At 43.4% G+C, this 54,043-nt stretch overlaps 1 protein-coding gene across 2 annotated transcripts; it reads right to left on the bottom strand.

The window, feature by feature from the left end:
* Window positions 1–2,970: 2,970 nt before the first annotated feature.
* ZCCHC4 (zinc finger CCHC-type containing 4) lies at window positions 2,971–50,372 on the bottom strand. Of its 2 annotated transcripts, XM_045834679.1 has the most exons (13): window positions 50,242–50,372; window positions 49,412–49,530; window positions 48,608–48,690; window positions 38,508–38,783; window positions 37,775–37,855; window positions 26,495–26,567; window positions 20,541–20,691; window positions 18,940–19,040; window positions 12,923–13,044; window positions 12,646–12,721; window positions 10,877–10,928; window positions 10,164–10,308; window positions 2,971–6,435 (listed from the first exon to the last, which is right to left on the bottom strand). In XM_045834679.1, the coding sequence occupies exons 1-13, from the start codon at window positions 50,366–50,368 to the stop codon at window positions 6,300–6,302; spliced, it is 1,542 nt and encodes a 513-aa protein (XP_045690635.1). In that variant the 5' UTR covers window positions 50,369–50,372; the 3' UTR covers window positions 2,971–6,299. The 2 variants fall into 2 exon arrangements, with proteins under 2 accessions (XP_045690635.1, XP_045690636.1); XM_045834680.1 differs by lacking the exons at window positions 48,608–48,690; window positions 49,412–49,530 and having other exon boundaries at window positions 50,238–50,368.
* Between the last annotated feature and the right edge of the window lie 3,671 nt (window positions 50,373–54,043).

Raw genomic sequence — 54,043 nt, 5'->3', positions numbered from 1 at the left:
AAGTAAAATAAGTTGACAGAATTTGCCGGAAAGAGAAATAAATATAGGCTGGTGTTAGAATCTCTGCGCCCTACTCTGGTTTCGTTCATTGGGCAATAGGACAAACCCCCCTCAAAGGGGCGCGAGCAGTAGAATGGACTGGCTCATGTACACAGCAAGTCCAGCCATAGGTCCACTGCAGGGCATGCTAGATCCAGCAGCAGGTTCCTAGCAATGGCCTGGCTCAGGGTGTGTGTCTCCGTGAGGCTGGCTCCACGTGGACATGGAAGACTGCCAACAGCAAACAGAGCTGCATGGGTCTTCATTCAGAGGGAGAAGGGAGGCCTCTCCACCCACCACGAGATTCAGGCCCCGAGCCTTGGATTGGACCACCCCAGGTCACGAGCTTAGTGGAAATCAATCACAGGTAAGGGGATGGAATTACACCCAACAAAAAGCCCTCCCCCCAGAGCTAGGGGGACATCGATCATCCCTCCCCCAAATCTCGTGAAAGGCACACAATGGGGAGGGTGGGAATGGTGCTGCCGAAACAACCCACCAACAACGTTCACTAAGACAACTGAACTGCTCAGTGGCTGTAGTATGAAGTGCACTGGGGAGCTGTTCCATCCTAGCACAGGAGGTCTAACTGTATCAATTCCTGGTGCTTGTGTGTCTCCCACAACCGTTTCAGTTGCTGTTCTGGGAAAGAAATTCAGAGACCTACTCATGTGACTCCCAACTAGGAAAAAATCTCTAGTAACAGCCACAGGCCAGTATTTGTATATATGGGAATTTATCTTAAGAAAATAGTATTTGGTTATAAATATGTTCATCACAGAGTCATTTGCAATAGTGAAAAAAATGCAGACAACTTAGATGTCCAACCATAGACTTTTTAAATGTACAGTACACCCTTACTAAAGACACTACTGTAGATATAAGCTGTTCACAATGTGAAAATATTACAGAATAGTATTTGCAATTCCCTTTTTAAAGATTTTATTTATTATTTATTTATTTATTATTTATTTTAGAGAGAGGGGAAGGGAGGGAGAGAGGGAAACATCAATGTCTGGTTGCCTGTCTTGCGCTCCCTACTGGGGACCTGGCCCGCCACCCAGGCATGTGCCCTGGCTGGGAATTGAACCGACAACCCTTTGGTTCGCAGGCTGGTGCTCATTTCTCTGAGCCACACCGGCCAGGGCTGCAATTCCATTTTTGTGAAGAAAATTTTAGTGTCTTCTATATGGCTATTCATATAAGAATCTATCCTTAGGAAAACACGCAGGAGCTGTCGCAGGGATTCTGCCTGGGTGGCAGGATTGGAGTTGCCTTTCACTGGCTTTCGTTCACTTGGCCCACGTGTTGTCGACAGGGGACTGTGTTTCCTTTGTCCTCTAAGCATGTGGAGCATTTAGGCTGACCTAGTTTCCTCCCATCCCTCACCTCGTTTGCAGATGGAGGAACAGGCCCCTCTATTCAGGCTGTTTCTGGGAGACCACCGGTGGTTACCCATGTGCTCTGCAGGGCCGTGAAGCAACTTCGCTGTGGAAGAATCTTCACTGTCCCACTAATGGGATAAAACTCACCTCTCAGAGCTCTGAGACCCGCTTGCCCACTTTTGCCGTTTTTTCCCCTCAGTCTTGCTGAGTTAACATTTATACTAAATCGCCTGCAAATAGTAGAGATCTTATCTTCACTTTATTGATTGCAATGACCTTCTTAGCTGACCCTCAAGTAATTTAACCCACATCCTAATGTTCCAATTAAAATCGTATCAAGTAAGAGTAATTGGATTTTCCTTTGCATTTTGTGCAAGCTTTCCTCACCTACGCGGCTCTTACTCCTGTGGCACAGTTAGGGTTCTCAGGCATGAAGTGGTGTGTTAAATGGCATTTCTACTCACTCAACATGTATTCACGAGCAGTTACTACTTGAGGGGCGAAGAAGTGAGTTAGCCTGGCCACATGCTTCCCTAGGTTGTGGGGCGGACGGAGATCACTCGGGCTGCAGCCCGGGGTCTCCGAGGGCACCGAGTGCGAGGCACCAAGTGGGAGCGCCGCTCCAGGAGCCCGAGAGCACTCCGGGACGCCCACGGGCTGCCGCCATCCGGGAGCCGGTCTGTACGGGCAAACAGGGACAGCGAGTTGCTCTGACGCAGGTGGGATCGAACACCTTAAAAGGATAAATGAAAAGACACACAAACACACACATTTTCGTGTCGCCGGCAGGAGATGTACTGTTTCCCTAGAGACGCCAACAAGGACGTTGTGGAAGGGGTGGCACCGGACCAGGGTTTTTCTGAAGGCTGTAATTTTATATTTGAAAATTAGTCAAGATTCTGTCAGATTTCTCATATTTTACAGATTACTTTGAAAGGGGCTAGACATCGACTTAAGTGTTTTTCTTAAAATAACCTTGAAAGTCAAATTATTTTAAGTGTAGAGACTTCCCGAGAAGGCTGCCAGTCTTGCTCACACGGCACACCCCAACAGTTAGACTCAGTGTTAGTTAGGGTGGCCGGTCCTCCTGGGATTCAGTGACTCCAAGTTCTCCCCAATATTGATTAGGTCTCTTCTCCTCTTTCTGGTCCTTCGATGACAGAGGAGAGAGCAAGTTCTCCCCCCACCTCAGGCGTGCCTACTGTTATGGACGGAACTGTCTTCCCCAGCAGACCTGTGTGGAAGCCTCACCCTCCGTCCTCGGAATGAGGCTGGATTCAGAGACAGGGCCTGTAGAAAGGAGATCAAGGTAGGAGGAGGACGTGACGGTGAGCCCTGGTCCCGTCGGACTGGTGTCCTTGTACGGAGAGGACATTTGCACATAGAAAGACACCGGGGAAACACACACACGCACATGCAGAGGAAGACCATGAGAGGACGCGGTGAGAAGGGGCCGTCCGCTGGCCCAGGAGAGAGGCCTCAGACGAACCCCGTCCACATCCCAGCTGTGAGAAAATGAATGACTGCTGCAGAAGCCACCCAGTCTACAGTATTTTATTATGGCAGCCTAGCAAAGTCATACACCCACCCGCTGAAAGCCTCTAGAAAATCCCATGCTTTCATCAAATCTTTATTGAGCACCTATAAAGCGTGAGCGACATCAAAGTGTATAAAGTGGTTACTGACATTAGCAAACTCTTCTGGGGAAATAGAATCTATAAATATAATCGTGGAAAAAAACAGTTAATGGAAAGTGTCTCAAATGTGGTGGAGACACCCAGGGGTCCAGAGAGGCGGGAATCGGCTGGGATCGGGGACTCATGCCAGGCTTCCTGGAGCAGAATGGGGGGGGGGGGGGCCAGGGCCTGACGGGCTCCACAAGACCTCACGAGACGGCCCGAGAGGAAAACAGTCCCAACAGAAGGCAATGGGATGAACCGACCAGGGCCCGCTGGAGAAGTAAGTTAGTCTAAATATCGGACTAAATGTGGGAAAATAACAACCTGATCATTCAGGGCCTACAAAGGGACTATTTCATTAAATTTTATAAGCGAGAAGTAGAATGAAATTTAGCTGTAATTGTTTAAGACAAATGTTTTAAAAAGTGTAGAAAATTTTATCTGTCAAATTTCAGGGATTTTCTTTTGTTACTGTTGTGAGTAGGTATCTCAATATTCAGATTTGCAGTCTGAGTAGAACAAATGATCTCATCTCCCATCACACTCTACCTCCCACAGATATTTTTATAACCTATTAGTTTATTCTTAGAAAAGAAAGACATTTAAGTCCTTAAAATTAGTATTCGTTGAACATAAGAACAGAATCAATAGTTTCTCTATTTTTAACTTTCTAAGAAGGTAACAAGGTTTTAAAGTACATAATTCTTGGTCACCAGTAATATCCTACTTCCTCAATTCTAAGATGTACTTTTTTTTCACATTTCAGTATTTCTGAAATAAGACACATCTAGAATTTAATATGTACGATTAATAACGGAGTTTTTCCCACTGAAAAGCTACAATTACATCAATAGTGCATGTTACAATCGATGGCATCTCAAACAGAGGGAAGAGAGTGATGAGGAGAACCACTGTGCATCAGGACTCAGCTCTACAGTAGCCATGGTCCCTCGGTGTGAGTTTCAGAGGGGAACCATGCCGTTGGGGACACCACGAAAGTCAGGCAGCATCCACATCCATGCCCGAGTCAGAGAGGGCAGCCCTCATAGTCACACGACAAGGTTCGTACCTCATGGTACCAATCCTGTCACCAAGGCAACCCATGCAAAAAAGGAGGCAGGAGGGGAGTTTCCTGATGCTCAAGCCCAGGAGCTCAGCTCACCATTCGGTGTCACCCGAGGGGCTCACTGCCACGACGCCGGCCAGGGCCCCGCCCGAGTATGCCACGCCAGCCGGCCAGCAGGCCTAACTGAAATACCAGATGGAATTTAAACACCAGTGGAGGGCAGCTCTTCCACTTTTGCTCACAGGGCCCTAGTTCAGCCCACACAAAGGTGCCGCCAGACTCGCTCTAAAACAGGTGTTTGGAAATGAGGAAGGTCATCGTGCAAATATGAGCCACGCAAAACTGTTCAGTCTTAAGTAGATGACGTCAGATATCTCGCAGAGAAACGAGGGGATGGACTTGGAGTCTGTTCTCAGTGCCGTGCTGCCAGACCACCAGACGGTCACCATCGGGGCTGCAGAGCCACCTTCACCTGCTGGCTTTTCTCCCTGAGAGCAGGGCCGGGGCCGCGGGGGCCTCCGTGTGTCATCGCAGAAGCAAGCCTGAGGTGCAACCACTGCTGTCCCCACTCTGCAAAGGAAGGAACCAAGGCTTCCGACGAGTGAATAACCCGGCTTCTGTCCCTCCCTCCACAGAGGAGAGCCTGTCTGAGGACAGAGCAAGGCGGCGGCCACCTGTAAGCCAGGAGAGACCTCACCCCAAAATGGGCCTGCCCGTCCCTTGGTCTGGGTCTTCAAGCCTCCAAATCAATTACTGTGGAACTTAGGATCCTGGGGAACTTACATGAACTGCCTCTTGACAAGCAAGTGTCTGAGATCTACTAGAAACTCTGTCCATGATCAAAGCGGGGCAAAACTAAATCAGGGACTGGAATAAACTACTCGTTGTGTCTGCAGTGGGGGTGCAGAGTGATAGTGCGACAGACGTGCTCGCTCAGCTGGCTGCTCCAACAAGTCTCTCTCCGCTCGGTCAGGTGACCCGGTTCCAGCCACCTGGTTCGGTCCGGCACAGCCTCCGGCTCCGAGTCCCACACAGAGCTGCAGAAAGATCCTAGGAACACTGGCTGAGAGTTTGCCTCTACCCTTTAGACGTCTCTAAGATCTCGTAACCGTGTCTCTTCTTTGCTTCTAAGCACTAGTCCCATTTTCCACCTAATTTCTTTTCATCATCGTGAATGTAAGCAACAAAATCTCTGGCGGTAGATTCTTATGTTGAGGTCTAAAGTCAGCCACGGTTACCAGCTTTCCAAAGTATGAGAATATTCCTTTATGTACCCGAGAATCAATATCCTCAACTGTAGAAAGTATATATTAATACTATCTCGAAGGAAACAATAAATTAACTTAAAGATAAGGAAAGAGTGAATAACCTGGCCGAGGATGCACGGCCAGGCAGTGTTCGTCAGTGCGGGAACCAGGAGGTTCAATCTCCAGGCTGCGCGGCCTTCTGCACTGCATAAGAACGGGAGACACGCGCACTGGGTGAGAGTCGGCCCACGGAGCAGGTCCGAATTCTCAACACCTCCTCCAGTCAACCAACATCTGGGTGACTCTGTACCATCAAAGGACAATGGCAAAAAGTATTTGAAAAATAAATATTTAATAATAATGTGACCATCATTAGAATTTCTCTTTTAGACAACCTTTGTCAAAATTCTTTCCATCATTTTCAGATTCTGTCTAAAAATAACTGTCATTGTAATTCTCTTTACAAGTGGGGTTTAAGCCACTGTACAGTATTTTCATATTTAATTTAAAACATTTATCCTATGTAACATATTCTTATATGAATAAAACTTCACATTTTCATTTTCTTCTGACTCTGCAAAAGAATGCTACATGCCCACTTGTCGGATAAAAGAGGCTGAAGTAACACAGTTAGAAGGGACTGAAAGAGAGGAAGGAGACACAGAGACAGAGCCAGCAAACCCGCTAAGGATGGGGCAGCTCCCCGGGCCCCCAGAGATACTGCCACGGGGCCTATAAACTAGCAAATACCACCTGCCTGTTAGGTAGCTCAGAAAGGTGCACACCTTTGAAAATGACAGAATTTAAGTCCAGCAGGGCACTTGCAGAAAATGACATCAAAGGTTGGGCTATAAATCTCTCTTATTCTCAAGTCACTGGACATTTAAGAGGAAAGATATTGATGGACTCTTTCTCTCCTTTTCTTCTTCTTTGTAACAGACGTATGATTCATGGACTGTCCTTTAGCGGTCTCCATTTTCATCTTATTACTTTTCCTTTGCTTCTGCTTTCTGACAGCTCTGAAAAACAAGGTGCTAAATTATTTTGTAGAATGAGCACAGTGAATAATGTAATTAGGTTGAAGTTTAATTAACTAGCTAACCAAGTAAGTAAACAGAAGGGGAAGAATTTACTGTATTATAAGCATAAACCCTCAGAATCCTAAGCCAAAATAACAAGCAGACAGAGTCCAGGCCAAGTCCAGTATCTGAGAAAAGGAGTTTCTTTGAAAGACGGTTACTACAGATTTACAATAGTCTATTCAAGACAAACACATAATAGAGGTAAATGGTCAAACCAATGAGCTGGCAGTTTTCTGGTCGGTCCCCCCACCCCACATTTATACTGCTCAACTCAGCAGTGCAGTCCCCAAACCCTGAACTGCACTCTTCAGAAAAAGGACGGGTATACTCTGGCGGTGGCAGAGGCGGAACACTGAAGCAGCACGACAGAAAACACTGGCTCGTCTCGTGAGCCTGGTGGCTGACTTCTCCTGCCCCTAGATCTACCAGTCCGCACACGTGCGGCACGAGCCGCCCACACCTGGCGGTCCAGGTCTTCTTGAAGACTGGCTTCCAAGTGAACAGGCTGGAACGTGCCCTCTACCAACACTAAACCACACCACAAGAAAACCAGGTCCTTTGTTTCTGGTGTGCTCTGAACTGGCTCACAGGCAATCTACTGCAGAAAAAGACTGCTAGTCTGCTCATTCACTTTCTCCAAACTATCAGAATCACGCCATTTACTGCATCACAAACCAAGGCATGAGCTGGTGTTGCCAGCCTGGCGAACCTGGAACCTTCTCATGGCTGTGCAGCAACATTGATCTTTAGATTTATCCTCCGAAACAGCAGCAAGTGCCAGGGAAAAGCTTCCTCTTGATATGGTCAGGACGAAGACATGGGAAAGGAGCTTCATAAAAAGTACATAATCCCCCAGTGAACCCAACTCAGGCCTCACTGTGTGTTCACTCAGCGTCTGTGTCGGATGCTGGGGATACAGGACGGGCATCTCTGACTTCAGGGAGCTGGGAGACCGAGACACGGCAGACAGCACCCTGCCCCCTCCTCCCACCTCTCCGTAGGGGCAGAAGCTGATGCTGTGAACTCATCCAGGGAGGAGGGGGCAGAACGAGTCTGATTCTAGAACCTCTGCTCATCATTACCTTGGTACTATATACTCTACTATAAATTAGGTAGGTGTGTAAAATGCTAAGCATATAATAATCACTAAATAAATACACTAGCTATTATTAGTAGCTCCATAAGACTATTATTCAAAATTTTGCTTGATAACTTTAAATTTTTCCATTTTTAGATTTTGTACTATGGGTGGGGGTATAAAACAAAGAAAACAATCATCTTTTTACTGTTTTGTGCATGTTATATAAACCTCCTTCCTCTCCAGCCATTCTTTAAAAAAGTAGGATAATGTCCTGATAAGTGATAATTGTGCAAATTTAATGAAGTATAACCTCTTAATGGCAAAGTCAATGAAGCTATGCATGCCTGTATACAAAATCTGAACAAATTTTCTTTGGCTTATCCACTTATAAGAAGAACTAAACAGGAACCAGATTTTACTAGAGGATGCAGTAACAGAAACAGAAAAATATTCACTTGTAATATGAATAAATAAAACTTTCCAGAGATAAAGTTTTCCAACAGTGATGAAGTGACTGAGTATAAATCAATTAATTATTTTGCCTTATAATTAAATTGACCTAGTATTTGTCCTCTAAATTTGGTATTTACATAACTGATAAAATGAGCTTTGACCACAAGAGGGAGCCAGCATCATTCCAGTTCACAACCAAAGGAAAATTAATACTAAGGGAAAGCCAATTAATATGAGAGCTATAAAATACCTACGATGAAAAGATCTGTCATGCTATATACGCTAAAATAGGCCATTAAAATTATTTTTTCTATTGTAAAAAAGTTTTTCATTTCCAACTTCATTATACAATTTTTTTTGAAAGCAATAGCTTAAAGTAACTGTTAACAGTTTAGCAGTTTTCCCTGAGAAAAATACCACATCCTAAGGGATTTGGTCTTTGAATTAAACTTGATAAATATCTAGCACTGAAAGATATTAGATGGCTTCCCTCAATGAAACCAATGTATCACCACCAAACAGACTAGCCAGGGCTATTTAAGCACCTGCAAAGAGCCTGCAATGCAGTGCCACAGGCAAAGTCAGCTTCCGCCTTCCCCAGGCTCACCGACTCTAGCAGAGTCACGTTACTGACTCCTGTCTGCACGCAGAACTACCCTGGAAGTAGTGCGACAACCCCAGAACAGCAGCTTATTCTGGAAGGTTTCTAAGGAAAAATATTTTGTAAGATTCTTCAATACACCTTTTTAATTAATTAAAAATATACCACTTCTATCCTGGATTACTTAGTGGAAATAATTATTTAAAGTAAATTTGATAAAAAGTAATGGAAAAGTCAGTTTAAATAGTAGGTACAATTCAAATGGCTGGAACTTAATGGAACAAAATAATTTCCACTGACAAAAAAACAAACGAGAAAGAATTTTAACATAATCATAGTTACCAAAACAATGGACATTTCTATTAGTAATAGATATTTTTTAAAATCACAAGTCATGTGATAGCTATAATTTGATCCTGATCTCAATTCCCATGTAATGTTCAACTGGGCTATCTGGTTTTCTTTTATTTTTGTTTTAGTGTTTTTCCCATGACCATTTAACTGCCCCCTTACATTCCCCTCCCCCCTGCAATCACCACACTGCTGTCCACGACCATGAGTCCCTTTTCCTCTCTGCTCGATCCCTCCACCCCCTAACCTCCCTCGACCAAAGCTGTCACCTGCTCTCCATCTATGAGTCTGTCTGTTTTGCATGTTAGTTCAGTCTGTTCATTAGATTCCACATATGAGTGAGATCATACGGTATTTGTCTTTTGCTGACTGGCTTATTTCACTTAGCATAATGTTCTCCAGGTCCATCCATGCTGTCCCAAAGGGTAAAATTTTCTTCTTTTTACAGCTGAGTAGTATTCTATTGTGTAAATGTAACATAGTTTTCATATCAATAAAACAAGAGGACTCAATACCCTTTTAGTTTAAAAATATATACATACATATAGTCTTTCAAGTTAGCTCAGTTGGAATAGCAATGGTTTTTCTAAACATGCTCTCGTCTTTGGTGTAACCGTGCTCGTAGTGACAACCAATGTCGAATATTGGTGAGAGGAGGGAAAGCATGATGGAAAAAAGGTAAAAATTAAAACTTGAAATATTTAAATATTAAGTATGTCTATGTGTTTTTCTTGAAGTCTGACACAACTTAAAGGAATAACTTCATTTTCCAATGTGTCCACTGTGGAGTTACACATTTCATGCTATCTGAGATGCCTTCTGCAGCCTTACCCACGGCTCTGAGCCTGCAGCCACCCCGTCCTGAATTAAATGTCGCGCCCTTCCATAAAGCCCGAGCTCTCGCACCCCAAAAACTGTAATCTCACGTTAACCACAGGAGATACAAAGTCAGTCACTTTCTACCTTACATCCTGCTTATTTTCATGTCCTACCAGTAAATCCTAAGCTCCTGGACTCATCCTCATGTCCTCCCTCCCCTGTCTATTTACACAATACGTAGCGGTGAAAAAAAACAATTAATTTAGCACTTTTGAATCCTCTACATCACACTTTTGTGAATTGCTCTGTACATATCACACAAGGAAATTTTTTTCTCGTAAATAAAAGAATTCAACTAACTTGTTAACTTTCCTAGAAGCAGAGATCTTAGGACAAGCACTGCGTTTATGATCTAATTCCCCGCAAACGAAGCAGCCGTCTCTGGGGCCCTCGCAAGAATGATCTGGAAGAGCACAGCGACTGCAAGTGCTGCAGTGGATCCAGGCTGCAAAATAAAAATGATGGTTTAGAGGAGGTTCATTTAATGTAATTTTTCATTTGATTAACCTCTGTAATAGGGAAGCATGAACAGTGTTTACTTTGATTACGGTGATGCGTTTGCATAGCTGGTTAGACTCTGGCTAACGAGCCCAAAGTGGAGAGGCTGGAATCCCTTGCAAACCAGCTAACTTCTTTCTGAGACTCGGCCACAAGTCTAGCCCTTCTCTCCCGAGTCACGATCTGAGGGCTGCAGACACGGGGGTGCTGGCCGAGTGACACAGAGCCCTATCAAAATAAGCCAAACCTGTAGCGTTGGTGGTAAGTGGTCAGCACAGCTGCCTTCCAAAACAAGCCAAACCACACGCTACACTGAAAAAGGTTAGCAGTCACGTCTCTCTGCGGTGTAGAGCAATGTACATTTTGGTAACTGTAAAAATTACAAAGCAAGGAAATCAATAAAGGTCTCTATATTAACTGTTCTTTTATAAATACAGTTAAATACAAATCCTATACAGATGAAGAAAAACTCAAATGTTTTCACAGGATCTCAAACACTAAGTCTAAATACTTACAAGGCTTTACACACTTTTTGCAGAGAAAGCAATGGTTCCATTTCCTACCGTCCTACAAAAACAATTTTAAATTACATTTAATTTGTCATTAAAAATCAAGTCCTACAATTAAAAATTAAAATGTCTTATCAAAATCTGCATAAATTATTAATTTCTTATTTCTCACTTTCCTGGGCTTCAAAATTACATACTTTGATTTTAATTTATGCATTTCTCCGCTCAACTCAGCACCTCATTGCTGGGCCGTGACTTCCCTAACTCCAGAACTGGGGGATTTAACTGAATGATCTTGAAAGTCCACTCCAGACCAAGTACCCTAATCTGCACAAAGAAGGGCTCAATGACAATTTCAAGAGAATTAATGATTCAAAATTTTTGTGTCTGCCCAGTATAATCCTTAATAAAACTCATATTTAAAAACTATGTAATTTAGAAACAGAGATTATAGGTTACTATCTGGGTAGTTTTAAAACGGTGAAGTAACTCGTACCTAGAAAAGTACACAGAACACATACACCCAGTTGAATGAGGATATCAAGTGCCCCAGCAGGTCAGAAAGCAGAACACCGTCAGCCCCTAGGACACCTCCCCACGGGCCCCTCCCCAACCCAGCTTTCGGCTCCTCCCCACTAACTCCCATGCTCGCTTTTGTGGTGGTCCCTCCCTTGTCATCATTTATTTTTACCACTACGGGTACATCTGTAAATAATAGTTTTATTTCCCACATTTTGAACTTTCATGTTCTGGGCATCATGTTCTTAAATGTAGAGTACAGATAATTGCTAGATGAACTGAAAATGTATGTGATCAGATGTGTTAACATAATTACAAACTAGTATAGAGAATATGGAAGAATAATATGTGCTTATCGGCCAAATTAAACTTTACATGTCCTTTCTGGCTGGATTCATTTAAAGTAACCGGGCAACTTCAGGGTGACCCCCCCCTTCTTAAAAAATAAAGAGGGGCTCCGTCCCGTGGAGCCTCCCTCGCCGCCCAGGGTGAGGAGGGACTGCCCTACCCACCCGGGATACCGAGAGCCGCCATCGTCAGAGCACGGACAGCTCTCGGGAAAGGGCCCGGCGCGGAAAAAGTGCACAGACGTGTTATCAGCTACAACTTCACCACAGCAGTGACAGTACCTAGGGGTTCGGTGCCTTATTAGAAACACCATAATTCTGTGCTCACCGAAATGCAGTGCCTTATTTAAAGCGCTACTATGCCTGGCAGTCATACAGTACCACGTGCAAGTGACTTGAGATAACTATTAGTGACGCGCTCCGAGCCGTTGAGCGGGCTCCCCTCCCGCCACCCCGTGAACGGGTGAGTGATGCCCACACTGTCCTGTCCTCAGCAGCCCCGCTCAGCGCCCGCAGGCTCACGCCTGTGGCTTCCTCTACGGAGGGGCCCCAGCTCACATCCGGTCTCCTCTTTTCCCGCTGCCTTCCGTGTGCCCAGCACCGTCGTCCTTCCCAAGAGCCCCGCACCCTCGGGTTGTGCCCAGAGTAGGACAGCCTCGGCTCTGTCACTTTTGCCTCCGACAGTGTCCCAGGCTTAGTTCGCTCCAGGACCCTCTCGTTTGTCTAAGTATTTCTAAAAGCCTGTCCTACTTTATAATTAGAAGTAAAATACTGTATTAAAATATAATAAATAATATGATATTAATACAAATTTTATTAATATAACATGAAACAGGTAATGAAAACTAGCAAACTTAAATAAAACTAACAATATCTTTGAAGAAAAATGTGCTCCAACAAAAATGATACCTTGGACGTGCAAGAGCCGCAGTACTCGCAGTGCTGGTTCTCCAGGGAAATGTATCGCTCACACAAAGGGCAAAATCTGCGGAGGAGAGAATGACTTGGAGAAGTCAACTGCATACACGAAGACTGGGTGTAACCCAGACTTAATTCAACATAGAATTATGGGCCAGAGTTAAAAGTAACAGAGTGACACGAGCCAACGTTCAAAACATGTCGATGTCGGACACACGGAACTGTGTTTCCGCGGCTTGCGTGCTCCAAGGGCCCACCGGGACCGTACCTGTACCCTTCCTCCACAGGAAGGGCTATTCTGCTGGGTGGGATGTTGGTGAAAATACGCACAGGAGACTGTTTCCGACCTGTCTTTCCATGTTTATAAAGTGCATGATTATCATAATCTACCTAGAAAGTTAAAAAAAAACAGAAAAAGAAAATTTACTCAAATGAATCAATACTCTTTAAGATTCTTTAACCAATAAATGAACAAGCTGATGCCAAGATACAAGTTAAACTGAAGTATTTAATAAGAAATTCTGCACCCTGGCTGGCGTAGCTCAGTGGATTGAGCGCGGGCCGCGAACCAAAGTGTCGCAGGTTCGATTCCCAGCCAGGGCACATGCCTGGGTTGCAGGCCATGGCCCCCAGCAACCACACATTGATGTTTCTCTCTCTCTCTCTATCTCCTTCCCTTCCCTCTCTAAAAATAAATAAAATCTTTTAAAAAAAAAGAAATTCTTAAAAACTAGAGTTCACTTGCTAATCAGCAGCCCCAGAAAGGCCTCTACCTGAGTGAAATTTGATTATAAAACCAGTAAAATTTGTTACAATAAATTCACATTGCCTAGCATTGAGAACTCTAACCTTTTACCCAATACAATAGACTTTACAAGAAAGTCTACTATGTAATTAAAAACTTAGGTTTTGTAAGCAGCACAAATTGGTAGTCACAAACTAGGAGGATGTAAGGTGCAGCACAGGGAATACAGTCAGTAATACTGTAATGACCATGCGTGGTGTAGGACGGGTACAGGAAAATACCAGGGGAAGGACCACTATGTGAAGTGCATGGCTGTCCGCCCGCTGTGCTGTACACCTGATACTAATGCAAAGTACTGTTGACAAAAAAATTATTTTTCAAGAATTTAGCTTTGGGTGTTAAAACATTCCACCTTTGAAGACACGTGCCACCTTGGTTGGGGCTCTTCACGTTCTGTGTGTAAATTCACCACACGTCCATCTCCAGCTCCCCGGTCCCAGAGCGGCCTCAGTGTGGCTGGCCCTCCACCGGGCACTAGCTGACAGAGCACAGGTCTGCTCACCTGAGGTGTGGCCTTAAGCCAGTTTGCGTGATTCTCACCTTAGAGGTGTGGTGAAGGTTAATAATGGATGCGATGTGCGTAACACCCTGAGTTCAGGACCTGGAGTGTGGCTGAAGCAGACAGAAAGATGGCGAGAAGAGGATTCCTAACTGCAGTTCTCCCCACGATGGCACCCTCAAGCATCACCTCTCTTCCCAAGATCCCTACTACCTCAACGTTCAGGGTCAGCAGATCATCTTAAAGGTAAACAGAAGCTAACAAACATGATTTCTATCAGCTTCCTGCTCCTGTCCCCCCACCAACCTCTCTATTACCCATACACAGTTTCGGTTTGTTTTAAACTTGCTATGGATCCACCCAGCCACTGAGTCCGTCTTTCTTCCAATCAGTGATCAGTCTTTCTCGGCGCCCACAGTGTGGATCCCCTAGGGTCTCATTAGGACTGCAGATTCTTGCCCCACCTAGGACCCAATAAAACAGAAACTCGGGGGTGGGGCAAGCAATCTGCATGTTTAACAAGCCTTTCTGGCACACTAAAGTAGAACTACTGCATTAGATTACCCACAAGAATACCATGAGATTTTTATGAGGTCAATATGGTAGATCCCAACTTTCAAATAAGTTGTAATCACCTGCTTAGATTCTAAACAGGAACATACTTAAGAATTTACCACGGAACTGGCTCACAAGCTGGCTATTTAATGAGCCAACCACAAAAAGGTAAGGAATGGATGACCACAGAATGAGAGGCCTTTAAAGGGAGAGCCCTGAGCTCTCTCTGCGGCCCTGCCGATGCCTACTGGATCTGTGGGGGTCACAGGAGCTTCAGCAGTAGGGGAAAGTAAGGACGGGATAAGGAGACCCAGCCACATGGGGGACAGCCTGAAGAAAGCCCCGGGGCGGGGTGGGGCAGGCTCCTGTCGGTGGCAGTACAGTGAGTCCACCTGCAGCACAACTGTAAAAGCCAGGGCGAGGTTAGGTCACCTTTGAAGCCCTGCACTCAGTCTCTCCATGTTAAGACAGACATGAATAAAACCAGCTTACTTCCACTCGGAAACCAGGAGGGTTTAGAGTTGAACATACTGGAGGTGTCTATTCAGAAAGGGGAAGACAGGGAGGATCTGACAGGTACTTGATAAGTGAAGGGGCATCACATGGCATAGAAATTAGGCTTATCCCTTACTGCTTTGGAGAACAGAAGCAGGACCAATGGTTAGAAGTTAATAGGGAGCATATTTTATCTCAATACGAGAGAATGTTCTAACAATTAGAGCTATTAAATAAACTGCGTTGCCCTGGAAGGCTGCAGGACTGTGCGCACCAAAAGTATTCAAGTGAGCTAGATGACTGATTGCCGTGAACTGAGCGGAGAGGACTATTACGCGGGGAAGTTAGCCCACGCGTCCTCTGTTTCTTTCCAACTTTAAAATTCTGTGAATATATGTCAGCTATTAGAGGCTAAGACACAAAAGTAGATTTTACTTCAAAAGCACCTTAAAATAGTACCTTCGGTAGTTTTCTTTTACAATGATCTAAATTCATCATTTTCCCCACTGCGCTCCTCTTTGTGCTCTATAAATATATGGCGCCTTATTAAACTCAACAGACATTTTCAACATTTATGAGCGTCATAAGAAAAAAAATTCTTTCCAAGAGAATCTCAGGAAGATTTGCAAATATTGGGAAAAAGAGTATCTTAGATTTCTAGCAAATGGACTATCCCATGCAATATAACAGATAGCAGATGGAAGAGAAGGCAAAAAAAAAAAAAAAAACAAGACCAATTTCTTTACGGTTACCAAAGGAGTCAGAGAATATAGTGTCAGGAAGGTGGTTGATTGCTTGATTTTGCATAACCTAATTGAGATTATTATTATTTTTAAATGCGGGTTTGTTGTGCTAATTAACTATAAACATATGGTATGTAAAATGCATGCTGCCCGGGTAAATTAATGTACCTCTAACATACATCCATATTTCATAGCTTCATCCACACAAATAAACCTCCTATGGAAGCGCTGCAAAGCAAACACAATTTTGCAAATTGCCTATCACTACTGGTAGAGCTGATACACCATTTTCCCATCATTATCCCTGACATTTCGCTCACAATGATGATGAGCAGCATTTTCAAATAGAGAATTTCTCCCAAGGAACTGATTAATGTGATGAAGTACTGTATAGAAATGAGGGAAAGCACAAAATCTCTGTACTTCCTAACTTTTAATTTTATCTCTACGCAAATTTCCTCTGTAACATGAGACTGAAACTAGTTATGTGGAAACCAAGACATTCAAGTCAACAAATATTTATTTTGAACCTACTATGCTCCAGGCATCACGCTGGGAAACAAAGATGAACGCAAACAGAGCACTTGCACTTTCAGAACTCCCTGAGGACTGTGTTCTACTTCATTTCAGTGTATTGAAAAGATCCCACGTGAGCTGACTCTTCAACTCTATAACCAACTTTAACGTCTTTCACTCACACTCTCCATATCCCACGGAACCTCATTTAAAATTACTGTTATGTAGCCTGGGGCAAAAGTAGGTTTACAGTTGTTAATTTGGAAAATAACATAATTAATAAATAATAATACAAGAATAAAGTGTGTTTCACATACAACTGTAAACCTACTTTTGTCTATGTATTTTTCCCCTTGTCACTCCAAACCCACTGAATGTTTTATTATATACTGAGTCTCAAGAGTTGCAGTTGTTATTTTACAATCGTACCTCAATATTTTAATTTACAATCATACCTCAGAAATTCCTATTAAAATATCTTCATTTCTAAACATGACACAAGACTCAAAAAAGTTTTCTATGAGATGATTTTTTTAAAAGACAGCTTAAAAAATAAAAGCAGAGCTTGATTTTAACAATCCAGACAAATGTCCCAGATGAAGTAGAAACAAGAGATCATATAACATGTTCAAGGTGAAGGTGAGTGAGATGACCTGGTTCAGAGACGGTGAACACAGGCCCTGAACACCATCACCGCCTGGCCCCGCCCCTGTGACGGACGTCACTCATCAGTCACGCTGCTCTCTGCCACTGAGCCTGCAGTTCTCAACGAGTTCTCCGGAAGTCACTACCAATGAACTTATCAGGCTTAGTGCTGAGTGAAACTTACCTGCCACCCCTTTTGTGGTTCTGTCATTTCATTTTACTTTATAGGTAATGAAACAGAGACCTGGAAAGATCAAGTGACTTTCCCCACGATTAAACAGCCTCTAAAAGGCAGTGCTAGGACTCCAACTTCAGATTCTAAATCCGAGTCTCTTTTCATGATCACACCCTTCCTTTCTGCTCTACCCTTAACAAAACACTTGGCTTCTAGGGCTCTGGTAACTACTTTATTTTGCACTTATCAAGTGCTTTGTCATAGAAGAGTCTGCATAATTCATAGTTTATGGATATCTGCAGCATTTCTGCCTTCCTCCTACCTGAGAAGTGTTTGAAAAAGAGATTTACCGATTTGGGTTTTTTTACTGCGTCATGGTTTGGGGGCTTCTACCCGTCTCAGGCAGTGTCTAAAGGAAGGCCCGACTCGAGGTCTGTGGGGACAGATCTGTGAAGGGAGAGAGGAGACCTTCGAATGTTTCTTCGATAAAGGTGGCCAATGTAGAAGAAAAAAGTTAGCACAAAATGAGGTTAAAGTAACAGAAAAGAAAGCAAAAGGCTCAGAAAGGATGATCATGATCATAACAGTAAGTCCAGATACATTTTCAAAAACAAAAGTAGAAAAATCATGGAAGAAGAGGTACAACGAATCAGGTGGAATCCACCAGGACGAGAATTTCCAACCAGTGTGCGCCGACGTCGTGAAAACACGCAGTCCTCAGGGACACCGGCCTCTCTTTCCCTTCGTCACACACACAAAGAAATGACAACAGCCAGCACAACAGCCGTCTGGTGTGAATGAGTCAAAATTATACCTACTTTTTTACTGGATTGTCAAAAAAATATATTTTTGAAGTATGCTGCAGAATTTTAGGAATTAGTGTACGTAAAAAAGGTCGAAAACCGTCGCACTCAGAGACACAGTGAGATCAGCTTCTCCAACGGGGCGTGTCACGGGCAGCCGTGCCCCTACCTTTGGTAGGAGTCACGAAAAACAAGTATGTTTTGTTGTGGAGGTATTATTCTAATTTTTCTGTTCTAACGTTGGCTTTCTCTTTATGGGAAAGACTGCTTTTCATCCTAATACACATGACCTAATTAGAACCTTTTTCACTAATACATTAAATTACATAACTATATCCAATAACCTTGGATCTTGAAACTATTCCTCCAAACTAAAACTGCGAAATTTCCAAAATTCCCTTCTTAGTAACACAGGCCGTCCAAACAGACGACGAAGGGCCACTACTCTACGTGAACAGTTCTCATCGCTTTACTTGATCTGCATCTGCCTCCCCACCATGTTCACCTCTGGTCCACAGCAGATGGACCTTGCGTTTTGCAATTTTAATGTTTCTGAGGATGCACCTTGAAAGGGACCTGCAGGGAGTTCTACCCCGCACCTCGGGACCACCTGAACTTGACGGCAGTGATGGTTGTGACAACGCTGACAGCACTAGCCTCCACGCTACATGTGCTGTGTGTCTCAACCTAGGCTAAGCCTTTTAATGTATTATCTCACACAAGATACAGTATTGCTCTCCTCATTTAACTGGTAAGATGGGGCTGTAAAATCTTCCCGTGATGATAAAGGATTAGATAGCTGGTCTAACCCCAGCTGCACCTCAGAATCATGGTCTCCACCCTCTGATTTTGAGTTAATAGGTTTATTCTGGTACCTAAGGATTTATGTTTTTAATAAGCCTACAGGCTATGTATAGTATAATTTTAGTGTTTAACACAACTTACAGTATTTTCATTTACTAAAACCAATGGATAGTCTTATCAGAATACTGATTTAAACTGAATAATATACATCCCCCAACCATGCAAAGACAGGGTATTTACTATACCTGATAATCCAGCATGCGGAAGCTTGGAAAAAACTGACAAATTCGGGATTCAAAAAAATAGGGGAAAATCCAGAAAATGGGTAGTTCTTCGTGAGTGTTATCTAATGGATCACACAAAAAAGGGCAAATAAGACATTGATATTGATAAAAAAATTGATAAAAAAATAAAACAGCTATAACTGGAAAACTACTGGTATCGGAAGAGCCTGCAATTGCATACAGAAGGAAACAATGTGTACCAGAACGCCCCTTCCAACCAGACCTTTCCGAAGTCAGTCAATGGAGACGTACTTCTGTATCCAAACCCAGCCACAAAGGTGTGCAAAGTGATCCTTACACGCAAATCACAATAAGGCAGAGATGTTCCCCAAAAGATGGGAAACAGAATTTTCATGAGAGGCAGGGAACGCAGCTATTGTTTACAAAGCACCGAGGTAGGCCGAGCACAACGCCAGGTACTCTCTATGTATTACCTCCGTATAATGACCTCCGGAGTTAGAGATTAGCGACCCCATTTTGCAGAAGGGGAAGATGAAGCTGCAAGATCTAAGGAATCGGTTCCAGTTACGCAGCTGGTAAGTGGCAGAACTGGAATTCCAGCCCACAGAGCTCTTTACTGCTTCCCCAGTAACACAGACTTCACCCACTCAGACAAGGGACTTCAAAACTGGAAATCAGTGAAATACTTCACACTGTAAGTCACATTTTAGATTTTTTAGATTTCGTCTGCATTCTGTCCCCAAAGCACACCACTTACGTAATACAACTGATAGAGAAAACTGATCACAAACTCCTGACATTCTTAAAATGAATCAAATAACAAGCTGGAAAGTAAAAAATTAGTGGGCAGACTAATTACATAATGGTATAAAATACTTTGAAGTCCTGAGCTGCTTGAAACCGAACAGTTTTCAGTTTCGACCCTTACTCCCCGCGGAGGACCGGGTGTCCGTGTGCCACTGAGGACCACTGGCAGCCCACCGGACGTCTGGCCTTCCCACCCAAACCCTGGCACAGGTCAGCACTCTGGGCCAGAGGCTGGGTGCCCCTCAAGAGCTTTGGGAAGGACGGCAGGGACAGGGAACGTGAAGTCCGCGAGGACAGAGACGTGTGTCCTCCATCTCTAGCACCTACACAGGGCCTCGTGTGCAGTGGCCACTCAGTGAATATGCAGGGGTGGGCAGAGCAGGTTTACAGCTGTGAGTACATGACACACAGTTCATTCTTGTATTATTATTACTTATTAATTTTTGTATCATTTTCCACGAGAATTGTAAATCTGCTATCATCCACCCCTGTATTTATTGAAAAAAAAATGACAAGTTCACTGCTATTCTACATAATGTCCCTTTACTTGTCCCCACCAAAAGAAGATTTTACCTACAAGCTATTTTAAAAACACAATTAAGACAACACAAAGTATACCGTGATGGTAACATATGCCGCATTATCAGACAAGCCTGTTTTTTAAAAAAAAAAAGACTGGAACCTACAGTATGCATATTTTATCAGTGCCCTGATTCACTGAGATATGCTGCCATTTGACAGAAATTAGACACATCGACACACGTTTATTTTGGAGTAAGTAGTACATTACACACCTTCGCTTTGACCTTTTTTCCACATAGCAATTAACTTCTTGAATGTAACAGCCAGAGGTTCCACCAAGCCACCGAAAGGGGGGTCTGTCACCATGATGACTCCTTCACCTTTGTCGTCCTGTAAGAATGTCCTGCACACTTCAAGGGCAGCCTGGAACAAGCAGAAATTCATTTCTAAGTCAGGACCAGAGGGAGGGACTTCACCCCACTCGGAGGAGAACGCACTGGGCTCAGTGTCGCTCTCCGCACTGAAGTGTCACCCACCGGCCACCCCAGAGTGCCGGCCGCCCTGACATCCTCAGGGCCCTCTCACTCGGCCCCGTAAGATTTCATCTGTGGGTTTCTTGATACGTGGGTTTTTAAAGCTGCAAATTCAAACACCAGCACTATCAGAGGACTACACATTTCCAATGCTCAAATTAAAAAGCTAAATTTAGTAGCCTAAAAGAGAGAAACTCATTACCCATGGAGACTACCTAAAACGCTAAAATTCAATTCAACAGACAGAAGCAGGGACCGTGCCAGACAGTGGAGACGCACAGACGAATGAGACGTGTTTTCCTGTCTGCCCTGTCCACCACCAGCTGTCCAGTTTAATGAGAGCTGCAGTTACCAGGTGAACACGCACATGCTTCTGAGTGCCAGGTACACGGCAGACACACATGAACATGCACGGTGAGGAAATAAATGAGGGTTCACAAACAGCAAAGCTTATCCAGGCCATGAAAACATGCCATTAACACATGTGCCAACATACCGGTTGAAATGTTTTTAGTAACTGCAAACTTAACCACTGTCTAGGGTATGTGTCATTTTGTGCTTTGGGAGAAGTTAATAGGAGACACACCTGTGACTCCAGTCAACCGACTTTGTAACAGTTTTCAAGTACGGACTCATCTATAAGAACAAATCAGCACTTAACAATATATGGAATGGAATAGGATTTTAAACTTTAATGAAATTTTAAACTTTAATAAACCTATATGAACTTCATAATAAAATATATACTGCTCTACTACTAAATCAATTTAGAAGATCCAGTCGATGAGAGGAAAGGCACAACATCCCAATTCCTTTCCCTGGGAGACTCTCTCCCAGCTTCCTGCCGGAGGTCCCACAGCAAAGGACAGTGGGTCAGGAAGGTCAGCCCTCTTCAAGGCTGCCCGGCGCTTTCTTAACCTGCCTGCACGAACGAGGACCTAAAGCGCAGGTGATGCTGTTGAAAAGCCTTCAAATTCCTTAGAGCTAAAAGCAGAAAAAAGAAAATAAACAAGTAAACTAGGCCTAAACGCTTAACCAAACTTAAAAAACATTCAGGATATCTTTCCAGGTAAGAATCCATGTGGCAATGTCCTGTCCCGAGTGGTGGTGGGACCCCCGTGCTGACCACCCGTGGGGACCGATGATAGCTGTGCCCCCAGGGCTGACAGCGACTGAATGCTCTTCTTCATCTATCACTAAGAAACTGCCTGGCACTTTTTTTATTAAAAAAATTTTTTTAAGTATATTTTTTGATTATGCTATTACAGTTGTCCTATTTTTCTCTCCTCTTTATCCCCCTCCACCCTGTACCCCCCCTTCAACTCCCCCCCGCCTCAGTTCATGTCCATGGGTCATACATATAAGTTCTTTGGCTTCTCCATTTCCTGTACTATTCTTAACCTCCCCCTGTCTATTCTGTACCATTTATGCTTCTTATTCCCGGTACCTTTTCCCCCACTCTCCCCATACCCTCTCCCCACTGATAACCCTCCGTGTGATCTCTGTTTCTGTGATTCTCTTCCCGTTCTAGTTGTTTGCTTTGTTTTTGTTTTTTAGGTTCAGTTGTTGATAGTTGTGAGTTTGTTGTCATTTTATTGTCATAGTTTTGATTTTCTCTTTTTTCTTAGAGAAGTCCCTTTAACGATTCATAAAATAAGGTCTTGGTAATGATTAACTCCTTTAACTTGATCTTATCTGGGAAGCAGTTTATCTGCCCTTCCATTCTAAATGATAGCTTTGCTGGACAGAATAATCTTAGATGTGGGTCCTTGCCTTTCATGACTTGGAATACTTCTTGCCAGCCCCTTCTTGCCTGCAAGGTTTGAGAAATCCGCTGATAGTCTTATGGGAACTGCTTTGTATGTAACTGTCTCTTTAAGACTCTCTCCTCTTTCTTGGGTAATGTAATTATGTGTCTTGGTGTGTGCTTCCCTGGATCCAACTCTTTGGGACTTTCTGAGCTTCCTATACTTGAATGCCTGTATCATTCACCATTTTGGGGAAGTTCTTCTTCATTATGTTTTCAAATAAGTTTTCAATTTCTTGGTCTTCCTCTTTTCCTTCTGGCAACACAGTGATTTGGATGTTGGAATGTTTAAAGTTGTCCTGGAGGTTCCTAAGCCTCTCCTCATTTTTCTGAATTCTTGTTTCTTCATTCTGTTTTGGGTGAATGTTTATTTCTTCCTTCTGTTCCAAATTATTGATTTGATTCCCGGTATCCTTCCTTTCACTGTTGGTTCCCCGGATATTTTTATTTCACTTTGTATAGCCTTCATTTCTTCCTTTATTTTGTGTCCATACTCAACCATTTCTGTGAGCATCCTGATTACCAGTGTTTTGAACTGTGCATCTGATAGGTTGGCTATCTCCTTGTCACTTACTTCTTTTTCTGGATTTTTGATCTGTTCTTTTTTTGGCCATTATTCTTTGTATTGGCGCACCTGTTACATTGTAAGGGGAGGCACCTTAGGTGTTCACCAGGGTGGGGCAACCCATGTCACTGCGTTATGACACTGTCTGTGGGGAGGGGTCCAAAAGGGAACAGTGCTGCTTCCTCCACTCTCTGCCAGATTTCAGTCACTTCCCCGCTTCCCACAAGCAAATTGGGCCCTTCTGGTGCTGATTCCCGTGTGGGTGGGCTTGTGTACTTTCTAGGACCCTGTGGGTCTCTCCAACGAACTCTCCTGTGTGGCTGGGAGTTTCTCCCGGGACCTCAACCCCCACAGGAGTTTTCAATCAGTTTTGAGGCTCTATTTCCCTGCGCTGGAACCCTGGGTTGCGCGTGGTCTGTCTCAATCCCCAGTTGTTCTCCCCAGTTTATCTGCACAGGAACGTGGGACCGCCCGCTCCACCAGCTGCCACCTCGCCCACCCAGTCCACGTGCCACGTATCCTCTCTGCCCCGGCTGCCTGTCTCTGCTCCTCCTGGTCTGGATGGATGTTTCTTCTTTAACTCCTTGGTTGTCGGACTTCCATGCAGTTCAATTTTCTGGCAGTTCTGGTTACTTTTTGTTTTTAAATTTGTTGTTGTCGTCCTTCTTTTGGTTGTGCGAAGAGGCACAGTGTGTCTACCTACGCCTCCATCTTGGCCGGAAGTCTGCTTGGCATTTTAAATGCCACCCTCTATACCTACGTTAACCCCCTTTACTGTTAAGGCATATGACATTTTTTGTTATCCAAATGCTCTGTTACTTGCTATGAAAAATATCCTGTGCAGGAAGTGCCTGCTTTTTAATCCAGTGGACTGTAAAGTGCTCACACGCAGTGAAGAGACTATGTCCTCAAACTCCCCATACACCTTCACAGGCACCAAGCACACACGAAAACGCTTAGGGACTGATTAGAAGATGCTGTCTTTACTGAAAACCTTGACTCAGGAAGTCGGCAGGAAGAGGGCAGACAGTGAAGTCATTAAAACAATAGTTTTCCACAGATCAATCTCTACAGCTGCAGCGCTACTTAGAGGCTGTTCCTAAAACACGGAGCGGGGAAGGGCTGGGCTGGACGGCTGTTTGCGGCTGGAAAAACGAAGTGGAGCTCAGTCTTGGCAGCTCATCCCAAACATCACTCTAGAACCCTATTAGGCGATTCTACCAACTTTCAACAGAAGTTACACAGACTTTCCTAGAAAAAGGCTAATTGCACGTTACTTTCTTAAAATATATGAAGTTCCTAGCCAGTTGGTATTTAAATTTTACTGTTGTAGTTATTATTCAAAATAAAAAGTAAAATCATGGTGCGGTATTAAGAACACACTGCAGACCCCTGCGCACTGCTGCGGCATCGAGCAGTGACACACACTCGGCTGCTCCTCCATCTGCGTCGCCAGCCCCGAGCTCGAGAGCCCACACACACTTTCAAGAGGCTTCCACATCAATGCCCCTCCAGCCCCACAAACTCAAAGTGTCCAAACCTCTCTTCCAAGCACCCCTACCCTCTGTTTTGATGAGTCCAGGGCACACCACCCAGTCACCCTCGACTTCTCCCCCAGAACACTAGTCACCAAGTCCTTTTTTTTAAAATTGAGGTACAATTTTTTAAAATTCAGGTGTACAATATAACGAATGCAACCAAGTCTACTTTTTTCCATCTGTGAAATGTCTACAGAATCCACTTTTTTAAAAAACTGATTTGAGAGAGAGAGGACGGGAGAGAGAAGGAAAGTAAAACATCGATTTGTTGTTCCACTGATTTACGCATTCATTGGTTGATTCCTGTATGTGCCCTGACCCGGGATCGAACCTACAAACTTGGTGAATCTGAATGATGCTCTAATCAACTGAGCTACCCAGCCAGGCTCCAGAAGGCACTCCTTTCCTCTCTTCTCCCCACTTCCACCGTCCTAGTTGACAAGTGCCTCATCATCCACTGTCATGTGATTTTCCCATTCCTCTCCTTCACGCTTATCTGATCGGTTCTCAAATCCTAGTGACTATTAACCACATGAGCCCTTTGGGAAATGACGAAATATATCTAACTACTCAGCACTTGGTTTTCATGGCTATTACGGCTGATTAAATAGCTTTCCCAATGCTAAACGAACTGTGCTGGAAGGAGTGCATCATTGGCTGTGCTTACTAAATCAGAAGACCCATCTTTCAATCCCCACCAACAGTTCAGAATTTGTTCTCATTTCCTAGATATCTGGTTTCTTAGTCTGGCTTGGTTTTCCTTCTACCATTAGCTAGCATCTTAAAGCAGCACATATACTTAAGCATGGTTCACATTATTAAAAAATTGACACCCACACACATGCAGGCAGATATGCTTCACATGGTCTTGGTAATTCTGAAACATTTTCAAATTCAGAACCTCCTGTTGGGTGTGACTACTTGGTGGGTTGTGAGTTTTACTTTGTAACAGGGCTGACAAAGAGCTCAAACGAGGAGCAGAAGTATCAGCTTTACTGTGCTGTTTACAGATTTCCCACATAACCCCACCCCTACACATGCACAGCCTCCTGCATCAGCAAGGTTCCCCACCAGAGGGGTGTTGTTACAGCCAAGGCACCTAAGCTGATACATCGTTATCACCTAGAGTTCACAGTTTACATTAGGGTGCACCCTTGACACTACTTTTTAAGGATTTCATAAAACCACAAATCTCCTTAACTGGGACATGAAATGTATCAGGGAGGCAGACACAAACAACTAACCACCCGGAATTATTTAATTATAGTATCGTAAATCTAGGGAGGAGAACTTGACCTTGTCTGGAGCTCAGGGAGACTAGAGAAAGCTGACTTGGAAAAGAGCCCCGAAGGATGAGGTAAAGGCAACGAGGCAAAGAGAAAGTAGAAGGCAGAGAGGAGGGCCAAAGGCCCTGTGGTGGGAAGGTCAGTTCCAGATGAAAGTTCGAGGTCGAAGCCGTGTGCCCTGACGGCAGACAGCGAGCAAAGCAGGAGCAGGGCGAGGGGGAGCTGAGGAGTGGCAGGCCTCGGGCCACACAGCCACACGGGCCTTGGTGAGGAAGCGGGTCTTCACCCGAAAAGTAGTGAGAAGTCATGAAAGAGGAATAATCTGATCACTTCTAGATGCTCAATACATACTCGGTCCATGGATAAAAACATCTCTACTGATAAATGGTGGAATGGTGACAATTTGATCTGAAGGGACTTTAGAAAAATAGCAAAGGAGACAGTCTTGAATTTGTTCTTCCACAAGTGAAGAAAGAGAAAATGGTTATAAATCTTACCTCTCCATCAAAGAAGTGATGGTTAAACATGTTATAATGGCAAAAGCTATCTTCCATATAAAACTGTGAATACCTGTAAAATAATTTATTACTGGAGTTACTTGTGTAGTCATAGTTATGCCATCAATAAATACAAACTAAATTTTAAAACTATGAAATCACACCTTTAATAAAATCAATTTTATCATTCCTTAAAGTGTTCTGAAATAATGCTTCCCTCAATCTTAGTTGTTAACAGTGGATAATGAGTAATGTACTTAAATTATGTTCCTAAGTTCAGTGAATCAGTGATAAAACTGTGGAATACTCATACAAAAAATACACACATTCTTATGGACCAGAAGAGCATACATAAGAAATCAGGTTACTGGTAGACTATTATGTAGTTTAAGCCTGACATGGGTTGGTGATTAAAATACATCTCTCATAGTTAATAATTTTAAGGAAAATACTAAATCAACATTTCTCCTCAATAGCTATTAATTACTGTATTTTCTTCTGCGATTACGAAAGTGTATTTAATGAAGTTTTTCTTGTCTATTGCAGATTAGCTTTATAAAATGTGCTTTTCAATATGTTAAAAAAAGAATCATGTGCATTTCATATTTACTGAATTAGTACCAGGAAAGAGGGATTTTATACAAGGTCTGTCCAGAAGGTGTCCAGACATCTGGTATGAAAAATAGAGACATTAATTGGGAAAGATAGAAGATACAGGAAACATTGTACATAGGGCAATGACGCCTCAGTCCCCTTCAAAGTAGGCACCTTGGGACCTCACACAGTCTCCTAGTCACCATCAGCTGCCCTGTCGTATTTTCCTGAATCTCACCAACAGTATGAAATCTCTTCCCTTTCAAAGGTGATTTTAGTTTTGGGAGAAACTAAAAGTCACAGGGCGCCAAATCTGGGTTACAGGGAGGCAGAGTCACCTGCGTGATTTGATGTTTTGCCAAAAAACTCTGCACAAGACGTGATGCATGAGCAGAGGCATTGTTGTGATGAAGCTGCCAATCACCAGTTGCCTATCACTGCGGCCTTCTGAGTCATCTGAGTAGTTTCCATGGAGGCATGTTCAAGCTCACTGCAAAATCTGACGCAGACTCACTGTTGTACTCACTCAGTGATTTTGAATGCGACGGCTGCACAGTGCACATGCTCACTCAACAGTGTCTACCGCTCCCACTGAGTAGTACAGTGAAGTCGTCACTGTTCACACATGTGCATTTGGGTCCACTCCCCTTGGTTGCCAAATTACAGCAATGTTGTGGAAACCATTCTTGTTAACAATGGCTGGGCTTTTTCCAGACAGACCTCATCTATTTATTCATGTTATTTTATTTTTAAAAACATTTTACGAGACATGTTCACGCTCCTGGGTAGTCTCAGGAGTGCCTCATTTGCACTGATTCTTAATCTTTGTGAACATCAGAATCATTAGTGGAGCTTTGCCTTTTCCTTTAAAAAAATCATTAAAATAGATACATACATAACCACCTGATCCAAAATTTAAAAGGTATAAAATGCTCTGAAAAGCAAGTCCCCTTCCTGACCCGTTCCCATCCATCCAGCTCCCTTTCCAGAGGCAACTGCTGTCCCGGATTTCTGCAGAGACGGTGTGCGCAAACACAGTCTCGGACGGTGCAAAGGGCAGCACACTCTGCATCGTTCTGCTCTTTACTTTTTTTAACTTCGCAAGAAATCTTGGTGATAGTTGCATGTCAGTTCACACAGCACTTCCTCGGTCTTTTTTAGAAGACACAGAGTATTAATTGCACAATTCTGCCAGAGTTTAAACATTCAGAACATTTTCCGACACGTGGCTTGTGTCTAGTCTTTTCTATCACAGTCACTGCTGCATCACTGTCTGTCCTCAAGGCCTCTCCATTTCCCATGATATGCACATGCCACCGTACAGTCTTAGAAATAAAACCACTAGGTTGAAGAGCATGGCTTTCCAAATAGTACTGCTAAATTTTGCTGATTACACTCCCCTTCTCAAAGTATGAAAGAACCCGTTTACACGTGGGACTCAAACAAAAATCTCTGAGTGTGGGATCTGGACATCTGTATTGTAGGTCTCAGAAAGAGATTCTGAGCCAGAAATTCCCTTGGGTTCCCTCGACCACAGCCCTTCCTTCCCCCAGGGATCTGCCACAGTGAGGCAAACATGACCTCTAGGCCTGAGGGGCCTCAGCTCGTGCCGGGCAATGCCAGCACTGGGGCTCATAGGGACCTAGGTGGCAGGTCTTCTGTCCCTCTAGGGGGTCTATGCATCCCCCTCTAGGTCATAGCCAGAAAATGCGGTTTTTCCACTTTCATCCAAGGCTCTTGTTAGGGGCTAGAACACAGGCCATGCCACGGTTACAGCCACGTGGGCATCTTGGAGGAGCCCAGTCTCCACGGGGCTTCTTCTGTAAGTCCTCGGTTATAAGGCTTGTCTTCAGCCAGTCTCCAGCTGGTTAGCCAGGATGACTGCTCTGCAATTTAGCTGTAATTCCAGGTTGGTCCTGGGAGGAGCTGGGCGTAGCTTCCACCTACTCTGCTGCCATCTTGGAACTCCCCTGAGTGATTTTTTTAACGTGCAGTATTCTTGTAACATTGACATTCAAGACCAAAAAACAAAACTGTGCCAGCAGCTAGAACCATAACACAACCCATTAATCTGCCATAGTTTGCTGACGAAGAGGGATATTTATTTACTGACTAAGTCACTTTATTCTTCTAATGTACTACTTTATTTAAATTTTTCAAATTAAAAAATTTTTTGCAATTGCAGTTTTACAGTTGACGTACATTATTGTATCAGTTTCAGGTGAAGTAACATACTACTTTAAAATGCCATCTGCAGTGAATGAGAGTACCACCAGCTTTGGGTCTTAACATTTTATACACTTTTGCTAATTTACCAGGCAAAATTCATACTAGGTAACTTATTTGATTTCTTATAAGACTGAAATTTCTTTATTGTTTAAGTATTATTTGCACCCTTTGTCTGTTTTCTCCACTTATGTATATAGGTCTTAATCTTCTTCTTGCTGACTTCTGAGTTCTTCATATGTCTTGGAAACCTCACTGCCAGCTCCACAGAGCTGTGAACTTCGGCAGCTTTGTTGTGAACGAGGCACACGTGAATCCCACTGTCCTTCTGTGGAATACATCCCTCGTGGGGTGACTGGACAACATTGGGGAGGTGCCCTCACGCACACGACTTCCTCAACCAGCCCCCGATGGCAGCACCTGTCTGAGCCCACGGCTACTCTCAGTTGTCCGTTCCCGTCCGCAGCCGACTCCCCGCCCCGGTGAGCGTTCTGACGGGCACCCCTGGCTCGTCCTCTCCTCGCACGACGTGGTGAACAGCATGGGCTCCGTAGTCGGACGGCCTGGTTTCAAACTCTGGGTCTCCCTGGTTAGTTGTGTGACCCTAGTAAGTTATTTAACCTATCTGAGCCCGTTTCTTCATCTACAAAATGAGAAACATAGTGGCTTCTAAATAATAAGCCTCGGTACGAATAAATGAGATCAGGTATGTAAAGTGCTTAATACAGGGCCAGCTACATAGCACATACCAAAATGTTAGGTATCATTATTTTAATAAACACCAGCCATAAAGATTTATGTCTTAATGTCCCTAATAGTAGGGAATTATTTCTAGGTCCAACAAAATCTCTCCTCCTATAATCTAAACTGTTTCTTCTTGTTCTGTGGAGACGAAAAATAGCTGTGCACCGTTCTCAATATATCACCGCTCAATATTACTTAAGACACTGTCAGTATGTCTGCTAATTTCATAAAACGAATTTGCACTGAAGAAATAAAAGGTGTGGATAACTGAAAAACATTTAGACTACATACAGTAATGTAGTATTACAATTACTGTGGGGCAATACCAATTATCGTTAATAACAAACAAGTATCTTCTTATTTAACTAAATTCCAAATTCATAACATACAGGTGTGGGCAAAGGTAGGTTAACAGTTGTTAGTATGGAAAAATATGTAATACAAGAATAAACTGTGTTTCAGGTACTCACAACTATAACCCTGCTTTTGCCCACCCCGGTATATATCTCAGTTATTTACTGAATATATACATTTATCAACGCTAGTACAGCTGTGAGTCAACTATCATGCGATTTTTCTTCTCTTTTGCACTGCTTTGTATAAGCAAGAAAAAAAAATCCCTATTTAAAAATATTCCTACTGTCTCTCCACTTTTTATTGCTTCACAATGACACAAGTCATTTTTTAAAATTAAAACTGAAAATTTTATTTACAAAAAATTAAACCCAGCACAGCTGTCCAAAACTTTCTGGGCAGCAGTGAGTACAGCCAGAGAGAGAAAAAAGCCTAGATTTCAGCTGTAAGTTCCATCAAATACAAACAAGGGAGCATAATTATTTGTATTTTAAATTATGAAAAATAACTCAACATTACCCTCTTAGAATGAAATTGGCCACAAAGAATTACTCTCTCCATTGAATAAAGCAAACAAAACCAATCAGAAACGCATGCATTTGAAAACTGCTCAGAAGGACATTCGTTTAATTTGGCCATTCATTCTCTTTAAATGAGTCCGTTACCAAGTGTGAAACATGCTCTACACCCAGGAAATGCAATCAAGAGCTGAATAAAATCAGTTCATGAGATGAACGCAAGAACTCCATTTTTCTGATATAACTTTATTTGGATGGTAGTTTACCAAATAGAGTTTCACATACTTCATTCTAAAACTAGAGCATACAGAAATCCATCTCAGGAAATACTCGCTTCACATCTCGGGCCTCCAGAAGAGGACACGTGTCTGCACGGAGCACCGGTGCTGAGGCGGGCGGTCCTCCGCGGCCCCGGACTACCTTTTGCAGGGCGGCGACCAACCACCGTCCCAGTGCAAAGTAACTATGCACCGCCACTCCAGACCACAAGGGAGTTTTTTCCTATTTAATTCCAAGAAACCTGAACCACCCACATAGTCCACTGTACTGTAAATACAGGCAATGAAATGAATGCGTCCCGGCTACTCCTATGTTTCAGTGAACCAGCTCTCTGTTAACACTCATGCTGACCTTCTGCAGAATTCACTCCGTAACTGAGCACAGGATCAAAGAAACCAAGCTGGGATATCCTTAGTACTACACCTTTGGCTTTTGTCTGCAGCTCGTACACACACAGGTTTGCAGACATGAAAAAAAGGTATCAGTGTGTTCCATTAGTTATAAAATAACTGTCCAAATCCCCTATGCCCTACTCTAACCAAGAGATTTCAACCCCAGGCTGAAGAAAAGTAAAACCGTAAGGTATGGCTTTTAAGGCAAAAGAGTTAAGGAGCCATTTAAATCTTTTAAATAAAAATCAGGTAAGATGAAGACTTCTGGCCACGTTGGAGGCATAGGTAGATACACTTTGCTCCTCACACAACCAAAAGAAGGACAACAAAATTAAAACAAAAATCAACCAGAACTGCCAGAAAATCGAACTGCATGGAAGTCTGACCACCAAGGAGTTAAAGAAGCATTCATCCAGGCTGCAAGGAGGGGCAGAGACCAGCAGCAGAGCACAGAGGACATGCGGCAAGGTGGGCACTGGAGGACTGGGGCGGCCCCACATCTGCAAGCAGATAAACTGGGAGGAACAACTGGGGAACCAGACAGACCACGCAATCCAGGGTTCCAGCGCAGGAAAAGAAAGCCTCCAAGCCTCTGGCTGTAGAAATCTGTGGGGGTTGTGGTGGAGGGAAAAATTCCCAGCCTCACAGGAGAGTTCGTTGGAGAGACCCACAGGGTCCTAGAATGTGCACAAGCCCACCCACCCAGGAATCAGTACCAGAAGGGCCCAGTTTGTTTGTGGGAAGTGGGGGAAGTGACTGAAAGCCTGCAGAGAGTGGAGCAAATGGCACTGTTCCCTTTCCAACCTCACTCTCACACAGCGCCACAACACAGCAGGGTGCTTGCCCGGCCCTGCTGAATACCTAAGGCTCCACCTCTCACAATGTAACAGGCTCACAGAGACAAAGAAATATGGCCCAACTGAAAAAACAGGTAAGCCCTGGCCAGTATGACTCAGTGGATTGAGTACTGGCCTGTGAACCAAAGGGTCACCTGCTGGATTCCCAGTCAGGGCACATGCCTGGGTTGCTGGCCAGATCTCTAGTGAGTCAGAGCACATGCCTGGGTTGCTGGCCAGGTCTCTAGTGAGGGGTGTACAAGAGGCAACCACACATTGATGTTTCTCTCCTTCTCTTTCACCCTCCCTTTCCCATCTGTCTAAAAATAAATAAATAAATAAATAAATAAATAAATAAACAAACAGATCAAAATTCAATAAAAAGGATAGCCAACCTATCAAATGCAGAGTTCAATAACACTGGTAATCAGGATGCTCACAGAAATGGTTGAGTATCGTCACAAAATAGAGGAAAAAGTAAAGGCTATGCAAAGTGAAATAAAGAAAAATATACAGGGAACCAACAGTGAAGAGAAGGGAACAGGGACTCAAATCAATGATTTGGAGCAGAAGGAAAAAATAAACCCTCACCCAGAATAGAATAAACAAGAATTTTTAAAAAATGAGGAGAGAGACTTAGGAACTTCCTGGACAGCTTTAAACGTTCCAACATCCAAATCATACGGGTGCCAGAAGGAGAAGAGGAAGACCAATAACCATTAAACTTATTTGAAAACATAATGAAAGAGAACTTCCCCAATATGACAAAGGAAATAGACTTCTAGGAAGTCCAGGAAGCTCAGAGAGTCCCAAAGAAGTTGGACCCAAGGAAGCATCACAATTACGTTACCTAAGATGAAAAATAAGGAGAGAATCTTAAAAGCCACAAGAGAAAAGGAGACACTTATCTACAAAGGAGTTCCCATAAGGCAGTCAGCTGATTTCTCAAAAGAAACCTTGCAGGCAAGAAGGGGTTAGAGAGAAGTATTCAAAGTCATGAAAGGCAAGGACCTACACCTAAGATTACTCTATCTGGCAAAGTTTTCATTTAGAATGGAAGGGCAGATAAAGTGCTTCCCAGATAAGGTCAAGTTAAAGAAGTTCATCAACACTAAGCCCTTATTATATGAAATGTTAAAGGGACTTATCTAAGAAAAAGAAGAAAATTGAAACTATGAACAGTAAAATGACAACAAATTCACAATTATCAACAACTGAACCTAAAATAAAAAAACAAAAACAAACTAAACAGGAACAGAACCACAGAAATGGAGATCACATGGGGGGGTGGTATCAGAGGCGAGAGGGAGGGGGAGATGAAGGAAAAAGATACAGGGAATAAGAAGCATAAATGGTAGGTACAAAATAGACAGGGGGAGGTTAAGAACAGTATAAGAAATGGAGAAGCCTAAGAACTTGTATGTACGACCCATGAACATGAACTAAGTCGGGGGGGAATGCCATGGGAGGGGGGTGTGTGTGCAGGGTGGAGGGAAATAAAGGGGAGAAAAAAATGGGACAACTGTAATAGCATAATCAAAAACTATACTTAGCAAAAAATCAGGTAAGATGAAGAAAGTTCTGGAAAATGGCTGTACATTCATGTACATATACTTCACTTAACACTGATGAACCGTACATTTAAAATGATTAACATGGTAAATTTTATGCTGTGTATTTTGTCACAATTTTTTAAAAAAAGTAAATCAGGGCAATAGCAATGAGTAAGACAAAATGATATTGAGAAAACAACAGTAGCAACACAAAGAACAGAACAGGAACAAACTTAACTCAGGAGTGCCCGGCTTTAACACTGAAAAGAGGCAGCCCGCGCCCACAGAGACCGCAGACGCGCGTGCACAGAGGGGAGGCCACGTGAGGGCTCGGCGAGCCGGCGGCCGGCCGCGTGCCAGGGAGGAGAGAGGCCTCAGGAGGAGCCAAGCCTGCTGACACCTTGACCTTGGAATTCTGGCCTCCAAAACTGTTTGAGAGTAAGTTTGTGTTGTTTAAGCCCCTCGGTCTATGGCATTTTGTAATGGCAGCCCTAGCAAACTAATACAATACCCGAGAGGTACGAAAACATACGTTCACACAAAGAAATTATACAAATGTTTATAGCAAACATTATTCGTAATAGCCAAAAAGTGAAAGCAACCCAAATGTCCATCAACTGATGAACAGATAAACAAAATTTGGTATATCCATACAATAGCATGTTATTCAGCCACGAAGAGAAATAAAGTACTGATGCCTGCTACAACACGGATGAACCCTGAAAACACTGTGCTAAGCGAGAGAAGCCAGGCGCTAAAGGCCACAGGTTATACGGTTCCATTCATATGAAATATCCAGGAGAGACTGAAAGTACATTACTGCTGGCCAAGGGTTACCAGGATGGGAGGGCGGAAGCAAAGAGAGACTGCTTCTGGGGAGAGTGTTTCTTTCAAAGGGGATGGCAATGTTCTGGATTGGACAGCGGTGATGGCTGCCCAACCTTGTGACTAGCACCAAAAATGTGCGTAAAATACAACTCAGAAACGTGCCTAAAATACGGCAAGTGGGAAAGAGGTCTAGAAGTTATGATTCTACTTCTTGAAAATCTTAAATGCATTAAAAAATGTCTAAAAAGGCAGAATCCAGAATGCTTGGGAGACAGTACTAAAGATCATGTTTCCCCAAAAAGGAAAAAAGGAAACCAGGTATCCTGGGAAACTGAACAAGTTCTTGGAGAGGAAACACTATGATTTCTTCTACTTCTGTATATAAACCAGTCCACCACAACTAGCATGGAAAAAGCTTGTCTTTAATGAAATCACAATCATTATGTCATTTACAATCTAACTTCAAAAACCATACTATTGGAAAGAGAGCACTGTACCCTTTTCACTTACGTACTAAAGACAGGAGTGTCAGTGCTGCAAGAGCTGAGACATATTGTCTTAAGTAATTCATTCGTGGACATGGGCCTTCTTTTGTTTGTTCTCCAGCATCCATGTCTCCCCTGTTTCCTATGGAGAAGCCGCTTCATGTGGCTGGCCAGGGGCTGGCCAGAGCACCCTGTCCGCCAGGCCAGAGAGATGGTTCTGGAACGGGCACACAACCCCAGCCAAGCCAAGCAGAGGACTGCCTGGGGCGTGGCTTCCGGAGCTCTCGGGAAAGACAGCCGCTTTCCCCGGGGTGGGGAGGCTGAGACTGAAGTCCCCGGCAGCGTGAAGCAAGCTGCCCGCAGCGTAAGGCCGGTCCACAGAGAAAGACAGACGCGAGGCAGAGGGGGGAAGAGGCCCAGCAACACCATGTGAGGCCCGGGATCCAGACTGCACTAAAGCCTGCGGGAGCCTGGGCTCCAGGAACGAGTTTTCAGGACCCTAATGAAAGAAAGATTCCCAACCTACAGCACGCCTAATTCCAAATATGTGAATAGTCTGGAAACCAGTGATTAACGCGTTTGAAAACCTCTGGGAAACACGGTAAGGGGACAGACACACAAAGGAAAGACAGGAGGGTGACAAGAGAGATGGACCATATAAGAAGGGCTTTTATACAACTTCAAAAGCAAAATTATTTCCGGAGGATAGCTTAATTTTTGGAGTCAGGCCGACTTGGTGACTTATAAACTGTGACTTTGGTCAAGTTATTTAACCTCTTTGTACCTCAGTTTTCCATCTGGAAAGTGAGAAGCATAAAAGCATCTATCTTATAGGACTGCTGTGAGGATCGAATGAGTTAGGACACATGACAAGCACTCAATAAATACCAGTTCCTGTTCATCACTGGCTGTTAATAACTTACTGTCAGTAAGAATCCAAGAGTTAAACTTCTGCCTCCAAAGTAAACATTTATAATAATTTAACAATAATACTACCCGAGGAAAAAACATGGTAGTTAAAAAAAGAAATTAGTATATTTATACAATGGAATATTATACAGCTGCAAAGGAATGAAGTACTGTTACATCGTAGCTTGGAAACATGCTAGGTGAAAGGAGCCAGACACAAAAGGTCACACACTGTATGATCCTGTGTATATAAAACACGGGAAACAGACAAATCCACGGAGACAGGAAGCAGAACAGTGGTTGTCAGGGGAAGTGAGCAAGAAGCTTCTTTTTAGTGTTCTTGAATTAAATAATGATGACAGTCACAAAACACAGTGACTATAGCAAAAACTGCTGAAATATAAACTTTAAGATAGTAAATTTTATGTAGATTTTATCTCAATCTAGAAAAACAAACTCAGTTTACCTAGAACTCTGTATTGTCACTTATGGAACTCCATTCTACCAAGGATCACTCCCACCACGCAGGTATCCACGAATGCCAGCCCGGTTAACAAGGAACGAATGGTTCAGAAAGTGTGGCTTATTTCTGAGAAATGTAGCTGCTGATTTTAGACCACCTAAAGGTGACTTGCAAATCTAAATAAAATAAATTATAAAAGCTCTACTTTTTGTGACTTTTTCACTTTAAAAATCTGCCTTCTTTAGTGAGAATATGTAATTTCATACATTCTCTCCAACTAACACTAGAATATTAGCCAAACAGACCCTAACAGATTAAATAAGAAGGAACACAAAGCCCGATTCCTTCAATATATTTAAGAACAAGTGAAAGACACTAAAATCATGGTGTCCTACAGACTCACTATGAACTCCTGGAATTCAAATAATTACAGAAACTAGGAAGAGTACTTCAAATGTACAGAATTACAGAGACTGTGGATAAACATATTTGCCATCTTGTGTTATAAACCAAAAGTCTGCATTTTCTAAATTACCACCAGACAAGAGATTCAAGACGTGTTCCTCTTCCTGTCTCAAATCCATTTGTCCCAACGTGAGCAGAAGCCACTGGCTTCTGAAGCTCTCTGCCCGCGACCCTCGGCCTCGGGACCTGTCTGTTCCCTCGTCCACGTCCCCTTCCCTAGGGCCCTGTCCAGGGAGACAACAGCATGCCCATGACCTGGTAAAAATACTACAGCAAATGTCTTGTCACACTTAAAACATCGCAATGAAGCAAACTCCTGGAGGAAGCTCAGAATTATCTTTGAAAACAAGTGTATGAGAAGAAATTTCACTCAGTACGGATCTTCTCTAAATTATAAGCACGCTCAGAGAGAAAACGCAGGCAGCACACTCGGAAAGAGAGAAACTCACCGCCTCTGTCAGAAACAGGGAAGATGAGACATGCAGCTACACGATTAAAAAGTGGCTCATAAGCAACTACTACTTCCCAATGTTAGCTAGGATTGTAACAGGCAATAAACAATTTTAAAAAGGAAAACATTAAAAACAAACAGGAGACAATGAACAGGGATAAATATTATAATTTGTAAACCTACCGATAATCAATATCCAGTAAAAGGCTTTTAATGTTAGACTTCTCGTCACCTGATGCTTTCAACCTGATCAGCTCATGCAACCTAAAGCAATTAGTGAAAGCAAATTTAATGAGAAATTACAAATGCCATACATAATAAGCAAATAAACAAAAAAATCAATCTTTTCCTGATATATCTAATATTTCAATGAAACACTAAAGAGATATAACCAAAGTTTCAGTTTTGCAAATATTTTTTAAAAGGTAGAACTTATCTGAAACACAGAAATCTAAACTTTTAAACAATTTAAGAATTAAATCAGAAAGAATCTCCTGCCCTGGCTGGTGTGGCCCAGTGGATTGAGTGTCAGCCTGTGAACCAAAGGGTCGTCGGTTCAATTCCCAATCAGGGCATATGCCTGGGTTGCAGGCCAGGTCCCCAGTAGGGGGCATGTGAGAGGCAAACACACACTGATGTTTCTCTCCCTCTCTTTCCCCCTCTCTTTCCCCCTCTCTAAAAATAAATAAATAAATAATCTTAAAAAAAAAAAAAAAAGAATCTCCTATTGCGTACCAGAATCTATAAAGATTTCTCTCAAATGGAATACAGATTGCAAATTCCTTAAGAGGGAGCATGCATTATTACTTCTTTGTATACTCAAAGCTTTATGCAATATATCCTGGAACTTGGTAATTTTTTCTTGCAGTTTAAACAGTGGTGCCAGCAAAAGTTCTTCAAAAGTCGTGTCACATACCGTGGTGTTCCAACACACAGCACTCTCCTGAACCCAAGGGTGGAGAGCAGGTCTACCAAGAACTGACAGCTCCTATCAGCGAACAAATACTGGGCATTCGTCTTCTTATTTTCCAGTGGAGAGAGGAGCCGACTGGGCCTTCTTAACTGGGTGGTAGAAATATCCCCCACGACCTGGTGCTCCTGATGCCCCTCCCAGTCATCCGGCAACAGCAGCTGCTGACACCTTTGACAAAACTTTCTCTGAGACAGTGGCAACTCGATGAACTTCAAGTACCTTCAAGACACAACAAAACACAAGGAATATATTTTCAGTTTGTCATTTTAAAGATAACTTATTTTTGCTATTTTCAGTATGCAAAAGTATTATTATTTCTTAGAGTATTGCATGAAGTAGTTAAGGTAAGAAAAATCTGTGGAATGTTGGCTAGAATTTATGTCTGGCTGCACGCCTACAAAGTGGAAGAGAATCAGCAATTTCATGAGAATTGAGACGCTCCAATTCAGTCACTGAATGAAGATCAATATCCATTTAAAATGTGAACATAATATATTACTCAAACAACTTAGTAGTAATGGAGACTACTATCATGTTTAAATTTATTGACAAATGTATTGACAAATCTAACTTTGAATTGTTCAACAGTCTGGCTCAGTATGATAGTCATTTTAAAATAAGAAATTAAGATCATTCCTCAAGTTCTTATGGCATACTTAGCAAGAAAAAGTACCTCCGAAGAAAAAAAAAAAAGAAACGAAAAAAAAGAAAAGTTATTCCCTAAAAGAAAAAAATGTTCCTACAAAGCTCCTTTATTCTTAGCAATACTGATGAAGGCAGTTCTGAGAAGCTCATCTCCAAAACAGCAAGCTGATATTCAAAGCCTGAAATAATACATATTGGAATCCCATCTGATTTCCTTCAAGTCATCCTTATATCTGATTTCAAACTCACCACCTCTTTGTTCTTTTTACTTGGAATGAGTAGAGAGAGAAAATAATCACAGTTAGTATGTTTTAAAAACTGCTGACTTTGTATATGCTATACCAGCTATGAAATCAAAGTAAGAAAAACGAAAGAAAAATAAGTAAGATTACTGGGACTCACAGAGGGTCAGCGTGCCCAAATCTGAGCAGCACTGAACTAAACTCTGAAACTGCATTGGAAAAACTGAACTTACTGTAGAATCAAACTGGGCTTTAAAACGTTTTATCTCTAAGCAGTTTCACCTCAAGCACCCAGGGCAGGGACAGACAGACATTCCCCGTGGCTGCCGCAGGAACCAGCTTATGGTGCCAGTGATTTAAATGTTTCTACTTCTATGATAACTGTTATTTTGACAGCTTTATCTATGAGTGGAAAGAACAAGGACAGTGACATCAGAAGAAACTTTTAAAGTAATTCAAAGAAACAATGTCAGAATGTCAGTCGAGAAAAGGGCCCCGAGGACAGGAAAGGCAGGGGGGAAGACCCAGCTGCAGCAGCCACAGGAACCAGGAGGAGCTCACCGCCGCTGCCCCTCATCACTGGACGTTAACCGTCACAGCCGCTCACATCCAGCCAGGACAGGGTAAGAGACCAGACTCCCCACCCTGACCCTCGTAAGTCTGCAACAGACAGAAGACGGGAGACCACAGTGTGCAGACACCGGACAGCAGGTAGCCCAGCAGTGAACACGGAGAGAACAAATGAGGGAGTGGTTCCACCGCCCCGCCTGGAGGAGTCCCCCATTGTCCACGGGGCACACGTCCCAGGACCCCCAGTGGATGCCTGAAACCGCGGAATGGATCGAACCCTGTACACCTTCCGTGTCTTCCTATATGTGCATACTTATGATAAAGTTTAATTTCCAACGTAGGCACAGTAAGAGATTAACAACAATAACTGAGAAATTATATCAGTTATTGATAACAGAAAAATTCTATCAGGAAGTATGCTGTAATAAAAGTTATATAAATATGGCCTCTCATTCTCTCCAGTAATTTTTATATTTACTGTCCAGCTCTATTCCCGAATCCAGGTTCACTGAACTGGCTAGAACCCCCAGCCAACGATGAATAGAAATGGTAGCGGTGGACGAGCTTGCCATGCCCCAGTCTCAGGAGGAGTGCGTCCAGTCTTTCATCAGTGTGGCGGTAGCTATGCGTCTTTCTCAGACGCCCTTTATCAGGCTGTGGAAGTTCCCGTCTGTTCCCAGTTTTCTGAGAATCTTTACGATGAATAAATGCCTGACTTTGGACTTGGGAGAACTCAGGTCGTGTAGTTATATATATAACCTGGGCCCTTCCTGGAGAACGTGCTGGACGGCTGGGTGCCAGGCAGAAAGGGCGACGCACGGACTGGAGCATCGTAAGGAGGCCTAGGACAGATGAAGGTAAAACCACGAGACTGCGCTACACCTGCACGTTCTGCGTGCTTCAGGCAGCCGGCGAAGCCCCACAGTTGAAGCAGTGAGGAGCACATAAACCACGGACAGCAGCTGCAACAAGAAACCCAAAACTGCTATTAACTGCAAGGAAAACAAAAAGCTGTGTAGGAAAGAATTTACTGTGATTTATTTCAGGGTTCGGCTATGAGCAATGCTTTTATGGTTATAATAATGCAAACACTAAATTCTGAACCTAGCCACATTCACGATAGAACCACGTGAGAATAAGGCATGAAAGTGTATGGATTACGCCTGGGGCAGGGGAGTTGGAGGCGAGAGGGCAGAGAGAGAGAGAAGGGAAAGATAAATCCTCGTCTCCCATGAGAAATACGCAGACGATTCCAACAACCGATAAACCAAGAAGTACAAGACAAGCAGGCTCGTACTGCGCAGACAGGACAGAGAATTCTGGACTCCGCCAGAAGAGCTGACCGGGGTCGCTTCCGGGGAGGGGAAACACAGGGGTGGAGACTGTTGCTCTTCACAAAACCTCACAGAACTGTCCCATTCGATTCCCAAACACGGACTTCATCACTGGGATTTAATTCACACACCACACAATCACCCCTTTCAAGTGCGCGATTCAGTGGTTGTTAGAACATTCATGGACTTGTGCGACCATCAGCACCACAGCAGAATCCCAGAACCTCTCTATCGCCTCGGAGGGAAACCCAGTCTCCACCAGGAGCCACTCCACAGTCCCCTCCCCGCCCCTGGGGCCACCAAGTCCACGAACACACCTCTCCCTCCACAGATTCGCCCACGCCGGACATCTCATGTGAATGGATCACAGAAGAGCCACATGTAAGTTTTGATTTTAAAACTGTTTGTTAAAAAAGGCCTTTATTTAAAAAATAAGAACTGCCAGAGGATGAATTTAGGCTAAATAGGAGACGACTGTAGAGACTGCAGCCACGGGGCTGTCGGGAAGCACTGGACCCCTTTGCCCGCAGAATGACAGCACAAACGTACATGGCATCACACATCCAGGAGAACCCGTAAGGAACACGATTCAAGTAACAGTGGTGAGGGACAGGCACGAGAAAGTGGCGGAGAGTGTGAGTATACCGATCGCTGCGTGCTTTAGAGCCAGAGGCCGCAAGATATCGTTTAAAACGGAATAACCAGGTAAAAGAGCTATAAGCAATATTCAAAGGCATACAACTTAACCCTAAAATGAAACAATCAACTACAACCAGTCGGTGATTGACAGCTAGGAAGACGAAATATACTAGATTCATCATTTCTCATTTTTAGAGGAAGACTGTCTTAAAAAAGGGTGAAATAGAGCATAGCAAGTGACAAGGGCAACCACCACAACAAAAACGCAGAAGCAAACATTACACAAGGAAAGGAAACAAGGTCAGATACGGTGGAAGAGAACTGAAGGAAGCAGTAAAACAGGGAGCACAAAATGACACAGCAACACTAAGACCCAGCGCATCTATTACACCCACTGTGAAGATGGACTAAATCCGCCCAGGAAAAGAAATCCTGTCAGGCCTGACCGGGGCTCGGTTGGCTGGAGCGTCAGCCCGCGTACAGAAAGGTTTCGAGGTTGGGCCCAGGTCAAAGGCACACTCCTGGGTGCGGGTTCGATCCCCAGTCAGGGTGTCTGCAGGAGACAACTGACCAGTATTTCTCTGTCACATCCAAGTTTCTCTCTCTCCCCCGTCTTCTCTCTCTAAAAAATCAATAAACATATCCTCAGATGAGGATTAAAAAAAAAGAAGAAGAAAAAGCCCATCAGACTGGATTGCAAAGCAAAACCCAACCATCCCATTTCATCACTTCCCAGAAACCTATCTTCTCGCGTTTCAGCATGTGTGTACTGACATACGATTTATAACGGCTGTCAGCCAGACAGAGGTCATGAGGTCGCAGGGAGCGTGCACCCATGTGCAGACTTGGCCCCAGTTCTCCGTGCTGCCCTCTCTCTGCGGGACTGAGCATGCGGGAACGACAGGTGGGGTGTCGCTGCTGTCTCCCGATGACTCGGTCCCGAAACACGGAGTTAGTTTACATGCGGGCAGGCCCCAAAACAGAGCCACAGAGCACAGGTTTGAAATCGCTGAGAGAATGACGACGACAACCAAGGGCTTTATGACAGGGAAAGGACAAGGAGGACCCCCAAGCAGATGAAGCAGTCAGGTTCTGTGGCGCCAGCTACAGGTGGAAGCTGCGGCATCACCGGGAAGAGACGGCGCACAGCCCAGGGCAGCGAGGGGCTGGGGTGACGGCACAGTCCACTCCCTACACAGGGCTGTCTTCAGGCACTAAGTTTAATTACTTTTCTAAAAGAAAGACACCGTTAAGTGAACCTCCACTTACATATCTTGGTGCTGTGTCAAAGCCGTCCTTCAGAAAGCTCTGCTGCTGGCTTATCCACCATCTCTCGACTAAAGGAGAACTGAGATCTTGTGCCCGTTTCTCTCTACTCCAAATCACAGCATAATCATCCAACTACACTGCTCTAAGTTTAACATGCAGACGCAAGGGTTTATTTTTTGTTCTTGTTAGACCATATTTTTAAATTTTATTTTTCAATTACAGTTTACACTCGCTACTATTTTGTATTAGTTTCAGGTGTACGGCACATGGTGGTCAGACAAGCACACGCTGTACAACAAAGTGCTCCCCCTGACATTTCCGGGGCCCGCCTGGCACCACACGTAGTTACCACGACGGTACTGACTCTGTTCCCCGTGCTGGACTTACATCCCCACGACTATTTTATAACTAACAACCTGTATCTCTTCAGCCTTTCACCTTTTCACCCAGTGGCCCAACACCCCTCCCCTCTGGCAACCACCAGTCGGACACCAGGTTCCCAAGTGTGGCAGCAAGAGCGGGAGACCATGGAGACTTACGGAGTACTCGGCCTCCCTTCCTATTTGTACGTACTGCACACACCCCAGGGGGAGAAGATTCATTCTGCCGCATGGCTCAGTATGATTCGCAAATTGCAGGCTAGCATTTTGAAATGTCATTTTTATTGATCTCTATTTGATGTTCCATTTGCCTTTCCTGGAGGAGACAAATTATGTTTATGGCATTTCCCTAATAGCAGACCTTGAAAATCTGAGTTTAAATGAGCTCTGAAAAAAAAAAAATAACCAAATGAAATATCAACTAAATAAAACTATCTGAATGCACATAAATTAATGCTGATTCTAGCATTGGAATATATCTTCCTCGAGACTTCACAGGTCACAATAAAGGTGCCAACGTACTACATAATAGAATAACACATTTCAGAGCATAACCGGCAGCAAAAAACTATAACGAAAGTCAAATCTCAGGCACAAAACGTAACTCTGTCAACTGAGCACATGAAATATAAAGGATGGTTCGAAGAGTGAGACTAGAAAACCAAGCACCCAGCCCTGTTCCGTAAAACCCGGGAGTCTGGGCCGCACCGCCAGCTCCATAATTAACACCAAGCAGCAAGATCGATTCATCTTGCTAGCTGCCACATTCCTTTACACCAATTTCAAAAATAAATCAGTCAATGGAAAGCGATTGTTACTCCACAATAACAGATGAAAAGTTTACTTATAGGATAGGTATAGTGTTTAAGCCCTTTCCACTACTTTCAAATACAGTAGTTATATTATAAGATAACATAAATGAGTTGCATAAAGTTACATGAAAAAGCAATTACAACGGTGGAAGGGAATGAAGAGGAGGTAATGGGACAACTGTAATAGCATAATCAATAAAATATATTTAAAAAAGAGAAAGAAAGCAATTACAATCTCAAGTCACGGTATACCACCTGTCAGTCCCTCTGCACGCAGGAATGAGCTGCTAATCTTAAGCTGAAGACACACTAGCAGAATAGGTCATTAACAACAGAGAATAGATAATTTAGTAAGCCTATGATTTTAAAAGCCAAGATTTAAAATTTTCAGAGGAATGAAAATTTTCAGAGGAATGATTTTGAACTTTTACTCCATGGAAAGCATATAAGAAATCATAAGAACATTAATTACATCGGAACGCAATGAAATCAAAGACATTACATTTCAAAAAGCTCACACCTCTACTCATACCTTTCAAAACCTCTTCAGATGCCATGTCTTTACACAGCGCTGGTCAGCAGAGGCACAACCACGCCGCAGCACCCCTGCCTCTCTGGGCACGTGGCCTTTTCCGTGAACACTGCCCACACTCCCCTTTCACTGCCTGACTTTTTACTGTCTCCACTCCACCACCGGCATTCTAAGTTCTTTCTGAGCCCTCAACAGAAAGAATAAATGATTGGATAGATGGATAGATGGTGGGTTAGGCAACAGAATCCAAGGTTAGGGGTCACAGATGATTTAAGGTGCTGAAATTATTTTAAGGCATGCCCTCAAGAATCAGCACTAGATGACAGATGACATTATGGCCCCCAAGTCTTACTGAATCTATATATTTATTTTCTCTTTTAAATAATTCTGAGTCTGCAAGGTAAATTAACCTCTACAAGCAGCCCAAACAACCAACCTTTTGAAAATTCTTTAATACTTCATTTTTTGGCCAGTGTTTTTATATTCTAAAAGCATAAAGCATGAGTTTCAAAAATCCTTTATCATCAAAAAACATACTGACAGTATAAAGACAAGAAAGGTGTTTTAGCTCCAGACTAAGTTTTGTTATACAAAGACACAAGAGCACCTAAATTTTCTCCGAGTTTCATGGAATCACCAATATCCTTATGCAGTAACATGAACGGCGTGCTTATCAGACACAAGCGGTAAGGCAGAGCACAAACAACACGCACCTTGTGACTACGACCTCGTAAAGCAAACCCTGGCAGAGAAGTGACAAAATGACCAAGGTGATGGGTACAGAGGGAGAAACTATGGGCGATGTGTTTCCACTTTCTGCATCTCAGAGAATCTATTTTATCTCATTGTGATAATCTCATTATGATGTATATCTACATAACCTCTCAGGTGTCATCTCCTTATAGTTCCTTAAAACTAAATTAGTAAACATAATTTATTAATTACTATCTGCTTTTTTAAAAATATTTTTTCCTGGTACCAAATTCTTTTTTTAAAGTTATTTATTTATTTTTAGAGAGGGAAGGGAGGGAGAAGGAGAGAGAGAGAGAAAAAAACATCAATGGGCAGTTGCTGGGGGCCATGGCCTGCAACCCAGGCATGTACCCTGACTGGGAATCGAACCTGCGATGCCTGGTTTGCAGCCCGTGCTCAATCCACTGAGCTACGCCAGCCAGGGCTACTATCTGCTTTTATGTTTAAAAATACCATGTTGGTGGAGATAAATACTATTAACATTTTATGTGCAATGTTCCCATCCATTTTATTTAAAAAAAAAACAAAAAAAAAACACCACACTGGATGCCCTGGCTGGTGTGGCTCAGGTGGTTGGAACACTGTCCCGTACCCCAAAGTCTGCCGGTTCAGTTCCCAGTCGGGGCACGTGCCTGGGTTGCAAGTTTGTTCCCTGAGTCCAGAGACGTGCATGATCCCTGAGCTGAATGTAGTGTGAGAGGCAACCCCCATCGATGTTTCTCTCTCTCCCTTCCACTCTCTCTAAAAGCAACAGAAAAGAAAAAATGTCCTCGGGTGAGGATTACATAAACAAATAAATAAATAAAACCGCCACGTTGGCAGCAGAGAGGCCTAAGTGCGAGTCGCTGCTCAATCACTGCAGCAAACAGTATGAACCGGATGAAGACGCTCCACTTCCCCAAGCCTCGATTTTCTCGTGTAAGCAAACCAACTCAGCAGGATTAAGTAACGACTCAGGTGAAATACCTAGCGTGGTGCCTAGCTCCCAGTGGTGATCAATTTATAGTACTTCCACTTCCAACATTTTCGTTATCGATTGAATTACTATAAATTAAGTAGACATCACTGATTAAGTACTTTGCTTAAGAGGCAATCCATTTATCTTAAGAAAAGCCTCCTCTATCAAAGGACTTTAAAATCTACTAAGCAAGCAGCTTAGGAAGACATTTTTAATAGAGCCCAGGAATCTTTTCCACTTGGCCTGGATAGGAATGCAGCATCCTTAAATACACAGCAGCCCAGGTAGCCAGAAGGGAGGAGGCAAGAGAGTGAAAACCCACTTATCACCAGCAGCCCAGAACAAGGGATTCTCAGGGACCTTCTCCCCGCACACAGAGAACAAGGCCTATGCCGCAGCACAGGGATGAGTTCTTTTCACAGGTTCACCAAAGAATTAAGTCTATGACTCAATTACAGTTCACCCAATAAAACATTTTAACAGTGCAGATATTTAAAAACAGGTGTTTACAGCTTTTTTAAAAAACTGGTTTAGTATTTCAATAGAAACATTACAGGAAATCTTCTTGGTTTTGGATTTAGCAGTGGTTTCTTAGCTATGATACCAAAAACACAAGCAATGAAAGACAAATTTGACAAACTGGACTTTATCAAACTCTTGTGTGTCAAAGGACATCATCAAGACTGTGAAGACAATCTAAAGAATGGAAGAAAATATTCTCAAATCATCTGATAAGGGTGAACATATAAAGCACTCCCATGACTCAGCAACAAAAAGAAAACTCCATTAAAAATTTAACAAAACAACTGATTAGACATTTCTCCAAAGATAAGCAAACAGCCCTCCCTGACTACTGTGGCTCAGTGGACTAAGCACAGGCCTGTGAACTGAGGGGGTAGGAACTGTTTTGATTCTCAGTCAGGGCATATGCCTGGGTTGCTGGCCCAGTCGTGTGAGAGGCAACGAATCGATGTTTCTCTTGCACATTGATGTTTCTCTCCCTCCCTTGCCCTCTCTCTAAAAATAAATAAATAAAATCTTTAAAAAAGAAAAGAAGATAAGCAAATAGCCAAAAAAAATACATGAAAAAATGATCAACAGTATGAATATAGGGAAATAAAAAATTAAAACCAAAATGACATATCGCTTCACAATTTCTGGGAAGGTATTATCAAATAAAAGAGGAAATAAGTGTTGAGAAGGACATGGAGAAACTGGAACCCTCCTACATGGCCGGTGGGAATGTAAAATGGTGCAGCCGCTATAGAAAACTGTTTGGCAGTTCTGCCAAAAACTCAATATAGTATCAGCATATGATCCAGTAATTCCACTCATAGGCATATATGCAAAAACATTGGAAACTAGGGACTCCAACAGGCACTTCTCCACCAATGTGTGCTGTAGCACCATTCACAGACGCCACAACGTGGAAACACCCAGGTGTCCACTGATGGGTGGATAAACAAAATGTGGTTTATACCTACAGTGGAATAGTATTCAGCTACAAAAGGACGAAACTCTAACACATGCTACATGGATAAACCTTGACCAGGTTATGCTAGATGAAAGAAGTCAGACATAAAAGGACAAACACTGATGGTTCCACTCACCCGAGGTACCTAGAATAGTCAAACTAATGGAGACAAAAGTAGATTAGAGGTCACCAGAGACTGGAGGGAGGGGGAATGGCAGTTAATGCTTGATGATGACAGAGTTCCTTTTTTGGATGATGAAAAAGTTTGAGAAACAGTGGTGATGGTTGCACAACACTGGGGAGTAATGCTGCTGCATTGGCAAATTTTGTTACGTATATATTTACCACAATAAAAATTAATTACTTACTTAAAGTCAACTTAAAGGCAGGGGTTGAAAAATACAGGATAATAGATAAAAACGAGCACATCAGTACCTTTCCACACACTGCGTTCGGGACAGAGGCGGCTGACATCTTCGGTTGCGAGCTTCTCGGGCAGCAAGTCTAGCTCCTGACAACTGAGAGTACGAAATCCACTTAATATCCTACCACACTTGCCACCATGCTAGAGAAACTGGTGCCACATTCTGACAATAAGAAGGCAGAAATTCAAGTGGCCTAAAGTTGTAGACAAGCATTCATGGGGGGTGGGGCACGGGGGGAGACACCCAAAACATTAAACTGTCTAGAAAGTCTAGAATAGTTTGAAGCAGAACCCAACACGTGAAGATTAAAGCACAGGGATGAACTCACATGTGGTGATCTTGACAGGGGTATGGAAGAGTAACATACAAGATTGCTTTTTAATAAACCCAACAACACTGAAAGTGTTCTGGTCAAAACTTTCAGAAACTGTAATTAGACCAAGTCCAAGGGGATCCCAGCTCATAACTATTTCTCTAAGTGCTCAGGAGCTGTATAAAAGATGTTCAATGCAAATGTTCAAAAAAACGTGTTTTTCTAAAACACTTTCTGGAACAATCATGAGCTAGGCATTTCAGGGAGAAATCTTATCTTTACTGGCAAACCCAGTATTAACACCCCAGAGGGTCTTAATGGGAACTAAGTCTTGGAGACAGTAGTTTAAGACATCAGTGATCTAAGTAAGTTCAAAGTAAGTACGAACTCCAGTCTAACAAAAAAAAATTTTTTTCATGCCTTAAAAGAAATTTATCTCATGCAGTCTCAAAAATGTCACGTACACCAAAAAATACATACATATCCAAAAAGTTAATATACCTTTTCATCCTCCCATTGAAAAAAATCACAATCTTTTCTATCCCTACAGGCGGAGCAGGCATAAAACCTCCGCGTCTCTTCTTTGCCTTGGTTCACCTTCACAAACAAAAGAGTGGGTCCTAGATCCAGAAGAGGAAAAACCATGTCAAACAGGCATCAACATCAAGTTCCTAGTTTTCACCGCCTTCACTAAACCTTGTTTTAATTTTATGCACGATCTGTCATAGTAAAATCCGCTACTTTAATAATTAGGAAATAATTTTTGAAAACTGGTCTCTCCAGAAATAAAATGTTATTGTTAGTAGAACTGCTGTCCACACGGTCAATGACCTGGGTCCTGAGACTAAACCGAGGAGGGCGTCCAGAGAACCAAGCACTTGGCCACCTCGGTCCGGTCCCCTCAATTATCCTGAGCTTTTAGAGCTGGACACACCCTCTCCCCGCAAGTAAGAGAAAAACCGGGTCTCGTTTCTAAGCAAGAATTCATGTCATCGTTCTCCCTAACTTCTGTTTTTTGTTTTTTTAACTGAAAAGAAAGCCAATCAACAAATGAAATCCTCAAGTACTCAGCAAAGGGAATTACTCGATAACACGCATCCCCTTTGCCTAGCCTCTAGCCGTGGGGCCAAAACCACCACGGTGGGGACTTTCTATGACGTTCCTTAAGTTGAAAACCACAACTTCCCGAGGAAGACGCGTTTTCTAGGCATCACATACGGTGGAGGAGACAGGCTGATAAAAACTCAGAAGCACTAAAAGCCCATGGAAACTCAGGGTAGCCCTCGCCCCTCGGCACCCAACAGCCAGACTGAGCCGCAACACGGACCCACCGTGAGGGCACAGCGGGGCAGGGGTGGCGGGATCGGAGAGAAGCACCACCTCCACTCCCCCGCTCCCCGCGCCGCTCGCACTGCCCTCTGCCTCCGCCGCTCCAAGCCTGTCCCTGCGGGTCGCCATCTTCCCGCCGCCGTCCCGAAAGCCTCAGTCAAAAAAAAAAAAAAAAAAAAGGGAGGGGGGCGCTGAGAAAGAGCGCCGCCACGACCTGCAGAGATTCACAGCGCCCCCGCGCGTCTGGGAGGAGCGGCGGCCTCCGGGGTGAGACCGCTCCCTGAAACGCAGTTGCCGCCAACCCTGGCCTGCCGGTAAGCAGTGCTTGGTATAGGAGGGTACGCCTTGCAGGCAATTTGTTGGACCTGTGCGGGAAGCTCACCTGTTTTCTGCCGCACTCCTTGGCACCTGTGAGTACCCTCTTTTCATAAGAATACATGCAGGAGATGAGATGACTCTTTGGAACAGAGATTTGGGCGCTTTTAAGCCTACAAGGCAGCATCGCCACCAATAGCAGCGGACAAAAGAAGTAGCTGATACCTCTGCGCTTCATGAAACTACCCTCCTTTCAAAGTTGTTGGCACGCGTCATCTTATACCTTTTGAATAGTGTTTATAGTTGCACATTATAGTTGCGTATCCATCGACATTTATATATTGTAAAGAAATAAAACTGTCCCTATTTGCCTCTGACATGATTGTCTACATAGAAAATCCCAAGGAATCTACAAAAGTAACTCTGGTTTAAACGGACTTCAACGAGGTTGCAGGATACCAGATAAACATACAAAAATCTATTGAACTTCTATATACTAGCAAAGATCACAGGAGCACAAAATGAAAACTAGTATACCACTTACAACCACTCAAATAGAGGAAATACTTGGGTTTTATGTAAGTCTAACAACATGTACACAGAACTCATATGCTGAAACCTGCAAAATGCTGATGAAGAAATCAAAGATGATCTAGATAAAGGTAGAGGCATACTGCGTTGGTGGGTTAGAAGACTCAACATAGTAAAGACGTCAGTTCTCCCCAAGTTTAGGGCAGATACAGGTTTAGGTCCATTGCTGTGAAAATCACAGTCAGGTTCTTGTAACTAAAGATTATATGATTCTGAAGTTTATATGAAAAAGCAAGGGAACTAGAATAGCTACAATGTTGAAAAATAATAATAAAGTGGGAGGAATTAATCTATCCAAGTTCAAGACTAATGTGGCTGCAGGAAATGCACACGTATAGTTGTAGATGAAATGAATCTCCTAGTATTTAAAGAATCAATGGTACCCATACACATTTAAATCCATACATTTGCTACTATGGTATATTAACTTAGAAATATTGCTCTTCTCCAAGCACATTTCTCGCAATGATGTCATTTGCCTGTACCTATAGCCCCTGGGCTTTGGTATAACAATCCCCCTTTCCAAGTTGTCCAGCACGAATTGTTGGCATGTCTATATCTTTAGGACAGGGAACTTTCTAGTGATACTTTTGAAAGTTTTATCTCATGACCTACCTACCTGGGGTCATTCATATTAATGTTTCTATTTAAAAATTTTAACTAATAGGTGGAGATCTGTAAACTTGAAAAGGCTTGTTTACAAAGCTTGCACTTGAAGTCATAAAATAACACCACCAGAAATAGTTACTGAAGCTATATTTTCTTATTCTCTCTTACATAATTCTGATGCAGTGAGGTGAGCTCTATAAGCAGCCCAAACCAATATGGATTTGCAGCCTTTGCTATAAAAGTCTGACAAAAGTTGTCCAAATAAGGTAAATTAAAAGAGCACACCTTCGTGGGAGAGACTTGAAAGGTTTCAAAAACAAGCCAGTTCTCTCTCTCCCTTTTCTGAGGGGTAATTTGAGGTCAAAAATAGTCTCACCTAGATTTAGACATGTGTATGTAGTGTATGTTGAATGTTTACTCACGAGGTCCTGAATATGAGCAATAAGTGATGAATGTTTCATTTTGTTGTGTAATAGTATTTTTAGTTTGTACAGGAAAATCCTTGAGTGGACAAGGCTAAGACACACAGTATCCTCCAGGGAAACTAGCGGCAGGGCTGAAAGTGGGCCCCTTGAAGTCGGCGCTGAGAGAGGCTGGTTCCACACGCCCGGAGAGACCCTGAATGCCCCGAGACAGGCTCCAGTTCAGGGACTGCCCCGCCAGACGATGTGGACAGACTGGGGAGCTTCCCATAGGCACCAGGACGCCTCACTCTTTGGTTTCATTAGCAGGACAAAAGCCCTCCGAGCCCAAGTCTCCCACAGGGAAAGTGGTTGAAGCCAGAGGGACATTTCCTAGTGGAGGCCTGGCCGGCTTCTTCATCTTCTGTTAGAGAACCCAGTTTCCCCATGGGAAGCCCACAGGATTTTAGCCCACGTTGTTGGGGAGGTACAAAGGACCCTAAGGACCAGCTTGGGCTTGGGCAGGTGACTTGGGGGTGGCTGAAAAAGCTGTAACAATTAGATTTTGTCATCTCAGTGGTATCTGTGATACTGACTTATCACGTGTGTCAGGGGTTCTGCTCTTCAGTGTGTTCTGAGCTAGGTCGTGCACGCAATGGTTGGCAGGTCCGGGTTCACCTGGGCTGGGATAGCCCAGCTCTGCACCTTGTGTCTCTCATCCTCCCGGCCATGGACTGAATTTTTGTGTCCCCCTCAAATTCATATGTTGAAATCTCTAACCCCCACAGGTGAGAGTCAAGTAAATAGAACTTCTGAGAGGTGATTAGCTCAAGAGGGTGAAGCCCTTATGAATAGGATTAGTGCCCTTTGAAGAGGCTCCAGAAAGCTCCCTGCTCCCTTCTGCTATGTTAGGATACCAGGAGAAGTCTGTGACCCAGAGAGAGCCCTCACCCAACTTTGTTCGCACCCTAATCTTGAACTCCCAGCTTCCAGAACTGTGGGCAATAAACTCCTGTTGTATCTGAGCTACCCAGTCTGTGTTACTTTGTTATAGCAGCCCTAAAGAACTACGACATTCCTGGAACTAAGGGGCCAGCCTGGGATGTCATTCTCACACAAGTGGCAGAAGCACAGGAGAGCTCAGAGAAACAACTACTGGTGGCCTTGGCTTGAAGGTGCCACTGTCACTTCTACCTCATTCTTTTGGTTTGAGCGAGTCACATGGCCAAGCACTGCAAAGCTATATGGCAAAGGGGTGGGTCAGAAGGGTCAGAAAGGGCTGAAGAATTGGGGTCAGTGACACAATCTATCACAGAAGCATCTTGTCTGGGATAACCAAGGGACTGGTGGCAGTGTTTCCAAAAACCTAAAGAGCCCCTGCCTTAGCAAGAAGTCAGTAAGGAGAACCCAGAACTAGGAGATAGGAATGTGTGATGATAGCATGTGAGCGCCTTGATCCAGCCATGCCTCCTGCTTTCAGTCATGAGAATCATGAATTCCCTTATCTCCTGAAGTCAGTTTCAGATGGGATCATTTCTATCAGTCACAACTAAAAACGGCAACTGAGGTTCTGAGGTTGCAGCCATAACATTGGATGGATGGAAGTCCATAAATAGGGCATAAAACTCTTTCCCAAGCAAGACCAGCTAACCTGCCTACGGTTCTTGCCAGTCATCCTGCTATCCTCCGCTTCATCTTTTTCCTTTACTGTCAGTGGCCTCTCCTGCTGAGGCCCTTTAAAGTAGACGAACGAAAGAAAAATGAAAGAGAAAAACAGAAGTTAATTAGCTGTACATCAAGGACACCTAAAGATGAGTAACACAAAGGAGTGATTAGAATTTGGCCTTATAGAGCACCTTAATGAAAAAAACAATAAATTTTTAGAGAT

This window comes from Phyllostomus hastatus, unplaced genomic scaffold (genome assembly GCF_019186645.2).
Source record: "Phyllostomus hastatus isolate PE091 unplaced genomic scaffold, TTU_PhHast_1.1 phas_contig_196, whole genome shotgun sequence".
Classification (NCBI taxonomy): Eukaryota; Metazoa; Chordata; class Mammalia; order Chiroptera; family Phyllostomidae; genus Phyllostomus; species Phyllostomus hastatus.
The sequence above is the reverse complement of the archived record's forward strand: the minus strand, read 5'-3'. Positions and strand labels throughout refer to the sequence as shown.

Coding starts and splice junctions, on each gene's coding strand:
- ZCCHC4 (XM_045834679.1), bottom strand. CDS start 50,368: ATGGCGACCCGCAGGGACAGGCTTGGAGCGGCGGAGGCAGAGGGCAGT. Junction 48,691..49,411: donor TTCAATGGGAGGATGAAAAG/GTATATTAACTT, acceptor TCGTACTCTCAG/TTGTCAGGAGCTAGACTTGC. Junction 12,722..12,922: donor CCTGTGGAGGAAGGGTACAG/GTACGGTCCCGG, acceptor TCTCCTCCGCAG/ATTTTGCCCTTTGTGTGAGC.